The 72,089-nt window shown below is 44.2% G+C and overlaps 1 protein-coding gene and 1 long non-coding RNA gene across 2 annotated transcripts; one reads left to right on the top strand and one right to left on the bottom strand.

The window, feature by feature from the left end:
• Positions 1-13,015: 13,015 nt before the first annotated feature.
• On the bottom strand, positions 13,016-30,231 carry LOC146049063 (uncharacterized). Its single transcript, XR_014466103.1, has 4 exons — positions 29,571-30,231; positions 26,516-26,732; positions 14,543-14,664; positions 13,016-13,611 (listed from the first exon to the last, which is right to left on the bottom strand). It is a non-coding gene; the product is annotated as an uncharacterized LOC146049063 (long non-coding RNA).
• TMEM33 (transmembrane protein 33) lies at positions 29,818-49,386 on the top strand. Its single transcript, XM_083165780.1, has 8 exons — positions 29,818-29,944; positions 38,294-38,340; positions 41,763-41,857; positions 43,178-43,365; positions 44,583-44,650; positions 45,635-45,768; positions 47,556-47,639; positions 48,527-49,386. Exons 2-8 carry the CDS (start codon positions 38,296-38,298, stop codon positions 48,654-48,656), a joined length of 744 nt encoding a protein of 247 aa, XP_083021906.1. The 5' UTR covers positions 29,818-29,944; positions 38,294-38,295; the 3' UTR covers positions 48,657-49,386.
• Positions 49,387-72,089: the final 22,703 nt, after the last annotated feature.

Raw genomic sequence — 72,089 nt, forward strand, 5'->3', positions numbered from 1 at the left:
AAAATGTATAATCATTATTTCTGAATGAAAGTAGATTTGATCAGAAATAAGATATGAACTGGCCATCATTTACCATTGGCAATAATTGATCTTTTTTCAAAAAGACTAAACAATATGTGCCAGGTTATAATGCCTCAAACTTAAATGTAAGTGTTTAAGTCAATTAGATGTCTTTAGTTCCTTGTTCTTATACAAATTGAGAAATACAGTACTTGCTTTACATCTCAGGATAAGCCGGACATTAACTGTGCACATAGGTGTGCGCATATTGAGTGTTAGGGGTGCACAGGCACCCAGTGGCGTAACAATAGCCCCGCAGCCCCCGCGGGGGCTATTGTTACCCGCTGCCGGCTGCCTCCACTTAATGCCGCCTCCGGTACCTGCCATTGTGCCGCATCAGTGTGCGGTCCCGGGTCTCCCTGCTCCTGCTAATGAAAACTGACACTTAGAAAATGGCTGCCCCCATACTGCAGACCATTTTTGAGGATGCTAGAGGAGGCGCAGGAATCCCGGCGGTCAAAATCCCGACGCCGGAATCCCGACAAGGGGGGGACGTGGATCGCTTGTTCGGCACACTAATTTATTCTCCCTCTATGGGTGTCATGGACACCCACGGAGGAAGAAAGTGTCAGGATTTCGGCGATCGGGATTCCGGCGTCGGGATTTTGACCGCCGGGATTCCGACCCCTGGGAAATTGACCGCATCCTGAAGAATCAACTGTCAACTAATAATTAAATGCAACCGTCTCTGAATAGGTTGCAAAAATGTGTTTTCGGGTGCGTTTTGCTTCTCCTTTTGAACCCAATCCTGAATAAGGCCCAAATCTTCCATAGATTTGAAAATAAATACAGTTACTTGTCAGGTTCTATAATATAGAATGATAATTTCAACCATAAATTATATTTATTCAAATATACAGGATACTTGTTTATTTTATACTGCTTAATCTTAAGACGCATATACACTGGGTGATTTTGAGCTGAAAGCTGCTCACTTTTGCCATTTGAGCTGCTTTCAGCTCAAAATTGCCTAGTGTGTATGGCCGGGTGATGAGCGGTGAGCACTCATGCACGTTCCCGCACTGAGGGGAAAATTTACTAAGATAAGAGTTCTATTTCACATGGGATGTTGCTATGGGCAACCTATCAGATGTTATCCATTATTTTCTAGAAGATGTTAAATAAATAAGAAGATTCTGATTGGTTGCCCATAGCAACATCCCATGTGAAATAGAATTTCTATCTTAGTAAATTTTCTCCTCAGTGTGTTTGGACCTTAAGCCATGCAAACACAATGGGGGAAATTTACTAAGAATAAGATATTTGTATACTTAATACGAATGGATACGATTGCACACGGCTGTTTTAGCCGTATGCAAATTTGTATTCCGGAGGGTAATTTACAAAGCAGTCAAATACGACTGCTTTGTATTTACCGATGTCGTATCCATTTGTATTAGCGGCCATATATACGCCCGCTAATACAAATTCGTATAGGCAGCCGGCACGGATCAGTCAGATCCGTGCCGGCTGCAGTGTGTAAAAAAACGCCCATACTTACCAGGGTCCTCCGGTGTAGATCTGGTCCTCTTCGTTCCAAGTAGCATCCACAGGGAGAAGAAAAATAACAAAATGCTGAAACCCGAACCATCACGGACTTTGGAGGAGCCTCCTCCTCCCGAATGCCGCTATTGGCCGGCTTGCGGCCTAGCGGCCAATCAGAGGCCAAGTTCCACAGGCCTTTTAATGCCCGCATGCTGGGACTTGTGGTTCTCCAAGTCCCTGCATGTGGGGGAAGCTTGCTGGGACTCATAGTTCCACAGCAATATACAATAGGTTCTTTCTATTTTTACACCATTTAGTCAGCCCGATGCCCACCACACCAGGGGCATCAGGGACAGCCCAGGGTAATTCTGGAGGGGGGGGGGGACCCCTTCATTGGGTTTTTTATTTTTATTATTTATTTATCTATTGTTTACACACCAAAGCCTGCACGGATCTGACTGATCCGTGCAGGCTTCTGCCAAATACGCCAGGAATATAAAGTGTATTTTCCTGGCTTATTCGGCAGTTTACCACTAATTAGTGGCGGTATTTTAATACGGCCACTTAGTAAATTAGGAATCACCATTCTTTTGAATGGTGATTCCTATTCATATTTTTTCGATGGCGTAAATACAAATACGAATGTATACGCATATTCTATACTTACTATCCTAAAAATACGTATATGCCAAAAAAAATCGTATTTTACTTATACAAATACGATTTTTTTTGGACGTATTAGCCTTAGTAAATTTCCCCCAGAATGTGATTCTTAAGTTGCTTCCTTAATGATTTCTGGTGTCCCTGCAGCATCTAGTGGCAGACAAGGTGAACTGTATCTATTACAATGCTCATTATAATTTCATGCTGAATTTTAAAGATTCCATAACCTATACTTATCTTATACAGAATACATAGCTAGTTTTAACCCCTTCCTGACAGAGCCAGTTTTTGCGTTCCTGACAGAGCCCTTTTTTTCAAATCTGACATGTATCACTTAAGTGGGGATAACTTTTTTTTGCTTTTACTTATCCCAGTGATTTTGAGATTGTTTTTTCGTGACACATTGTACTTCAAATTAGTGGTAAATTTGGGTCGATACAGTCTGTGTTTTTTTGTGAAAAATACCAAAATGTCGTAAAAAAATGGAAAATTTAGCAATTTGCAAAATGTTAAATTTTCTGCTTGTGAGACAAATAATCATACCACTCAAAATAGTTAATAACTAACATAGACCATATGTCTACTTTATGTTTCCATCATTATTTCAACTTCCTTTTCATTTTTTTGGACACTAGGAGGCTTACAATATGAATAGCAAATTCTCAAATTTTCAAGAAAATTTCAAACACTGATTTTTTTAGGGACCAGTTCAGTTCTGATGTGACTTTGAGGGACTTGTATGTGAGACACCCCCATAAATGATACCATTTCAAAAACTGCACCCCTCACAGTATTCAAAACAGCATTTTTGAAGTTTGTTAACCCTTTAGGTGTTTCACAGGAATTAAAACAAAGTGTAGGTGAAATTTCAAAATTTCATTTTTTTTGCAGATTTGCAATTTTAATACATTTTTCTAAGGAACACAGTACATTTTACTAGAGAAATGTGACTAAAAATTGATTCCCCCAATTCTTTTGTTTTCATAAATATCCTATATGTGGCCCTAGTGTGCACGTTGACCAAACCACAGGCTTCATAATAGAAGGAGCACCTACTTGATTTTGGAGCCTCCTTTTTATGAGATTATTTTTTAGGCACCATGTAGGTTTCTAGGCACCATAAGATGCTAAAATTTAGGAACCCCCCCACAAGTGACCCCATTTTGCAAACTACACCCCTCAGGGAATTCATCTAGGGGTATAGTGTACATTTCAAACCCCCAGGGGTTTCACCAATTTTGATACAACTGGGCAGTGAAAATTAAAAATTACATTTTTTTACACAAAAATGCAGTTCTGGCTCAAAATTTTTCATTTTCAGAAGGTATGAAGGAGAAAAGCACCCCAAAATCTGTGCCCCTATTTCTCCCGAGTACGGCAATGCCTCACATGTGACCAAAAAATACCATTTGGGTGCATGGCAGGACTCAGAAAGGAAGGAGTGATTTTTGGATTTTGCAGCTCAGATTCTGGTGGAATGTTGGTGGGTGCTATGTCGCATTAGCAAGACCCCCCAAGCACCAATACAGTGGAATCCCCCCACAAGTGACCCCATTTTGCAAACTACACCCCTCAGGGAATTCATCTAGGGGTATAGTGTACATTTCAAACCCCCAGGGGTTTCACCAATTTTGATACAACTGGGCAGTGAAAATGAAAAATTACATTTTTTTACACAAAAATGCAGTTCTGGCTCAAAATTTTTCATTTTCAGAAGGTATGAAGGAGAAAAAGCACCCCAAAATCTGTGCCCCAATTTCTCCCGAGTACGGCAATGCCTCACATGTGACCAAAAAATACCATTTGGGTGCATGGCAGGACTCAGAAGGGAAGGAGTGATTTTTGGATTTTGCAGCTCAGATTCTGGTGGAATTTTGGTGGGTGCTATGTCGCATTAGCAAGACCCCCCAAGCACCAATACAGTGGAACCCCCCCACAAGTGACCCCATTTTGCAAACTACACCCCTCAGGGAATTCATCTAGGGGTATAGTGTACATTTCAAACCCCCAGGGGTTTCACCAATTTTGATACAACTGGGCTGTGCAAATGCAAAATTACATTTTTTACACAAAAATGCAGTTCTGGCTCAAAATTTTTCATTTTCACAAGGAATGAAGGAGACAAAGCACCCCAAAATCTGTGCCCCAATTTCTCCCGAGTACGGCAATGCCTCACATGTGACCAAAAAATACCATTTGGGTGCATGGCAGGACTCAGAAGGGAAGGAGTGATTTTTGGATTTTGCAGCTCAGATTCTGGTGGAATTTTGGTGGGTGCTATGTCGCATTAGCAAGACCCCCCAAGCACCAATACAGTGGAACCCCCCCACAAGTGACCCCATTTTGCAAACTACACCCCTCAGGGAATTCATCTAGGGGTATAGTGTACATTTCAAACCCCCAGGGGTTTCACCAATTTTGATACAACTGGGCAGTGAAAATGCAAAATTACATTTTTTACACAAAAATGCAGTTCTGGCTCAAAATTTTTCATTTTCAGAAGGAATGAAGGAGACAAAGCACCCCAAAATCTGTGCCCCAATTTCTCCCGAGTACGGCAATGCCTCACATGTGACCAAAAAATACCATTTGGGTGCATGGCAGGACTCAGAAGGGAAGGAGTGATTTTTGGATTTTGCCGCTCAGATTCTGGTGGAATTTTGGTGGGTGCTATGTCGCATTACCAAGACCCCCCAAGCACCAATACAGTGGAACCCCCCCACAAGTGACCCCATTTTGCAAACTACACCCCTCAGGGAATTCATCTAGGGGTATAGTGTACATTTCAAACCCCCAGGGGTTTCACCAATTTTGATACAACTGGGCAGTGAAAATGAAAAATTACATTTTTTTACACAAAAATGCAGTTCTGGCTCAAATTTTTTCATTTTCAGAAGGTATGAAGGAGACAAAGCACCCCAAAATCTGTGCCCCAATTTCTCCCGAGTACGGCAATGCCTCACATGTGACCAAAAAATACCATTTGGGTGCATGGCAGGACTCAGAAGGGAAGGAGTGATTTTTGGATTTTGCAGCTCAGATTCTGGTGGAATTTTGGTGGGTGCTATGTCGCATTAGCAAGACACCCCAAGCACCAATACAGTGGAACCCCCCCACAAGTGACCCCATTTTGCAAACTACACCCCTCAGGGAATTCATCTAGGGGTATAGTGTACATTTCAAACCCCCAGGGGTTTCACCAATTTTGATACAACTGGGCTGTGCAAATGAAAAATTACATTTTTTACACAAAAATGCAGTTCTGGCTCAAAATTTTTCATTTTCACAAGGAATGAAGGAGACAAAGCACCCCAAAATCTGTGCCCCAATTTCTCCCGAGTACGGCAATGCCTCACATGTGACCAAAAAATACCATTTGGGTGCATGGCAGGACTCAGAAGGGAAGGAGTGATTTTTGGATTTTGCCGCTCAGATTCTGGTGGAATTTTGGTGGGTGCTATGTCGCATTACCAAGACCCCCCAAGCACCAATACAGTGGAACCCCCCCACAAGTGACCCCATTTTGCAAACTACACCCCTCAGGGAATTCATCTAGGGGTATAGTGTACATTTCAAACCCCCAGGGGTTTCACCAATTTTGATACAACTGGGCAGTGAAAATGAAAAATTACATTTTTTTACACAAAAATGCAGTTCTGGCTCAAATTTTTTCATTTTCAGAAGGTATGAAGGAGACAAAGCACCCCAAAATCTGTGCCCCAATTTCTCCCGAGTACGGCAATGCCTCACATGTGACCAAAAAATACCATTTGGGTGCATGGCAGGACTCAGAAGGGAAGGAGTGATTTTTGGATTTTGCAGCTCAGATTCTGGTGGAATTTTGGTGGGTGCTATGTCGCATTAGCAAGACACCCCAAGCACCAATACAGTGGAACCCCCCCACAAGTGACCCCATTTTGCAAACTACACCCCTCAGGGAATTCATCTAGGGGTATAGTGTACATTTCAAACCCCCAGGGGTTTCACCAATTTTGATACAACTGGGCTGTGCAAATGAAAAATTACATTTTTTACACAAAAATGCAGTTCTGGCTCAAAATTTTTCATTTTCACAAGGAATGAAGGAGACAAAGCACCCCAAAATCTGTGCCCCAATTTCTCCCGAGTACGGCAATGCCTCACATGTGACCAAAAAATACCATTTGGGTGCATGGCAGGACTCAGAAGGGAAGGAGTGATTTTTGGATTTTGCAGCTCAGATTCTGGTGGAATTTTGGTGGGTGCTATGTCGCATTAGCAAGACCCCCCAAGCACCAATACAGTGGAACCCCCCCACAAGTGACCCCATTTTGCAAACTACACCCCTCAGGGAATTCATCTAGGGGTATAGTGTACATTTCAAACCCCCAGGGGTTTCACCAATTTTGATACAACTGGGCAGTGAAAATGAAAAATTTAATTTTTTTTACACAAAAATGCAGTTCTGGCTCAAAATTTTTCATTTTCAGAAGGTATGAAGGAGAAAAAGCACCCCAAAATCTGTGCCCCAATTTCTCCCGAGTACGGCAATGCCTCATGTGTGACCAAAAAGTGGCAGGACTCAGAAGGGAAGGAGTGATATTTGGATTTTGCAGCACAAATTCTGGTGTAATGTTGGTGGGTGCTATGTCGCATTAGCAAGACCCCCAAAGCACCAATACAGTGGAACCACCCCACAAGTGACCCCATTTTGCAAACTACACCCCTCAGGGAATTCATCTAGGGGTATAGTGTACATTTCAAACCCCCAGGGGTTTCACCAATTTTGATACAACTGGGCAGTGAAAATGAAAAATTACATTTTTTTACACAAAAATGCAGTTCTGGCTCAACATTTTTCATTTTCAGAAGGTATGAAGGAGAAAAAGCACCCCAAAATCTGTGCCCCAATTTCTCCCGAGTACGGCAATGCCTCATGTGTGACCAAAAAGTGGCAGGACTCAGAAGGGAAGGAGTGATATTTGGATTTTGCAGCACAAATTCTGGTGGAATGTTGGTGGGTGCTATGTCGCATTAGCAAGACCCCCCAAGCACCAATACAGTGGAACCACCCCACAAGTGACCCCATTTTGCAAACTACACCCCTCAGGGAATTCATCTAGGGGTATAGTGTACATTTCAAACCCCCAGGGGTTTCACCAATTTTGATACAACTGGGCAGTGAAAATGAAAAATTACATTTTTTTACACAAAAATGCAGTTCTGGCTCAAAATTTTTTATTTTCAGAAGGTATGAAGGAGAAAAAGCACCCCAAAATCTGTGCCCCAATTTCTCCCGAGTACGGCAATGCCTCACATGTGACCAAAAAATACCAGTTGGGTGCATGGCAGGACTCAGAAGGGAAGGAGTGATTTTTGGATTTTGCGGCTCAGATTCTGGTGGAATGAATGGTGGGTGCTATGTGGCATTAGCAAGACCCCCGAAGCATGGTGAAATTATGAACCTAATAATCCATAGATGTGTGGTATAATTTAAAACACTCCTTTATACATAGGCCGGGTTTGTTGGGGCAAGTGTCACACTGGAAAATAGTTTGCTTTCTTATTCCCTTTTTATAGCAAACTTTGCACCTTTTTTGTGTCCTGCCCTTTTTTCCAGTGCAGGGGATTTCATCAGGAAAATGCTGCCCTGGTACAATACGGGGGCCAGTACTAGAAGTACTGGGGCCCTCTGCCTGCTGGTTCCCAAATATTAGGCCCTTTATGACTTCCTCTTGAAAGTGCATAAATGTCCCCCTCTGGCCGGTAGAACGGAATAGCACGTAAGCGTTATACAGTGCCATCTGGATGATATACACGGCCAGCTTCTTGTACCAGATTTTTGTTTTCCGCAGGGCACTGTACGGCTTCAGTACCTGATCTAAAAGATCCACTCCGCCCATGTACCTATTGTAATCCAGGATACAATTAGGTTTTGAGGTGTGGGTACTGGTACCTCGTACAGGGACGGAGGTGGTACTGTCTCCGTGAATTGTTGTCAGTATAAGGACATCCCTCTTGTCCTTATTTTTGACCAACAACATATTTTCGGTGCATATTCCCCTGCTTTCACCCCTTCTCATTACTTGGGCAATGTGCGTTTTTGGGAGGCCTCTTTGGTTCTTGCGCACAGTACCGCAAGCTGCTGTACCTCTTGAACCAAGGGCCTTAAACAGGGGGATGCTAGTGTAAAAGTTATCCACATAGAGGTGATAACCTTTATCCAGGAAGGGGTGCACTAAATCCCAGACAATTTTTCCACTAACACCTACGAGGGAGGGGGGGCATTCTGGCGGTTCAATTCTTGAATCCTTCCCTTCATATACCCTAAACCTGTGAGTGTACCCTGAGGTGCTTTCACACAGCTTATACATTTTTATGCCATACCTTGCCCTCTTACTGGGAAGGTACTGGCGGAATTTAACCCTTCCTTTAAAATGTATAAGGGACTCGTCTATGCAAATGAATTTATCTGGGATGTACATCTCTTCAAATTTTGCACTGAAATGATCAATGACCGGCCTGACTTTGAATAGCCGGTCAAAGGTGGGATCATCTCTGGGTGGGCACTGTGCATTATCGTTGTAATGCAAAAATTTAAGGATCGTCTCAAATCGAGCCCGGGGCATGGCCATACGGTAAAATGGGGTGCTGTACAGAACATCTGTACTCCAATATTGCCTAATTTCTGGCTTTTTTACTATGCCCATATGAAACACCAGACCCCAAAACGTCATCATCTCTACTGCATCTACAGGGGTCCACCTAGCAAATGATGACGTGGGGTTTTGAGCAATAAACTGCTGGGCATATAAATTAGTTTGGTCCACCATTAAATTTATAAAATCATCAGAGAAAAATAATTTGAAAAAGTCAATTTCTCTGAGACCTGTGGAATCAAATTGGATTCCTGGCATGGCCAAAAACTCAGGAACCTGGGGCTCAAAATTGTCTGGTGGTGGGGTCCATACGAGATCAATTATTGGGGGGGGGGGGGGGGTCTCAGCTGCTCTACGGGGGCGTCTTTGAGGGGGTCCCTCATCACCAGAGGAGGAAGAGGAGCTTAAGACGAATCCTTCAAATTCCCCGCTTGCATCACTGGCTGTGTCAGAGTCAGAGGCAAGCATGGCATATGCCTCCTCCGCTGAATACATTCTTCTGGATGACTGGGATGACATTTGGGATGCCATTTTTATTTTTGTGTTACTGGTAGTGAAATGTTTCAACACGTGTATAGTGTAGGGGGGGGTACAAACTTTATTTCAACCCGGGGGGTATGTAGTGTGTAGTGTGTATGTAGTGCAGAAAAAAAAAATACTTTATACAAAAAAAAAAAAAATTGAAGGGGTTAAAAAAAAATAAAAATTGAAGGGGTTAAAAAAAAAAAAAATTGAAGGGGTTAAAAAAAAAAAAAAAGGTCCTGCGCCAAAAATTGAGCACAGATGTTGGTCAGTAACGTCCGTCACTGAACAGCGCTCAAAGGCAACAGGAATTTGATTAAAAGAAAAAAAAAATAGATCAACCCTGTGCCGAAAAAAGCTGATCAGTGATGTACGTCACTGATCAGCGCACAGTGGCCACAGGACACCCACAAAATCACAGTGTGTGTAAAAAAAAAATTAAAAAAAGACCCCACAGCACCCACAAAAAAAAAAAGGTGATCAGTGATGCGACACTGATTACCAGTGAGGGGCAGCAGGTGCACAACCTTTGGTGCAACTGACAGTGCAACTGGCAGCAACTGACAGGTATATATATAAAAAAAAAACCTCTGCACCCCCAAAAAGTTGCTGATCACCTCAGATATAGTGATCAGCACAAAAGGCGGGGGCAGCAGACACAAAATTTAGCACTCTCTATCACTCTCTGTCACTATCTCTCTCTATCTCTCTATCTCTCACTATCTATCACTCTATGACACTGCAGCAGCAGCACTGACAGTTATATATATGAAAAATAACCCCTGCACCCCCAAAAAGTTGCTGGGGGTGCACAAAAGGGGGGCAGCAGACACAAAATATAGCAGTCTCTATCACTCTCTGTCACTATCTCTCTCTATCTCTCTATCTCTCACTATCTATCACTCTATGACACTGCAGCAGCAGCACTGACAGGTATATATATATATATAAAAAAAAACCTGCGCCCCCAAAAAGTTGCTGATCAGTTAATTTATACTGATCAGCACAAAAGGGGGGGCAGCAGTCAGTTATATAAAAAATATATAGCACAATCTGTCACTATCTCTCTATCTCTCTCTCTCTATCTCTCTATCTATAACTATATCACACTGCAGCAGCACAAAATATAGCACTCTCTGACACTATCTCTCTCTATCTCTCTCTATCTATCTATCTCTATCTAACGCTATTACACTGCAGCAGCACAAGTTCACAACACAGGAAGTCACAAGTAGTAACAGGATCCAGGAAGCATCCAGCACACTACAAGCAGTGATGAAGCAGTGATCAGGTAAGTATTTTGCTCGGTTCAGGTCAGTATACTGCGGCAGCTAGGCACGGTGACCGCACTGCACGCAATTCCAGACCGGAATGGCGTCTGCAGTGCAGTCACCGTTAGTTTAAATCCCCCTCCTTGGCTGTGATTGGTCCGTCGGTCCGACGAACCAATCACGGCCTTTGGGGGCGGGCGGGGTGAGGTGGGGTGACACCAGTGTCACCCTTACACCCCGCGGTGATTGGTGCTGTACTTTACAGCACCAATCACCTCCGATCGCGTGTCACCGGCGAACGTTATTCGCCGGTGACACAGAAAACGCTGTGAATGGCTGTTCACACTGAACAGCCAATCACAGCGATCGCCGACGGGGGGGGGCGGCATCGCAGCCCCCCCTGGGCATGCAGGGACATGTCTGCTGTCAGGGACAGCAGACATGTTGAAACTGTCACCGCGTCTATAGACGCGGTGACAGTTACAAGCCATGACGTACATTTACGCCATGTGTCGGGAAGTACTTCCCGACCATGACGTAAATGTACGTCAAATGTCGGGAAGGGGTTAAAATTTGTTTCATGAAGTGTTTATTTTGACTAATTTATAGGAGCAGAATAATATCAATTCAGCTATAGAAATGCATTATTTAAAATGTGAAATTTAAAAAAAGCAAAAAACAAAACAATAAGTCAGTGGCTTCTAAACTTATTTTGGAATCACAGGGCCCTGGAGCATAAAATGTTTTTCATGGCACCCAAAGGCCAAACATTTCTTTTCAGAAAATCTGATATAATATAGTAAAGTAGATTGAGTTGATCATCTTTAGGGCCAGTTATGTGGTGAGGGACAGGATTTACTTCACTTTGTCCACATATGTTATAACTGGCAGCAACCAGCACTGGTTTTTGCCTGTTACGTTGGTCATAAATAATTTGAATTGGTCTTTGACTACCAACCTGTATGTGTCCTGACTCTGAGGCACACCAGGCAGGGCCGGATTTGTCACTAGGCTTTCCAGAGGCATAGGGCATGTTGAAGTGACATGCTGAGCATTTGGTCTAGGACATATTAACCCCTTCAGTGGCAATCCTGAGAATTTTGTGCCTCAGTGCCCAGTCTGGCAAGCCCGGAAAATTCTCGGGATTGCCACTGTTTACATCCGGGCAGCGCTGCTGAGTTCACTCACTGATCTCAGGGAGCTTCAGCGCTGCCCGGCTCCCAACCCTCTGTGGTGCCGCCTCCTCCCTCCTCCTCCCCTCTGGGTTTTGTATTGAAGTCCCCGGTGCTGGCTTATGACAAGCCGGCTGCCGGGGACAGGTACGCAGTGCTGGGGCGCAGGTCCGGGCAGCCGCTGATTGACAGTGCAGCTGCGCTGCCCGGACCCAGTGGTGTTTTTTTTTTTAAGGGAGCGCTCCCCATAAAAAACTCGCCCAGTGGGAAGCGCTCCCAAAAAAAGAACCCACCACTGAAGGGGTTAAATAGAGACCATATATAAATAATAAATATTACAAATATTAAAAAGAGAAAATTCAGGTGCACCCTGCTAATCAGAATATGTTCCCACCAACCTCGACCAGATGACCTCATTTGGTGGGTCCCTACACTAAAGGCCGCCCATACATTAGGCTGACTTGTATAAGCCTGAGGAAGATATAAAGTGGAGATAACGTGGAAGGTGATAACGCACCAGCCAAACAACTACTAACTGTCATTTTCCAAACACAGTTGATTGGCTGGTGCGTTATCACCTTCGACTTTATCTCCACTTTATCTCTTTACCAGGCTTAATACATCTGCCCCAAGGTCTCCTAAATACATCCTTACATTGCATTTTAGCATTTGGCCAAGTTGATCACTGCTCACAGTTATAAACCATCCGCTGCCCGGATCCCCGCCACACGCTGCCCGCTGCCTTTCCCTAGGACAGTGCCGTCTTCCCCATTGTGGTGGGCTCCTACTATACTATCCAACTGCCCATTAAGCCCAATGGGAAAGACGACCCTGCTGCTGCCCTGTTACTGCACACAGAGATGGGAGCCAGGACAGCAGCAAGCGCAGCAGTGGGCACTGAAAATCCAGACTAAACGGTATGTGACAACCACACAGGACATGGCTGTCACCGGGGAAGGGGGACATGGCTGACATTGGGGGATGGGGGACATAGTAATGATTTGGCCTGACACCTAAATCCACCTCTGGGTGTATTGATTGCAAAGTTTGCATCTAGCAGCTACATTTGCCCCCAATTCTACATCAGCCTCATAGCCAGTGTTACAGCTATTGTCATTCATATATGGCAGCAATTTCGTGTTCTTAGTTAGCATTTACATTTGAAATTGGTTAATAATATACAAAACATGAAAAATACCAAGTTACCAGATTGCATTACACATTTGAGGCTGTATTTAATAAATCCAGGAGAAACAAGGAGAACGATGATGCAGGAGTCTTTCAGCGGAATCACAAGGAACATGCTGCTTTATGAAGTGCAGTGACTTGCTGTCAAAAGGTGCAGCCTTAGGGATGACCCTCCATGTCAAAGTGTTGAATAGCATTTTGTATTGGATACCAACAGAACGTACACTGTGTTGTAGGGAAAGTATCACAGAGGTCAAAGGGAAGATGTTCCCAAAACACAGCTTTTTAGTCCAGGTTAGCAATTATTTCCTTTGTCCGAGCCAGGCATCAGTCACACAAGTACACCACGGTCATGATTGAGAGTTTTTTAATGTGGTCCCCAAGGAGGACTAAGGCAACTTGTGTGGTAGAGGCTGTGTCGCTTTTGTCATGTGCAGATCCTGATGTGACACATTCTTTTGGTTCTTATAACACATACAAGACTCTAATTCTATGAGATTGGCCTTGTTTCAGTATAATATATAACCACCCTTTATTTCTGATCTTATTCAGCTTCATTCAGCAAGTGAGGCAGATTCCTCAGCAGAACTTACCAGGAAGCCTGACATGGGTCTAGTAAACAGAGAAGAAGTTTTGTTTAGTATTAAAAGGAGCGAAAGTTTAAATCTAACAACAAACACTTAAGTGTAATTTATTTAACCAGTTTTTTGGGGAGGCCAGGCTGCAGGTACTGTGACATTAGACCACATACTGACTCAGATCCAAGAGAGTTTACTGCATTAGATAAACATAAGCCGTGTGCTCGAGACAAAGCAAGAGAAATGTTGGCCAGAAAATCATTCAAAATTAGAAGTGGATTCTGGGGATTGAGAGTAGAAGAAAGTTCAGATCAGGGAAGGATGTGATGCTTAGGTGCGGTGCGGTAGAGATCAAACACAAGGTGAGTCAGAATGACATTCAGTTTTTGCCATATGACATAGCTTGCCAGTAAAAACAATGGGAAAATTAAAACAAAAAAGGATTACTTGTAACCTGGCGCTATAAGGTTTTAATTAAATAAAAGCAGCCGGTCTTTCTCCAGGAGACCACCAATCTCCCAAATCTGACAATCTGGCACAACAAGGGTTAAGGGGAAAAACCAGCGCTGAATTCTCCTTGCTCAGATGTGAAATGCTGTTAATACAGGTGGGCTTGCACTCTCCTGGCACCACACTTACTTATAATTTCCGTCTCGCATGCGCATAACAGTTTCTTTACAGGGATACCACAGGTCAAAGAACTTCTGTCACTTCCTTGAGGGTTCTGCCTCGCGTGCCTGTAATGGTTTCTTTGACAGCTGATGTTTTCATTCAGACAGAACGCAAATTGTAGGTGTAACATTTACTTTCTAATTCTTTTAAACACTCGACTTCAAATGCTTAAAGGTTAAAAGCATTTAATATCCAAAGGCACATGGTATAAAAAAAATTCACAAACAATGACTTTCCGGGACAGGATGGGAAGCAGGTGCGGGTAGACGTCACTTTGCGAAGTAGTCACTCACCGGTTCCAGATGGATCTTCCCATCCTCTTTACATGTACATCGACCGGGTGATGGTCTTTGCGGCATCAGCTGATGCGCAGGGATATGGAATGGAATATGGGATATGGAAACAGCTGAATAACCTGTATAACATGATGGATATGATTTTGTTCTTTACATATTTATTTTTAGTTCCTGAAATTCTAGATTACAACACTTTTTTGCCATTTGGTTAAATTGTATTTGGGCTAGCAACAAACACTAATAATACAAAAGGCCTGATTCTGAATCTGACGCAGATGTGGCTGTCCTTGCTTCTTTTGCTGCAGTTGCTTCTGCATGACATGACCTGGTGTAGTGGAGATGAAAGGGCCCTTATTCTGGTTCACTCGCAAAGGCAAATTCCTTCTCAAGTGGACAAAACTATGTGCACTGCAGGTGGGGCAGATGTTACTTGTACCGAGAGAATTCGATTTGAGTGAGGTTTTACTTCAAAGTGAGATCTATATTGCAGTGTAAAAATATAGCAGTCAGTATTTTCCCTGCACAGAAACAAAATAACTCACCCAAATCTAATTCTCTCTGCACATGTTACATCTGCCCCACCTGCAGTGCACATGTGTTTGTCCATTTAAGAAGGAATTTGCCCTTGCAAGTGAACCAGAATAAGGGCCAAGGACTGAGACGCCCACTTGCAATGTCTATAGACTTTCAAATACCACATGGTGAGCCTTTAGATGCCACTACCAGTTCCATCATTGCAACTTGCACAGCTCTGAAGTAGGTGCAGATTGTAAGGGGTACATTTACTTAGATCAAAGTTCTATAAAAGATGGGATGTTTCTATGGACAACCAATCAGATTCTACTTCTTATTTCGCACCGTTTAGTAGATAATACATAGCATCTGTTGGCCTAGCAACATTCCATCTTCAATAGTAGCCACATATTCTTAAAGTTACCCCTAAGTCTGAGTTCAAGATTGCCACAGAGTCAGATGCAGAATTAGGGCCATGTGGGATACACAACTTAGACCCCTTTCACACCTGTAAATTGACTCGGATTATTCAGGGGTTGACCACGTGTCAGCACTTGGAAATGAAATCATCTCCAATCACCAGTGAGTTGGCTCTATCTATGCTGTAATCACGTTAACCACTCACATAATAAAGGGTATTTGGTAATGACATAATCAGGAACATAACCTTTTGGATTTTCTGACCGTCCTGATTTTCAGGTACTTCTCACAGTGGAAATGCTTACTTACTGTATACCCTGGATGATAATGATTATACGGCCCAGAGTACATGGAGCACCTCTCATTAGAGCGGGTCCTGGAGATTCTATCGCCAATCGCCAGGACCCGCCATTAGATGGAAGGGGGGGCATGCACACGAGATGCTCGTGTGCCCCATTCTGTCAGAGCCCACCGCCGCTCTCTGGCACTCCCCCGTCAGTGCCAGCAGCGCCCTCCCCTAACCCTGCCCGTCTCCCTGAAGCAGAAATGGGCAGGGATTCCGCTCCCCGCCGCAGAGAGATGGGGACGCATGGGCGTGTGAGACGGAGACAGATGGAGCGTCTCTCCGCCACCTCTTGCCAGCGGAGGGGATTTGGCAAGAGGTGGCGCTGAACAAGAGGCGCTCCATCTGTAAGTGAGCTGACAATAAATGACTCCTGCAATTACAGATGTCTTGTGTTGTGTAATAAGATCTATCTGCAACACACACTGTAACACACTATTGACAAGGCGTACAGTAGGCAAGAGAACCGGGAAATCACAATTACTGTGTGTTATTGTAACATACAGTGAAGGGGATGCGGTCATTCGTCAGACTGCATTTAGGTCTACAGTCATTAGGTCGACCCCACTAGGTCGACTGGCAGGAAGGTCGACCTGACTTAAGGTCGACATGGGCCAAGGTCGACATGACTTAAGGTCGAATTTGCATAAAGGTCGACATGAGGAAGGTCGACTGGTCATAAGGTCGACATGGGTTTTTCACTGTTTTTTGAGCCGACATGTGCCGACAGGCGGTATTTCATGCCCTACCATCCACTAGGGCGTGGTGGGAGAATAAAATAGTGTGCCGAGCGCAGCGAGGCACCGTGCCCGAAGCATTGCGAGCGAAGCGAGCGATGCGAGGGTCCGATTCTCATTGCCAACTGTGTCCATGTCGACTGTGTCGACATTCGGATAATAAAACAGTGAAAAACCCATGTCGACCTTATGACCAGTCGACCTTCCTCATGTCGACCTTTATGCAAATTCGACTTTAAGTCATGTCGACCTTGGCCCATGTCGACCTTAAGTCAGGTTGACCTTCCTGCCAGTCGACCTAGTGGGGTCGACCTAATGACTGTAGACCTAAATGCAGTCTGACGAATGATCCCATTCCCAGTAAACACATCTCCTGTATCTCAATGGTATTAGGATTGCAGAGTAATGTAATCATTTTCTGCAGACATATTACCTCAGATCTACACCCCGGTTTGTTTCTGTAGACATGCATGGCTTCCCATCTCCCACACCAGAAATGGCAATACATTTGAGGAGTGAGTTATGCAAAATTTAGGAAATGCTTACCTGGTGTAAAAGAGGGGACTAAAATGGGGATGATAGTGTCAGATGGCTATGCCTTCTTTACCGCTTAGTTACTGGTATTGCCGGCCTCTTACAAAGTTGGGACTGGCCCACGAGAAAATTATCAGCGGGCCCCACTGCCGATGACTCTTCCCCCCTATATGAGGCAAGTTCTAGTCTGTTTTAAAGGATCAGAGTGGTGAAGGTTATCAGTTCTCTTCTGTAGAAACTATTCCGTTTGCCCTCCTGCCAATTAATATGGACAGTCATGCCACCACTGCCCTGCCTACTTCCCATGTTGGAGATGAACACAGTTCTCGCCAATGCTCAGAAGGGCACTGTAGTTTTCATTCACTAACCTACAATTAACTCATTGGTAAGAGCTTAGTAAATGTTGTTGTTACATGCCACTCTTTTTGTTTATAATCGCATGTATATCCTCTTTACTAGACTTAATGGAAAACATACAGATGACTGTCAGATGGGATTCCAGTGGTCAGAATACCAGCGCTGGCAGCTTGATGTGGTGAATCCCAACAGGGGTCCAATAGCATACTTACCCTCTCCCTGCCTCTGCTAACCCTCCCCGTTAGTACGTAACCCTCACCTTCCTACTTCTGAGCCTAAACCCAACCCCCCCCCTCCCCACGCAACCTAACCACAATTCCCCTACTAGTGCCTAATCCTCCCCTTCCACCCCGGCCTGTTGATAACCCACCCTGCCAACTCACGTTTGAGAAGCCAGCAGCAGGGATTACGATGTCAGCATCTTCATTGATGACGGGATTCCGGGACCAGTCTTCTGGCTGTGAGTCTGGATTCTGATTGCCGTCATCCTGACAACTGTTATATTAACCGCATGCACTTCTCATTGTAACTGTTTAGTCAGTATCAGGGTCCTCGATCACATGTACAGTGCAGTGCATTAATGTAGTGTATATCGACAGGAACAACATGAGTTTAATTAGTATATGTTACATTATACTGCATGGTGCATTCACTAAATGATCATGTGTGCACTTTCAGTATTTACTATATATGTATATATAAAATGGGGCCCATACCATTTGGGGGGACTGGCTGCACCCATTAAGCATGGCCTCCTACCACTGTATTCTCCTGGTGAGCCCTCTTAAGCTGGGTACACATATATACAATCACTGTTTTGTTACGACCGTTCGACCGACCATAGACGGGTCGGACCGTCCACAAACAACAGCCGATACGCACATACACATCTGTACAATTTTACTTGCGACGTCCGATGTACTCCCGTCCAAACAGTCGCAAGAAAAAGATTGTACTACCGTACACACTCGATCTGGGCTATTGACACGTCATATATAAACAAAATTATCATTATGGGCTGGGTTAAGGGCATACTTATAGCAAACCACTATATAGACAGGTTACGTGAAATTAGTCAGCCTGTAGGGTGACTACGGCAAACTGATATATAGACGGGTTATGCGTCTAAATTTTAGTCAGCCGGCAGGGTGACTAAAATTTAGACGCATAACCCGTCTATATATAGAAGTTTAGTCACCCTACCGGCTGACTAAAATTTAGACGCAGCAGAGAGATTGATCCGCACAGTCTAGTTTTCCAAGGGAGTTGTACGTATATTATTTCTCCCTTCCCAGCTCTTGTATAGAGCACTTGTATGTCTGCAATATTTGTCTACTTTTGAGACAATGTTGCTATTTAGCAATACTTTGTTGCAAAACTCTATTCATTAGACTGGCAATAATATGCAGACCGCTTACAGCAATAGCTGTATCTTTCTATTTCTTTGATGGGAATTATTTGTTGGAGGTAACAGTAATAAATATTCTCACAAAAAAAATTGTTCCTGGGCTGATTTATTGAAAGATTATGTGGCAGCAGATGTACACCCTCAGTCACATTGGGTATTGAATTACGGGGTTGTGGATTTCTCCAATGTTAGCCCCATTGTGGCTGTTAGTACAGTATATTAAATTCCCAATGTGTATATCCATAGGAATTGGCTGATTGCTTGGAATTTATCATGTGGACTAGTATTCAAACTTTAATATGATTGTTTGGTCCACAAATAATTCTATTATATAGCTGTGTGTTATCAGCACAATTAACCCCTAAATTCAGCCTATTGTATTAAACGGTGTTATAAACGGATGTTGTTTAATCCCTCATATATATGATCTGTTCTTTACACGTGATAGAGTTACTGTTACTCATATACTGATTTTGCAGTCATTATATTAATAGAGACATATATCTGCGGCTATTGCAATTGCACCTGCCGCTTCCTCCGTCTCTAACAGGCTGTTAGCGAATTGGCTGATTTATTAGAATTGTTTATGTGGACTGATATTCAGATTTTTGTATATTTATCTGAGTCCACAATTGATTCTATTTGTATAGGCGTATATTGTCAGCGCAATTGACCTGTTCGGCGGTATTATGAGCGGCTGCTGTTTAATCTCTCATATGAGGGCTGTTTTTAAGATATAATATAATAGCTGCTGCCCACATATATTTCACAATGATGTTATAGAGATCTAGAGAGAATGTGTCTGCGGCTAATGATCAGTTAACGGCCGCTCTGTATATCTTTAAGCGGCTTCTTAAAATTTCGACGCATAACCCATCTATATGTGCTGTAGGAGAGATCATGCAGCTATAGAACGCCCACATGGGCGTTCCAGCTTTGGCAGTATAATCGCAAGAATGGCCAGCATATCGATCAAACGTGCGTACACACTGAACTTTTGTTCCAATATGGGCCCGTCCTGTCGGATGAATATTAAACCACACTGAACCTTTGACCGACCGAGTATGGACGGACAAGACCGCTTTTGGCCGTTTATCGATCGTACAGAGGGAATCGGGACAGAGTACACACCTATACAATTGAACGGTCGTTCGACCCAGAACGGAAGAACGGCCCAACGATTGTATATATGTGTACCCAGCTTTAGTCCCAGTTCTGGTGAACCCAGGAGCAAGAGCTGGGGGAATCAATATATTTTTTAAGAACCCAGGATCAATAGAGAAAGAATCAGTAGCTACCAAAAGGGTCTAATGCTGCCAAGTCCAACTGGGTGAAAGATCTGGAGATTAGATTGCCTGGATCAGCTTCACAGGTGACAGTGCTGGGCCTCCATGTAAATGTAAAGTAACCACCATACTGTCCATACCAGGCGGGTTCTGTACAGATTATTTGAAGGTGCTGGTTTACTTACTGTACACCTTTTGTGTAAAAGGAAAAGGGCTATTACAGTGTAAACTGTCTAACATACAGTAACTGCAATGTGCTATCATGCAACTTAAGGAACAGCTTTCATTACAAGCAATATGAGCCATTGCTAAGGATCGCTTTCCTGAGAATTACCGGTGAAAGCACACTATAATCGATTCCTGGGTTCTGCAGTCTACGCAGCAGCCCACATCCAAAGTATGCATGTAGGATGGCTGCAGCCAGTAGAGGAGCCTGGTAGTGGCAGTGATACCCTCCCACAAATGATAACGGCAAATAATAACTCAAGGAGGTATATGTATTCAGGGCCGTAACTATGGTGGTGCAGATTGTGCCACGGTACATAGTGTTGCAGGGTAGGGGGCGCTTTTGGCACCACTTGCTAATTATCTATTTTCATTTTTTTTTTTCACATTTAGCTTCCCTCCACATTGAAGCACACTTCTCCTGACTGTCTGTCTCCTAACAGGTAATGGGTTTGAATCCTAGGTATGGCAATGATGCAGCTTTAGATCAGCAATAAAATCTCACAGTGCAATGGAGCAGGAACTGGCCCTTAGGGTGGATCGCAGTATTAAAATCTTAATGACAGTTTGAGGATGGTTAAAGAGTATGAGTGTTTTGAGCATTATATATAGTTACTTTATGTCAAATCATTTCTTTTTAGACTAGAAATAAGAATGTTCATAACATGCATAGTTTTATATTAGCTATGTAACGAGCTATAAGGAAATGAGGGGATAGTATGAAAGCCAGCATTCAGAATGTTGGCAATCCGAATGTCGACATGGACATCAGGTCAAAAAATTGGCAACACTCACAAATGTCCACAAGTGTTGACAGATACATAATGTTGACAATTAACAAGTCAATACCAGATTTTTCAAATTGTAACACAATAAATAAATAAATAATAATAAACCTAACCCCTGAAAATAACACAAAACCATGCCGTGGAATGTTTTCTATCGATACTTTGTCCATGGCAATATTTCAGCTGTTTTGACAGTTGGGTTGTCAACCTTATGTCCTCGACATTCTTACCGTATATTGGGGTGGATGTATTATAGCAGCGCTTATCATGCCACTATAACACTTCCTGCTTTGCCTCATTAACCAGGAGAAGTAGGAAGGGACATTGATAAGATATAGTAACATCCTGTCCGCCGAAGCAGAGGAGCGTAAACTCCCTCCTCCGGCAATGTCCCCTGAAGCAGACAGTGCATCAGCTCATGCAATGTCTTCTTGCCCCGGCCGGCTGTACTGGGCATGTGCGAGATCTCGCTACTCACGCGAGATCTCCTGCACAGCCCGGAGCCAGCAGCAGGGACAGCGCTGTCTCTGCTGTAGGGATAGGGCATCGCCACCTGTGGTTGTCGATTGCTTCCTGTTAGTCAAGTTGCAAGGGGATTGGGACAAAAAGTTATATCTGTCTCTGGTTTGCTACAATCCATATGCATGCGCAGTCATTCGATAATCAATGGGCTTGCAAATTCGCCCAAAAGAGGTCAGGTCTGAATTAGGCCCATAGAGAGAAGGAAAACATCTACTTCCCTGTGGGATGACATGTCAAGGAAATAAAACAGTCACTGCTACAGAGAAATCACTTTGTGTAACTCTCCAACATCAATCATTTGTTAATGATTCATAGAAAACATGGTTCTTGCTTAAGGGTGAACAAATTGATGTGTTCATCAGTGGTACAATAGCACAGAGGCAGTTATTAGGATGTGTATAGCTGTGTCACCCCTGTCTGTCTGCCCCCCCCAGTACAAAAGCAAATGTGAAGAAACCTGCGCCCCTGGACCAATGGTTACCACACCAATAGACAAATTTGCAAAAAATGGTAAGAACTATTGCGCTGTCCACAATTAGCAAATGGTAGGAGTAAAGTTCTTCGGTCCTCTCTTCATACAACCAGTGACCTTCCAAGTGATTGGATTTCAACATACGGCAACGGGAGGTTGGTCAGACGGACTCAGTGGTGGAAATTTCCATATACAGTACCCAATCTGTGTTACTGACCGGTCTCCCACGCCCTATTTGTTTGTAAAGGTATCTTTAGAATCCACAGCTGGTCCCACGTCCCCAAATGAATAGGGCTTACCTTGTGCCTGTGCCCTATATGCACATAAGGGTATCTTTGGTCACCAGTCCTGGATACTTTCTAACCACACACGGAAGCTCCAAGGTCCACAGGTAAAAAATGTAATTTATTTCGGCACAATAAACATCCAGATAAAAAAAATTGAATATCGAATGTACAAATAAAAAAGTTTAAATAAAAATATACAAATATACAATACATAGATTGGGTACTGTGTATGGAAATTTTCACCACTGAGTCCGTCTGACCAATCTCCCGTTGCCGTATGTTTAAATCCAATCACTTGGAAGATCACTGGTCATGGTCTGCCCCTCTCCTTTAGAATGTAAGCTCTCACAAGCAGGACCCTCTTCCCTCATGTGCTGTTCCTTCTCTTGCTTAAACCATCTGTGATGGCACCAAATTCCGCTTCGCTATAGTATATATTTTTTTCTATCAGTCATTATTATAGCAATTATGTGTGGCATTACGCTGGCCTTCCCACCCCTCTTTCCTCAGTACCCCAAAAAATGACTCATTCCATTAACCTTCCCCATGGCCATCGGGAACGGATCAGTACCCCTGCTGCAGCTGATAACCACTCACAGAAACAAGCTTAGCCAAGGCTGAACTTTAACCCCCATTCTAGCACATTTGTTCACAGCGCCTGCTACCCAGGGTGCTGTTCTCTTGGCTTTTTGGAGCGTATTTTTGGAAGATGTCATCAGTCAGAGATCACTACATTATTGCCAGGGGGCCAGAGCAGGGAATGTACAGAAAAGATTTCCCCAGTTACAGTGGGTGCTCAGACGCTGCCCGGCATTAGACTGCAATCGAAACTCGAATCCTGTTATTGAATTCCCAGGCATTTTTGGGACCCAATCCCAAAAGGAGCGAGGGTACGAGGACGTGATTCAAGTAATTACAAATGTTTATGTTTTTATATATTAGAAAATCCTTAACAGTGCCAGTGATTTGCCTGGCAGTTTCTGCCTCCCCTCTTATCTAAGCATCTCCCTCCCCTCCTCATCAGTCCATGTTGCCATAACTGTATTATCTGAAGTGTAGAAATATGCCAGAAATGCTTCTCTACTACTAAAGCTATTTCTCTTGTTTCCTGATTCAAGATAGTGCCATCAGGCAGGGAGACAGCCTGTCACCTTCTGTGTCACAGTCATGTGTTCAGAATACCAGATGTGAGTCTTTCATACTGCAAAATGAATCGCACTTGAACTGTGTATTTTTTGACCCGGTATTTTGACTATGGAGCTTTCACACTGCACCTAGAACCGGGTTGACACGCTTAAAAATCAGCAATATATCGTGTTATAGCTGCAGTGTGAAAGGGGTATGAGTAATCCATCCTAGATGTCTCCTTGTGAAGATTTGCTTCCACAGTACTGATATTAATAAACCAAATGGGCTCTAACATCATACCCTCCAACATTTGAAAGGCAGAAATCGGTACATACACATAAAGGGGGCATGGCCATGGCTAAAGTGGGTATGGCCACTGGTAAATGGGGCGTGGTCATCCACTTTCTGAATATGTACTCGGCACTGTTGGAGGGTATGCCAATGTAGCCGCAAATATACAATGGTAAATGTGTTCCTAAACCGAGTGCTTATGAACGCATGTGAGCAAAATGGGGGCAACAATTAAATAGCCCTGGTAGACACCCACAAAACAATTAAATCTGCCCCAAGGTGTTTTTAAAAATGACAATCTGTAATTTTTCTCCACTTCTCCCAAAACTTAAATAAATCGTCCTATATATACCGTATCAGAGGATAGTCTATCGTCCCATATACCGTATCAGAGGATAGTCTACATACAGTATAAGAACCCCAAGAACACTCAGGGCAAAATGACAGGCGGAACATGGGGGATTCTATAATCCAGTCCAGCTGTCAAGAGTTCTAGTTCTATACACAGTGTAAGTGCTGCCAGGTTCCTGTATCATACCGTAACCAAATGCGGTCAGCAGCAGGGCGCGGTGGTCGGGAATCCGGCCCCCGAGCGCTGAGGAGATGACGCAACCAAAGTGTGTTGTACCAGGAGCTGGAGAATGCTGCGTTGTAGTACACGGTGTGCGGATGGTGCAGAGAGTTCCGTGCTTCCGAAGCAGCAGCCCTGGGGCGAGCAGCAGCGCCTGTACAGGGAGCCCGCAATGTCAGGAGCAGGAAGCAGGCCGCACTCGCCACTACCATGTCTGCACCCACGCGCCGACCGCGGAGTCCCATGCTGTGCTAGCTCTACTCTCTGTGCGCTTGGTGTCCGAAAATCACCACTGCGCATGCCAGAGAGGGCTAGCACACACGCTGTGATCTCCCCTGATTGCTGTGCGACGGGTCCGCGGTGCCGGCGCGTCACGTCATGACGCGTCGCACGCTGGCCTGGGACCCGCAATGCACAATTGGGAACGGGTGCATTGCGGGCAGAAAAACCGGTACATTCGGTACACTTGAATTTTGCCGGTACAGACTGTTTAAAAACGGTACTGTACCGGCAAAATCGGTACTGTTGGAGGTTATGAAACATCCCACACAGCTACTGTACATTATTCTGACGTTTCAAATGTAACTAACCACCAGCTTTGACCTATAACGTCTACTGTAGTCACTGCTTTGTGTGTTGGTAAGATAGCACAGTAATATTCTCTGGAGTGTATAGAATCTGTTGTTTGAGTGCTGAATAATTTTAATTTGTACCAAGGTGAGATAATTGAAACCCAAAGGACCCTGTTTGTTTACAATGATTGGTAGAAATATCACTACTCTTACATATACTGTAGTTCCCAAAATAAACCATTTATATTCTGATTATCCAAAGGAGAACTGCTTACAATAGTATATCAATTCAAATAAAAAATATATGTTTGCAATTGTGAAAAGATTGATTTACATATTTAATAGTTTCATGATAAATGTTATTTTCAATCAGTGGTTTCCAAACTGTGTGATAAGGAATCCTGGTGCGCCATAAGGCTCTTGCAGGGATGCCTTTGGTTGATGGTCCAGAATCAAATCAAAATGGGTGCCGGACGGGTTCCCGACAGTCGGGATCCCGACAGTCATTTACCTGACGTCGGGATCCCAACTGTCAAAATGCCGACAGCCGGGTGCCCGACGGACACCCGCTATTTTCCCTCGTGGGGGTCCACGACCCCCATAGAGGGAGAATCGAATAGGTGGCTCGCGCAGCGAGCCCGCAAGGGGCTTTTTTGCGCTCGCCATGCTGTCTGACTACGGGCAGTCGGGATCCCGACGTCGGGATAATGAATGTCGGAGTCCCATACCACACCCAATCAAAATACTTATGGTCAAAGTGATAGGCAAAAACCAATGATAAAACACATGGACGATCAAAAGCACAACTGTACACCAAGACATAACTGACCCTAAACATGACAGCTAGGTACAATTTATTAAAGTTAGTATTGAAAAAAAAAAATGCAGCAATAAAAAGCTTTTATCCTAGAGCTGTGACACCATGAGTCAAGAACGTTTAGAAACCACTGGGTTAAAGTAATAAGCCTAGAATGCAACGCGGTTACACCTAGGATTATTAGCACTATTATTATACTTTTATTATTATTTTTTTTTATAAAGTAATATTTATCAGCAACTCAGCACTTTACCCCTTCAGTGGTGTTTTTTTTTTTTTTTTCTCAGGAGAGCTCCCCACTGGGCGAGTTTTTTATGGGGAGAGCGCCCTAAAAAAAAACCCACCACTCTCTCCCCGGGTCCGGGAACTGTCAATCAGCCGCTGCCTGGCCCCCCCGCCCCTGCAGCTGGCTTGTCATAAGCCGGAACCAGAGACGTCAATAGAAAACCCGGAGGGGAGGGGGGAGGAGGAGGCACGGCAGAGGGGAGGGAGCCGGCTCTAAACAGTGGCAATCCCGAGAATTTTACGGGCTTGCCAGACTGGGCACTGAGACACAGCCCAGAAAATTCTCGGGATTGCCACTGAAGGGGTTAATCTAAAGCAGTGGTTCACAACCTTTTTTCTCTCCCTTACCCTTTGATTAAACATTTCATTTATGAGTACCCCCTCCTCTCAATTTTAAATATCCACAGTACTTACAGGAAGTTAGCGGTATGCAAGTCTTTATATTAAGGAGTAGTGGAGTAGCGTGTGGTTGGGAATTGGGTCCCTCTGTGTCTGGCCGCAGGCTGTGTACTGTCTCCAGGGTTACCGCTAATGCCTTTAGGATTAATGCCGCTGCTTCCTCCACCCATATCAGCATGGGGCAGATGATCGCTGATGTCTGAGGGCAATGCAGGTAGTTCCCAGTGGATTTCTAGTTGGGCAAAAGCACAAGGAGACGCTGATGACACTGCAGACGGAACTGGAAGTGATGAAACGTGGTTCATCTCCACGGCAATGGGAGACTTCTTCCTCCATCAGGAGACTACTTCTTCTGCCAATACCAAAATTATTTTAAAAGTACCCCCAACTGGTCTGCAGTGTACCCACAGGTTGGGAACCACTGATCTAAAGGAAGGTTACCCACAGGGTCAGCATACTTAATTCTCTCACAGAACAACCACAATACAGGCCTGCCTGCACCTTATTGGCTTGGATGCCAATTAGAATATTGTGGGGTCAACAGTCAAGATTAATCCCAAAACACCCATTGTTCTTTTTTTTGACTATGCTGCGACTACTAGAATGGTGCCGTGACTTCTTATAAAAGCCTATTTAAAAAAAAAATAGTGCTTTTATTCAAAATGATTAATGCCAGTTGCATGCACAGTTGTAATGCTTAACTCCTCCATTTGTGTGTGTGTGTGTGTGTTATATATATATATATACATACACACATACACACATACACACACACACACACACACACATACATACCTTTCCTGCTGCTGCTAGCTCGAACCTAGGGAGGAAGGGGAGCTCAAAGATGGCTGCTGGTACTATAGCTGGTCTATGTAACTCTTGCTACATTGGGGAGTGTGTTTAACACAATATTAGAATTTTATGGATAATAAATAACCCTTTGTTCACTGTTAATGCGGTGAAGGCAGGGGGTGTTACCCAAAGCTGGGGAAGCCATTGCCTATCAGTTGCTGATTAAAATAAAAAATCACCAGGAAACTTTTGACTATTTTAATCATCAGTTATGCCCACATCATCCAGCCACCCTAGTGGCATTACAGGGTGCAGACTACCATAGCTAGCTGCTCTGGGTTCCGAACCAGAAAGCAGACCACCTTAGACAGCCATTCTGAGTGCTGGAATGGTGTGCAGCATACCTAAGTCCGCTACTATGGGTACCGGAACAGGAAGGCAACCAAACAGGGAACAGTCCACCTTAGCAAGTCATTCCAGATGTCAGAAGGGGACTTAGACCACCCAGTTGTTCAGGTTACCAGAATGGGCAGCCACCTCAGATAGCCATTCTGTGTACTAGAACATGGGCGCAATCCACATTAATCAGCTGTCCTGGGTACTGGAATGGGCCGGTGACCACAATAAACAACCATTCCAGGTGCTGGAATGGGGTGTAGCCTACCATTTCCAGTCAATCCAAGTGCCACTGAAGAGTGCATACGGAGCAGACCACCTTAGGCATTGCTTGCAGCTGCTGGAACAGGGTGCAAACCATTTTAAATAGCATTTCCTGCTTGTGTCATACGCCAGTGTACATGTCCACGAACCACACCTGAAACTGGTCCAAGAGGCCATACAACAGGGGTGGCCAAACCTGTCCTCAAGATCTACCAACAGTTCATGTTTTTCAAACAACCTGTGGATCTATAGTAATAATGGATGCAGCATGTTTGAAAATGTGGCAGTTAGTAATGACTGCAGCTGTGCCCAGCTAGGTGAATTGGAAAATGTGGACCGTTGGTAGATCTTGAGGACCGGTTTGGCCACCCCTGGGTGAAGAGAAATAAATAAGTGAAGAGACCCAAGCCAAATTGTTGAAAAATTGTCTTGCCCCAGTCAAAAACGTGCAATGCTTAAAAGGAAAGTGAGCAGTGCTAGTGCCAAAACGTTATAGTGTGCGGACACATGAACTTTTAAGGCACCTCTGAGTTTCCCCGGAGGCACGCTACACCACGAGCTCTAAGCAGCCGGCCAGTCAACGTCCAACCAAGTGTTTCTCTGCTCCTACCTGGGGTGCTTTCCAACCCCTGGCATGGGAATGGATACTCCACCAGGCTTTTCCATTGACACCCTTGAGGTTTGAGGCCCCCTAGGAAGAGCAATCTCCTCAGTCCCAGTGCTTCTCGCATCGCAAGGTTAAGGTACTATGCTGGGCTTTTCGCTGTCTCCCCATCCGAAGCTAGAAACCTCTGGAATGGGAGCAACCTACTCAGTCCCAGTGTTTCACCACTCCTTGGGAATGGATACTAGCTCAGGCTTTTCGCTGCCTCATCCTTCAGGGGCTAAATACCCCATCAAGAGAGCCACCTACTAGGCCCGGTGTCTCTCCCCTCCCTACCAGTGGGGGAAGTAGAGGAAGAGTATCTTAAGGTACGTACACACGTACAGATTTTCTGTCTGATCTATCTGGTGGGAACAAAAACCTGGAAATGTATGGGAGCATATGACAATCAAAAATGTCCACCCAAATGCAGGAAAACAGAAAAAAAATATATGCTTTGCTAAATTTGTTATATCAGAACGATTAAACAATTTGTCTGACTGATCACTGTCTGTTTTCAAGTGTTTGGGAACAATTTTTTGAAGTTGCTCCCATACATTTCCAGGTTTTTGCTCCCACCAGATAGATCAGACAGAAAATCTGTACGTGTGTACGCACCTTTAGTTTACTCTTCCTGCTTCCTTCGGCAGCTAGCTGTGGCATACTGCTACTCAGCGTGTACTGTAACACATAAGATACATGCACACGTTTACCTTATTTAGAAAAGAAAGCCCCATACACATGCACCAAGATCACACATGACCCCCTCTGTCAGGTACAAAATGGCCGTCTCATGGCAACAATGTACGACTGCGGTCACCTGTGCTGAATCAGTCAATTGACGCAAAAGAAGATTGAACACAGGTAAAAGCCATCCAGCAGCAGTTTATACCTCATGTCTGCAACTAGCAAGTCAACATAGGGCTATACATATGTCAGTGCTGCACCCTCACACAGCTGCCTAGCCCAGTATACCTGCAACATTACTGCCCACCTGGGCGCACATAGTCAATATGCACAATGTTTATTGCAGCAGAATAAATGGCGTTGCTGCACCAGGACCAGACTGCAACCATGATCCCGACCTCATGCTATGATGACAGCAGCACCCGGGCCCAGACACTCAGGCAGAGCAGCAGGCCAGATTTCAGAAGCTTCCAGAAAACCCGCCCGATTGGTCGCTGCCATTGCACCCCCACACTGCCAGTCATTGCCAGCTCGGCCACGCCCCTCTTCGCGCTCTCCATGATGGCATTGGCTGGGCTGCCGGTGACGTCAGTGTCGCTGCCGGTCGCAGTCACAGTGTCGGAGACTGACGGCCTGGATCGGAGTCAGGTGCCGGGATATAGGTGAGCAATGACCGGTGCTCCCGGACAGCACAGCGGCAGAGCGCCGTGTCTGTGGGGTGTGTGAGAAACGCGACATGCTCCACAGCCGGGGTTACTCGACTGCTGTTGTCGGCCCGGACCCCGGTAGAATGAATGGGGATGGCAGCCATAGTACTGGAGGCCGGGAAGTGATTGAGTTGTCATGGCGGCCTGGCTCTCCCTGGTGCTGGGGCTCTCACATTGATTTTATGCTGTACAGTATCAGTGTGTGTATTGCCATTGCCTTGTGTGTCTGTGCTGCTGCTGCCTACTTCTCTCCTCATTTCCCAGCTACACACATACTCCCAGGGGGGTACTCCCTCACTGAGAATAATTATACACAACCCGGATGTTTGTAATGTTTAATAATAGGTTGAATTATGTAGATCACTTCAGTAATTGTTACAGGTGTGGATTATAAGGATGACAGTGAAAAGGTTGACATGGGCAAAATATCAACATTGAAATGGTCGACAAATTAGTTTTTCACATTTTTTGTGGTGTCTGTCGACTTGTGTCAACATGGACCCCCAATTAATGTAACTCGTGCCCTCACATATAGAGATACCAATCCCGGGGTATTCTTTCAATTCTGGGAATTAGGATTGAAAAATGCTCATTCCCGGGATTGGCATCCCTAAAAGAAAAACCCTGTCCCCTGTCCCCCACATTAACTTACTTGGGTGGGGGCAGGAATCAGCGGTGCTGTGAAGGCAGCCGGCAGCTGTGTGGATGCCGGGAGCTGTCAATCTGACCGCAGTGGTGCGTTGGTGCTGGCGGAAGTGCCGTACATCGGGGTTGGGAAAAGCCTGACTGTGCAGCTGGTGCTCAGATGCTGCCCGGCATTAGACTGCGCATGCATGTTGACAATTGCCATGTTGACTTATGCCTGTCGACATAACAACCGGATACCTAATTATACACCTGATAGTATTTTATTAGCCTATATGCAACAGAGGGAGACAATGGAGTATATTCAATTGATGCCGGATCCATTCCAACATTCTTTTGCCGGAATGGATCCGGCATCCATTATTCAATTCAGCTGCCAAATCCAGATGTCTGTTTTGGCTGTGTTTCCGTCAAAAGCAATGTTTCCGCATGTTGAAACATTTCGACCTGCCTAAAAAAAAAGCTAAGATTGAATAGATCGGTACCCCTTCCATTGTATTCATGTCGAAATCTGCCGTCTTTTCGGCAAGACGGCAGTTTCAACCTCTATTGAATATACCCCATTGACTGTTTATGTAACATTATTTGTTATGCACATACAGTTGCATACAAGTATGTTTGGCTTGTCTATAATTTGTGTCTTAATTGCGACTGTATGTGCATAAAAAATGTTACCTTTTAGCATCCGAATTTGAGCGTTTTTTTGTGGTTTGCTAAAATTGGGTATTAGTACATCCCGGCCGAGGAGTTGTCAAAAGGAGACAAAGGAACAGGCAATCAGCATCTTTTGCTGACGGCCAGGTTGAAAATCTTGGACAGACACTGCACATCGACCCCTGTTTAACCCTGCTTTAATCAGTGGTTGCTCCACATGGGTATTTCACTTTGGGCTTTTCACACTGTACCTTGACCTGGGTAAAACCAGCAATAGAATAGAATCAACGTTATTGGCCATGTGTGCTTGCGCACACTAGGAATATTTTGTGTATATACAGTGCAGCATCAAGCAGGGATGAAGAGGGGGGAGGCATAACATTGAGACATTACATGCAGGGACCACATGCCCGCCGAGCAGCACAGTGCCTAGGCAGCCATCAGCGGCGCTACTGATCGTTGCAGCAGCCAGGTAGGTGAGATATAAGCAGGGACAGTACAGTATCACACAGGGAACACATACCCGCTGAGCTGCACAGCACATAGGGCTGCTCTGTCCGTCTGTATTATTTTGGCAATGTGAAAAGGGTATAAGTTTGCTGACACTGAGATCAAGAAATGTTTTTTTTATGTTCTTTTCAGTATTTTACCTATACAGATATTGTTATACATTTTTAGCATACCACTTACTGGCATATTTACAATAATAACTGTTTAGTGCACCCCAAATATATTACGTTGTTGTAGAGGTAAGAAGGTGTATAATGCCAGGATATCTGCCTTTCCTGAGGTACTGGTTAGTGGGTGCTCGAATAATGCCGCCATATTTTTGTGCCAGCTTACCGGAGTTCTGAAACATTAATTTACCTTATTTGCTAGTACATGTAATTATAAGGCCAAAGCATCATGTACTTTTCATGTACTCTGCAGTTTATGTGGTTATTGAGCATTTGCTCTCAGGTTAGAGAATGATCAATTAGCAACACATGTGGAAATTTGGCAGGGCAAATGTCTTGGGCACCTATCATAGCAATTGTTTCCACTGGTCTGCATATCAGTGCTAAAATACAGACCGCACTGTGCTAGATGCAACACAGGAAAGAGTGACAACCCAGGCAGAGAAGAGGTGCTACATTGGTTTTGAAAGATGCAGGGTGCTATATCCCATACTTACTCATCACACACCACTAGGGTGGCCAATCCTGGGATCGGCGGGATCCCGGGATTTGGCCCCAAAAAGTCCGGGATTTCAATCCTGGGATTGGAGTTTCCAATCCCAGGATTTCAGGTTTAGACTGCGCATGCAGTCTAATGCCGGGCAGCGTCTGAGCACCTGCTCAGACGCCCAGCTGTTCCCGACCCCGGCGTGCGGCCTGCGTAGCGTGACAGTAGAGGTCACGCTGCGCATTCCACACCGCCCACTCTGATGCTTCCTCTTCTCCTCCTCCCCGCCCCCTTTCACTCTCCTCCGCCCGCCTCCTCTCCGGCTGCTGTCTGCTAAGGAGGTGGTGCACTTGCCCGGAGGCACCGTGCACCTCCGAACCCACTCCCGGCCGGCCGCCCGCTAATGTAAGTAAATGTGCGGGTCGGCCGGTGTGGGGATGTGTTTGGGACATGCCTAACACAACTAGGGATGCCAATCCCGGAATCCCGGGATTGAGCATTTTTCAATCCCGGGATTGAAAAAATGCCCCGGGATTGGCATCCCTACACACCACGTTATGATGAAAACAGGATTCTTACCCAGTAACATCATTGCAACATTATTCACAACCAAAGCTGTATAAGAATATAATGAAAGGTAAGATGCGCTCAGGAATGCATGGGTCAAAAAGACAATGTAGGAGGAGAGAGAGCTTACCAAAAAGCACAGTAGTAAAGATAAACAGAAACAGATAATGGGAAGGATAATCCATAGCCGTGCACACGGGGTCCTCTAATGTCCGGCACCCGCTCTCACTATTGCCACTGTGGAGGCGCCTGCTCAGTTCTGCATTACTGGCTGGCCGTCTGAGTTAATTTTAGCTGGCACTACCTCCCCAGCTCCACCTCCCGTAACTACGAGATATGATGCCATGCCAGCCCTTGCTCTCTCTTCCTGTCACTGTGCTACGCCAATGCCACTGGAGCTGAAGTAGCATCAGCATTCCTCTTAGGAGGACATATTTAGCACTTGCAGGCTGCAGCATTGTCTTGTCACTCTGTTATACAGCAGCACTGTGCGTATATGTGTAAGCGGCCAGCTGCAGCAGCATGTGTGCCAACGTTTCAATGCTTTGCTTACATATTCATCAGGCAAACAACGTATTGAAACATTGGCAAACATGCTGCTTGGTCATTTGCCACCATGACTGAACTAACACACACACACACACACACACACACACATCTCCAGTATAAGACTAGTATAGCCAAAGAAGGGCACTCTATAAAATGAGACAAAGTTGTACGTTTAATCCATCATAGATAGTTGACTTTTCAACCTGAATAGGCTAATTCTCAGGACACTCAACAGTATCAACTGCACAGCATGCATCCAGGAGACAGATGCAGATGCTGTGCAGTTGATACTGTTGAGTGTCTTGAGAATTAACCTTTTCGGGTTGAAACATCGACTATCTAGGACGGATTAAACATATAGCTTTGGGCAATTTCTTCTCAAATGGACAGAACCATGTGCACTGCAGGGGGGGGGGGGGGGGGCAGATGTAACGTGCAGAGAGAATTAGATTTCACTCATTTTGTTTCTGTGCAGGGAAAATACTGACTGCTTTATTTTTACACTGCAATATAGATCTCACTTTGAAGTAAACCCCCCCCCCCCCAAAATCTAATTCTCTCTGCTCAAATTACATTTGCCCCACCTGCAGTACACATGGTTTTATCCAAATCTATCATTTTTTTTTTTTTTTTTACTATTATATATTTCCATGAATACAAGTGACTTCACAGCACTACTGGGAAGTCCCACTGAGTGCCGCCTTTCGTGCTGTTTTATCACAAATACCCTTTTGGATGGTACCTGGGTAGTTGTATTGGTTAACGTGAATGCCTGTTGGAGGAGTATATCATTTTCTATTGTATAAATTACAGCAAGATGTGTACAGGTTGAGTATCCCTTATCCAAATATCCGTTGTCCAAATTATTCCAAAAACCATACATTCCAGAAAGTGGAAAAAAAAAATGTGCTTTTTTTTTTTTTTTATTGCTAAAAACCTACTTGGGACATCTGTACCAGCACTACTGAGGACATAATTCAGTATCTGACACAAACTTGTTTGATGCACAAATAAAACATATTTTGTGTGTATTTCATTTGTTTGAATGCAAGATACATCATTGAAATATAAAAATATTCTGAAATACAGAATAATCAGTTATCCAAAATTCTTCTGGTCTCGAGCATTTTGGATAAGGGATACTCAACCTGTATATATATGAATGTTTGGGTTTAATTATTATAAGAAGTGGATTAATGACAAACAATGCTAGCCTCACACCCTGACTGGTTTTAGACACCCCCATGCAGAGGTAGAATGGTTTTCTGGCATTGCGCATCCTAATGTAATATGCTGCACAAGCCTATGGGATACTATATGTAATAAAATCAAGTGCTGCTAAAAGATAGTTAGATGAGGCTGAATAGAGAGCTAGGCCTTTGTCCCCAGAAAAAAAGTACAGGTCGAGTATACCGTATCCGAATATCCGTTATCCGAATTATTCCGAAATACGGACATTCCAGAAAGTGAAAAAAATTTTTTTTTTTGCTAAAAACTCACTGGGGACATTTGTAACAGCACTACTGAGGACATGGTATGTAACTGGCACTATATATGTACAAGAAAATGATTGCTTGGCATTCAAATTCAGTGCTGAGATAGTACACACATTTTTGTTTCACGTTTTGAAACCTTGTTTTTTTGAACAAATAAAATATATTTGTGTGTATTTTATGTGGTAATAAAATATATTTGTGTGGATATTATGTGTTTATACAGCATAAATGCAAGATACTTCAAAATACATCATTGAAATATTAAAATATTCCGAAATACGGAATAATCCGTTATCCAAAATTCTCCTGGTCCCGAGCATTTTGGATACGGGATACTCAACCTGTATAGTCTAGTGTAGAAATCTGAATGAGACTGATTTTGAAGAATGCCAGGGTATTGTAAGGTTTCAGATTATCCTGTGGACAGTAGCCATATCCTTAAAGGTGCATACACACGGGCATTTATCGCTGGCAGTATGGTCGCTCCTGTTTTTAGCCCACCTTATGATCGCTGGCTCCTGCGACCAGCTGATTCCCTCTGCGGCTCCCCCGGCAGAGGCTCCCTTTCATCAGCGACCATCTCTGGTTGCTGATAAAAAGGAGACACTGAGCAATATATCGCCCCCGTGTGTACACAGCTTAAGAGGACAAGTGGCTAAGTTCTCCACAGCAACCAGAAGGCTTTTGCTATCCATTTATGAACTACCTTCTATAAAATAGTGTTCATTCTAGCACTCCCCATATTTGAAAACCCATGCAGTTCCTCTTCCCTGCCTGTGGTGTCGCTGTCTGCTATAGTACTTCTAGCACTGTGTGCTAGAATGAACACTATAAAATGATAGTAGCTTTCACTCTAACACTGCGTATCAGTGCTGAAATACAGATCACATTGTGCTAGTAGCATCACCGCAGAGAGCGACACCCCAGGAACTGCATGTGTTTTGAAAGATGCAAGGTAAAAGAATTACCAGTAGATAGGTAAAAGATAACTGGTTACAATGGGCAACTTCTCTACTTGTCCTCTTTAGAAGGTTCCATGCATCTCCCTTTATGTGCCTGATAATGGATTGGCGATGGGCAACGACTTTAGAAATCGTTTTGTAACATTTTTCATCCAGATAAATAGCGACTGCTCTTTCTATGAGGTCCTAAACCCTCCATTGATGGGAAGGCACAGACCTGTGTGATGAAGAATCTGAATGATGGTTTTTACATCGGCCAGGGCAACCCAAACACAAACCAGACTGTCATCCCATTCGCTGAAATTCCTGACTAATTCTGCCCTTAACTGAACTGATCCGTTTAGAGGTTTACTAACTTTTCAGACAAAGGAATGTAATATTGAATAATTGTAATAAATTGATGAATGAGAGCGTATATTATTTTTGTGTGTTATATTTGGGTTTTGTTCAGACCGTGCACATATATCTGTATATTCGCCCTCGTGCATAGCTGTACTCATAGCTTGTAGTTCTTCAGCCTCTGTTTGTATACTGGGTTTATTACACAGCATCATCAGGTGACTTACACCAGCCATATTTGATGCAAATAATACAATTGGAAATAGGTCTGCCTAGCCCACAGTTCCCCACCCACTGAACCTTGCCTATGTGAGAACACCTGTCATATCCCAGTTGTGCCTTCTAACTTGCTGCCTTCCATTGGCCAGCGGGCCTAGTGCAAAGTGGGGGCAGGTCTTTTCAGACCCACCCCACCCCGCTCAGGAATTTTGCAAAGTTTTGCTGCCTGGAACCCCTCCCCCTTATCTGGCTGCTGTGGCCATTTTAGCCACCTGCCTGTTTGCTTCTCTTGCTGCTGTATTGTAGCCACTTTGCTTATGTTGTTTCCAAAAATATTCCCAGAATGTGCAAATAGGAGCTATTTAAACCTTTTAAGTATAACAATATTAACAAATATGCATATTTGTTAATAACATTATACTTCACTATAGATATATAGCTCTTTATTACATTATTTGGTTATTTCAAAGATAAACAATGCTATTGCTACCATAAGGTTTTTTTTTTTCCTGCATAACAAAGGAAGCATTTATTACCAAGTAAACATTTTCAGGTCATTAAACTTCCTTCCTAGTGTGACATGATAAGATAATACAGGGAACTCACAGGTTCAATAGGTTATTAAATAGTTTTCTGTAGCTGTAAAACCTATTTGTCTATAGCTGTACAGTATTTCCAGATGCATAGAATTGAATACCCCACTTCGGGTACCCCCTCCACGTACACGCACACACCTACGCATACCCCTCCGCGCAGGCACACTCAAATTAGTTAAATCTTAAATTTAAAAAATTAATAAAAACAATTGTCTTGTCCATTTTTCTAGTATTTGGGAGCATATGTATGATTGTCACTTGCTCCCATACATTTCCAGGTATTTGTTCCCACCAGATAGATTGGACAGATAAATCTTTAGGTGTGTACCCAGCTTTACCCTACCAGCTCCAACCTAACGCTAACCTTATTGCAGTGGCAATAGTTCTCTATAATAGTTTGTCAGTATTTGGATTCAATGGTGTTCTGATTTAGGAGAACGTGTGTGTGTGTGTGTGTGTGTCATTTTAAGTCTAAAGCCGCATACACAGTAGCCGATCTGCTCTGTGAGTTCGCAATCCCAGGCAAACAATATTCAGTGTACACTCTGAATGCTATCAGGAAATTATATTGTTCAGTGAAATCAACGGGACCCGTAAAACGTGTGGGTATTTGATTATATTGCCAAAGTCAACCTGCATGGGTGGTCAGCAGATGGGGGAGGGGGGTGGAGATTTGTTAATGTGTGCGGGAGCATGCATCATTAATGATATTGAGTGTATAGATGATTTTTTTTTTTTTCCCTTTAAAGATCTTGCTGAGAAGGGCCCCTCTGAGCGATATCTTTTACATTCTCGTTTAGTGTGTATGGCAGTGGTTCCTAAACTGGGTGCCTCAGGACACTTGCAGGGGTGCCTTGGGTTGGTGGTTCAGGACCAATTCATATTATTTATGGTCAATGTAACAGGCCAAACCAGTTCTGGTGGCTGCCGGTCACATCATTTGTATAAACAGAAGCAAATATTGTCCATCACCATATAACTGACCCTAAAGATGACATTTAAACACAATTTACGTATTTGTTTCAGAATTTCTCAAAAAGAAATGTATTTTTCAGTAATATGTAGATAGTTGGCTTAAATCACAATGTAACGTTTTCCCTTTTGTGTTTGCAGACATGGCGGACTCAGTTCCTAACAGTCCTCCTCCGGGAGGGGCAGTGGTGAGTTGACGTACAGCCTATTATGTTCTGTCCAGACACTGATGTGATGTATATGCTGTACAGCACCTAAATATATTTAGAAAGCATTTAATTAATTTGAAGGATTCTGATGAACTGACGATATGCCCTAATACAGGGGTGGTCAACCAATTAGTGGCAATGAGCCAAAAAATATGTTATGGTGCAGAAAATGGGCATGGCCTAGCTTCCCACAAGGGCATGCCCCATTTTTAAATGGGTTGTGACCTAGCTGGCCCAAGGCCATGGCCCATTTTTGCATCTTTGGAATAACATTTGTAGGAACATGACCTTGTGTGAAACCTCAGTTGTTTGTTAGGCTGGGGGAAGGACAAACACATAAAAAATACACAATTTAAATAATCTTCCCAATGCAAAATGCTTCTGCCTGCCGGCCGGCCGGCCACCGCTCCTGCTCTGCTAACCAGCCTCTCACCCTTCGCGTTCTCTGTTCCCGCTCCCTAATGCTGTGACATCACTTCGAGCACACAGCAAAATAGTAAACAGTCAGAGGAGACAGTGCCGCAGGTGCGGGAGTCAGCACACAGCTGAGTAGCGCACAGTCAGAGGAGGCATGCGGCAGTGCCACATGCGGCTCAGGCCACTGGTTTGCCACCCCTGCCCCAATATATTGAAGAGCACAAAATACACAGAATGGCTGCAACATTCAGCACTGCTCACCTCACAGTCCATCATATTGAGGTCAGTATGTTCTGCAAAATGCTTGAGGGAATAAATCACATAATTGACTCTTAAATCTGACTAATATATATATATATATATATATATATATATATATATATATATATATATATATATATATATATATATATATATATATATATATATATGTATTCTGCAATTTAAAGGAAATATAAGTCCGACATTCTCATTTTGTGACCTTTGATACGTCCATCATGTAGACTTGAAAACCAAACATCTCATTGGTAGTTCATTAAATATTAACACTTTTTGCATTCCAGAGGTGTTTTACGATTAAACCGTGTCCTTCCTCTCTAGTAGAAGGCGTGCTGTGTATTTATATGGCTTGTTTTTTTACTTTATTACCTGAAATTAAGATGACAGACTTAATTTCCTGTACTTTTATGTTGCCTATCTTAGAGAAAGTGACAACTTTATTAAAGTTTAACTTTAAGTACATTTATTGGTGTGCGTCCACAGAGCACCCCAGGGTGTTTGGAAACCATAGACAGTAATTTATCTATTTTTCCTATAAAGTTTCTATATACCCAACTATACCCTACTGTTCCAGTGTCCACCAGTGGAGCTCCTTAAAAGAACAGAAGTACAAAAAATCCCCATTTTTCTCATTACACTGATGTTATACATCCTGGATCACTTGCATGCATAATGTCAGTTTGTCATTGTCTGTACAGCTTAGAGCTCATAAAAGCCGATCTAGACACTTGCCAAGTTAGGAAAAGGCCTTTACACAGATGTTTAATAAATCATAAGTAATTCTGCACATTGCCCTTCCTTCGCATGATTTGTTGGTGGTGAGCGTTGTTTAATCACTCGCTCTTCCAGGATAGATATCTGTTTATACACCACCTTCGAACAATGTCCCAATATCTGTGTAAAGGGGTGTACACATGCTTCGATTTTTGACAGGTTTTCCATTTGATTTTGCTTGTAGAAGCAAAATCGAATCAAATTGAATAGTTTTTAAGAAACTTTCGATCCGCATTCAATTCGATGCGCGCTCCTGTTTTCTCTATATCGAAAAGAAAAATAAACTGTGCAGGCAATAATTCTCAAATTTGTTCCATTAAATTGAATGTGTACACTGTGCCTTCAATGCAAATCTAATTCGAAATCAAGATCGAATGTGAAATTTAATAAAAAGCAAAGGCCAAAACGAAAGGGGGTGGAATAGGGGAAATCACAAGCAAAGCGAATCGAAATTTAATCGAAAGTAAATCGGTACGTGTGCACACACCTTAAGACAGCTTGCTTGGAAAAGCCCAAATCCACTTGTACATTAAATCATCTGTCAGACATGGGACTGTGCCGAATCTACTCATCTGGATGAGCCAGAGAAGATTGATTATGCTTTTAAAATCTCATTCGTCCTATTTAAGTTTTTATTTTCCATTTTTAAGTAGAACTTTAGTTTCTTCTCCCAAACATTTACATAGTAATTTTCCTACACTGAGGATCTGTCTTGAATTGTGATTTATCGGGGGTTGGACCTACATTTTAAGAAGCTCCATTTTCCATCATATTACTGGCCTCTCTGGTTGGTTTGATTTATTTACTTCCAACTCATATTAAGTTGGCAGTGCGTTTTGTCTAGAGATTATGCGCAGCAAGGTGTATTTTTCCACTTGAACCAATGTTTTTTTTGGCCCAGTAACACATCATTATTTTCTCAATGTTCTGAGTCTGTGTTGTGCTGAAATGTATTGCCTTTAGATAGACATTATTATAACAACGTTTATTAAATTTTTATGACTTTGAAGCTGGGTGCATTCTGGAGCGACGGGCATTTGTTCCATCATCGCAATGAATGCTTATCAGCCCAGATTTTATGTACACACTGAAACAATGTTAATAAAAGACGGAATGATCATGTTACATCTTTTATCAGCATAATACAGGACACTAGCGTTATCGTCAGGTTTGATGTGCTGCAGGCACCTGCATATCAGGCATACACACGGCCCAATATGCGCCTAGGGGAGCGATTTATATTGTTCTGATCCAGGGGATTGAAAGACATCGCTCAGTGTTTACCCAGCATTACTTTCCTGTTAACATTTCAGGCTCAGTAATGTGGGGTACACACCATGACGATTTGGCCCAAAATGACCCAATTTAGATACAATTGGTCAAGATAGTATGTAAATTGGGCATGTTTTGGCCCATTTCTGATCAGATTCCCATTCCAATGCATGGCCCCACGGGTCGTTAGGTCATTTTTAAGATCCTACCTGCAGCAGGTAGGATCTGTAAATGACCATTCTAGTGAGTACGGGTCACGATTGGATCGGATGCGGGTCGTGTGCTCCACAGAACATGAGCGGGTCGCACGATCATCTTAAGACCCACTCACAATCTGCATCGTTGTGGTGTGTACCCAGCATAACACTGGAGAGTGTCAGCCATTGAGAAAACAACATATTGTGACACAGCACTAAAATAATAACGGACTATACTCTTATACAACATAAATATTACATTTAAATTGTAGTGTTTTATAACAAATCTTCAGCAGTGACTCAATCAGTATATGGCTCAGACAGAAATAGTAAAATAATCCATAATATGTGGTAGAAGATGACAGTGTGGCAGAAAGGATATTCCAATTGTCACTTAATTGGCCCGGGTGTCCTGATTATTGTTTTAGTGTATTAATTGGATTTTTTTCATTTTTCTTTTAGCAATTCATGCTGGCAAACAAACTTGATACTGCGATGTGGCTTTCGCGGTGGTTCACGGTCTACTGCTCAGCGTTATTTATTCTTCCTATTTTAGGGTAAGTAACTCTGTTAGTCCTTTTTACGCTGACATTTGCATAAACCAGGAGTAATGGGACCAACAAATAACAAAACAAAATGCATATGTGTCATTGTTTTAAAGCTAAAATACAGAGAAAATGAAGGAATTGTTGCGCTATATGATGGTTCGCATATGGCAGAAATGAACACAAGTATTTGAATAATTAAATATTTTATGGTAAAACAAGAAGGTGGACACCTTCGTACATATTAAAAAGCAATGTTAGAATTATATATAATGTGATATTATCATTATTACTGGTCAGTGGCAGTATTCAATGTGAATACTCGGCATGTGCAGCGAATCCTGTTTCTTGCTGTTTTTTTTTTTTTTATGTATTCCGTATTAAATTGGCTGTTGTATAAGTGTTAGAATATATATTAAGATTACATTGCTTTTTTATATATGTTAAGTTGGCCACCTTCTTGTTGTTATTAACCATAAACATATTTTAAAATAATGAACATAAAAATATTTCATTATTCATATACTTGTGTTCATTTCTGACATATGTGCACCATAATATATAATAATTTTAGATCTGACATCTTGTGTAACAACGGGGTCACAGTGTCTTTTGGATGTGTAGACATAAGGTGCGTACACACGGATAGATTTGGCTAACGATTCACTCTCGTTAACGATTTCCTCTGAACCTCCTGCACAAACGATTTGGTGACAAATGATGAAAGATTGAGCAAACGATTACACATGAAAGATTGATCTTTAACGATGGTGGAGGGAGAGGGAGCCAGTCAATTAGCCTTACCAAATCGTTCATCGTGCATACACATGAAACAATTGGAAAACATCGCTAAGGACTTCTACCAACGACCATCGGGTACGCGCATCGTCCGATATATCGTTCATACACACGGAACGATTTGAGCGATTGGTCGTTTCAATCAGCCGGGAAAGCCCAGATCTTTTGCTAAATCTATCCATGTGTACGCACCTATAGACAAACCATGGTGTAAGAAAAACTATCAATTACACCATTAGAAGTATTAATTAGTGCCTGATTAGTAAGTTTTTCACTAACCTACAGATGCCTAACTATTGAGTGTGGGATATAGGCTCTAGCTGTTGAATCGTTAGAACCTTGTGTGTGCCGCCGGAAGCACTGGCTGACCCCTGACTTCCTGCATTGACCACCATACTACTGATTACTTGTGCGTCTCTCTCACTAGCTAGTGTAGTTTAAAAAAAAAAAAAAATCATCAAAGATTCACTCACATTATCATGTTTGGATAAAATCAGTCATTTGCATTTGTTCTTTGTTTTTCTCCATCTACAGCCTACACGAAGCTGCCAGCTTCTATCAGCGTGCCTTGCTGGCCAATGCTCTTACCAGTGCGCTTCGGTTGCATCAGAGGTTACCACACTTCCAGCTGAGCCGGGCATTTTTGAGCCAAGCTTTGTTAGAGGACAGCTGCCATTATCTACTGTATTCCCTCATCTTTGTCAACTCCTACCCTGTCACAAGTATCCTTTGCAAGCGGTTACCACCACACATTCTGATATTTGGAACTAACCTAACTGAACTTATGATGGCTACTATCTATCTTGAAGTTGGCCATTCACTGCCTCCCGATGACGCGTTGCCCTACCCCAACCGACGTCCGCAACCCGGCTTATTGCCGGGTCGCAGTGGGCAGCAAATCATCACAAATGCCAGTTCGCTCCTGTGTCCAAATCCCATGAGCGACCTGGCATTTGTAATTTGAAAGGTGTATGAGGTAACTGTCAGTGTAGGTGCAGTGGGGTACATATATGAAGCAGTGAAAATAATAGTGGAGAAAAAACATTTGTCAAGTGCATTTTATAAAACTATAAGTAGTATCTGGTTGGTTGCCATGGGCAACTTCACAACTGGGTCACTTCTCCATTCTTTTCACTGCTTCCTACATATATCCCATAGTGACTGTTGCTCCTCCTCCTCACTCCACTGAAACTCTGAACTCTGCCTGCTCCACCCCCTCACCTGCCACTGCTACAAAATCAACCTGTGTACACAGATCAGTGTAGTTTACAGCACTGGGAGACCACCTGAGTGAAGTTGCTTAAAGAAATAACTTCAATTCAGAGACGCCATGGACTAGATGATGGCCACCATGTAGCCCCCCCATGGCCCCAAAGCAGTTCAAGCATAGCCAAAACCCTAATTTTGGTCGAACTTCACTGCCTGGCAAAATTTGGTGGAGCTCGGTAATTCAACTGGTTTAAAGAGATGGTATTGTAAGCCTAGTGTATTATGTATGAGAGTGTGACCCTGGAGAAGTCCACACCTAGGCAAAAACCTAATCCTAATCAAACTACACCACTATGCCATATTTGGTGGCGCAAGGTACAATGTAGATCTATTAGGAACTTATTTTTACATGTCCGTATTTAATTTAGATAATATAAGACCTTTTGGAGAATGTGGGATTCGTTTAATAGATGCACGTTCTCTTCCCTGTAATTTAATGTGTGCTTTTCCCGATGTGCATCATAAAGGTGCGAGCAAAAACTTGCAGTCAGGCATCGAGCGTAATGTCCAGCAGCACATGGCGGTCAATAGAATTTTGCATATATGTGGGAAACCTATAGGTGAATTTAATGAATTGTGATTTATAATAATAACTTTCCACATGAAATATAATGTTAACTTTTAAACCACAAATGTATCCTGCTTTATATTTCCTTAATGTGTTTCTTAGTGAGCATATTCCCTGTCTTGCTGTTTTCATTGCTGCATGCATCAACGTACACGAAGAAGATCTTGGATGTAAGTGTTGTTGCCTTTACAAGCTAGCACAAATGTTCCAAACAAGGACATACAGTATTTTACAGATTTCATTCATTTAATTGATTAAACAAATAAAGCTGAACTCTCTGGTAACCCCCATCATCCAAAAAGGCTCTCCATACTGATATGAAAAATGTATGTATAACGTACATAATTTAGGTCTGCCAGTAGTCCCGATGATCAGGATGGCAGCATTCAGTATACAGACGCCAGAATCCCGACTGCCGCCAAAACACTGGCACTGGAACATTGAATGGGATCAGTATGCTGACACCAGAATACAGACAGTGGGCATTGCGGGGAGCGGTAGCTTGTGGCCAGGGAGGGGGGGTTAGGTTTAGGTACTAGTGTTCAGGAATAGGAATTAACGGGGGAGGGGGGGTGTTGTTACGATTAGGGTGTTAGGTTAGTTTTATGCACTAGCAGGGAGGGTTAGGGTCAGGCTGCTAGAAGGGAATGTTAATTGGGTGCAAGGGAGAGTAAGTATACTTACCTGACCCCTGTTGGGATTCCCTCTTTCAGTCTGCTGGCATCTGTATTCTGACCACCTGCATCCTGACTGCTGGCCATCCGTATGTATCCTGGTGGAACATCTCCCAAATATTTCCCCAGCATTGTTTTTCCACATTCGAGTGTAAAAGTGGAACTATAAAAAAACATTCAACATTCTAGACACCAACATTCTGATAGTCAACAAGAAGAACGTACTTCTACCTTTTACACGGGGCCGATAAAACATTGGGTTGGACAGTTCTAAAATTGCAGTATCAGAGATGTTAGGTCCGTGTTGTAGAATAGGGCAGATACAATAGCTTACCTTAATACTAATGTTCTTATTGATAATGTAAATGCTGACAATGCATTGTGAGACATGAGTAGTAACATTCTTGTGATCGAGATGATGGCCGTGCTACATGGTTGGTTAGTAAAGTTTTCAAGCGAAATCTTTTTTTCTTGCTTCAGGCCAAGGGAGCAAACAGCATGCCATTTGTCCGGTCTCTTCTGGACAAACTGAACGCAAATCAGCAGAATATTCTGAAGTTTGTCGCCTGCAATGAAATCTTTCTAATGCCGGCAACGGTCTTCATGCTGCTGAGGTAAGAATTTTTCTCTCACCTTGACTAAATTACCCACAGCTTTTACTTTTACTCATAATGAAGCATGGTATTTGTTATCACTTTATCGTTCCTTCATACTTTAAACCTGGCATAGCCAAACTCGGTACTCAAGGCACAGGTGACTTAATTAGCACCTGAGGAACGAGTTTGGGAACCACTGCTCTAAACTAAACATTATGAATTCCTCTGTGTTACACTTAAAAGGTTTTAGACCTAGATTTATATAGCAAATCACAATAGGGGCATCACGGATGGTGTAATGTTTAGCATTACTGCCTCACAGCGCTGAGGTCATGGCCCTTACTGTGCGGAGTTTGTATATTCTTCCCGTACTTGCGTGGGTTTCCTCCGGGTACTCCGGTTTCCTCACACAATCCAAAAATATATTTGTAGGCTAATTGGCTCCCAACAAATTAACCCTAGAATGTCTGTGTGTGTGTTTACATGTGTAGGGAATATAGATTGTAAGCTCCACTGGGGCAGGGACTGATGCGAATGCTCAAATATTCTCTGTACAGCGCTGCGGAATATGTGTGCGCTATATAAGAAACTTAATAAATAAACAAATAGGGATGTGAAAAGTATGGTACTCACATAGCACTCTAATGCTGCCCATACATATGTGAGATATCGCATACAATCCTTCGATTTCGACCACATCTGGTGGAGAAATCGAATTATTGTATGCATTTTTAAGGGGACATTCAAGGAGATGCGCGGGCACGCCGGTCGAATGTCGGGTCTCAATATCTTATGTGCTGCACATAATATCTATCGAATTGCAGGAGCGATCGCATGTGGTTTTTACCCACATGCGATGCTCGAATGCGATCCGCAGGTGGGGGGCGGAGGGAACGCTTTTTCATCAGCGTGGGGATGGGGAGAGGGGGCCAGAGGGACCGCTGGCGGTGTGGGAGGCGGCGGGCAGAGGGTGGCGTTATGTAGCGCAAGAAGCGCTAGCGGGCGACGGGGGTCAGTCAGCGGTGGCGGCAGAAGTGTTTAAAACACTGGGCAGCGCTCTGATTGGCTGAGCTATCTCAGCCAATCAGAGGGCTGCCCAGTGTTTAAACAATTCTGCTGCCACCACTGACTGACCCCCGCCGCAGCGCCAGCGCTTCTTGCGCTACATAACGCCGCCCTCTTCCAGCACCCGATGTGCCATCTCAAGATGGCATGCGACATCGGGTGCTGCAAAGGGGACACTTTAGCACCACAAGATGCAGATCGGGTTCGATGGACATCGCACTGCGATGTCGCATCAAATCCGATCGCACATATGTATGGGCAGCATTAATCCACAGCCCTTTTCCACTCTGTATCCTGCTCAGTGGCGCCCAGTGTAACAGTTTTAGCATGGCCAAATAGCAGAATGTGGTGTTAAACAACAGCTGGAGGGTCAAAGGTTCCCCATCCTTGTTCTAAGACCACAAAAGAAATGGCTGCCCCAACTATAGCTGAGAATACGATCAACTAATTCTGCCTAACCTGCATCCCCAATATTCTGTTTTGCACTGTAAATTCCAGGTTACTCTTTTTTACAAATTGTGGTTATTGAGTTATCATTATTAGTACGTCATCGCAGTAGTACTGACTATCAGAAAAAGGCTAATTCATCTGTAACATTTTTCAGTTACCTTGTGACAATTACCAGTACGCCCTAATTTACAGGCACAGCCCCAAGTGTTGAAGGTCCGTCCCTGGAAGTTTTTGCACACTGAAAATATCGTCTGTTCATGTAACCGCACGTGTTTGTGTTCTGTTTTCAGTGGCCAGGGGAGTTTATTACAGCCATTCATATACTACAGATTCCTGACACTGCGTTATTCTTCCAGAAGGAATCCATACTGCCGGTAAGTACTGTAATGTAAAACTCTGGACTTTTCCGGCCGTCATCGGGTTGAAGAAAAAAATATATACCATTCGCCTGAATATTTCTACCAACATTGTATTTTTAATGAGTAGATTAACAGCTTTCCTTTTACTGTACATAATTAAGGATAATTTATTACTTTCAGTAATGGCATAACATTAAAAACATCAGATATTTTATGACCACATATCATGTCTTTCATCTATAAGTGTACTTTTAATAATAAGATGGATATACTGCTGTCAAACGATCTCAAAAAAGCATTTGTCTGCTTTCATTGAGTATTGAATCCTGCAATATTTTAAGGCCACGTCTGATCCATACATTTTGCAGGTTTTACCTCCCACTCCATAGGGGTGCGCAGGAGATCTCGCAGCACTTTACAGAGACTATTTGGCTCAGCATACAGCACTGCACAGCGATGTTTTGCTGAGCGATCTGTCGGGGCCAGTGTTCTCTGAGAACAGTGGCCTGGTGATCAACTTGATTTATCCAGCATGCTGGATATTAATCGCCGGGTCGATAGTGGCGCGACTGCTATCACTATGGCCCCTACAAACAATGTAGGGGCATTTTCTAAGCCATCTAATGAGATGGCTTAGAAAATGCCCCGGGATCACTACGTTTGTAGGCCCCATAACTCTTAAGCAAACCCAGCACGTGATCTCTGCCTGGGAAAGCATTTGGGTTATTTACTGACCCAGGAATATAGATGACCTCACCTGTGCATTATTAAAGAAATCTGAAAACATGACCTGTTGGAGGTACTTGAGGTCTCGAGTTTCTGCTTGAAGACGGAATGAACAATTAGTTCAAAAATTCTTTACGCTCCGCTAATGCAAAGTATATTTAATCTTCTTTTTACAGGACTTTGTTCACTGAGCTGAGGATTATCTTGGAGCACCTTGTAATGAAACCAGCATGTCCAGACTTTGTCAGAAGATTGTGTCTAAACAGCATTGCTTTTATAAGCAGACTAGCGCCAACTGTTGCATGAGTTCCTGTTAATTAAATTATACAATATGTATGTAAATGAGCATTAGCAGCTGGTATTTCTGCACTCTGTATGATATCCAAATGTTTTACAATTATTGCAACCTGATGATATCCAAACAGGTCCATCCAAGCAATGCTGAATCCTCATCTGCCTTTTTTATACACCACTTGTTACAATTTCTTAGGATAATTATTGTGACCTGTTCCTAATAAGTGAATGTAGACTTAATTGCTATTCCCACCGAAATAGAAAATGGAGACTTGTTCAAATCATGGCAGGGATCAAATCTGCAGCGATCGCATCCAGGGCATTTTAATGCGTATTCTGCAACGTTCGACAGAGACCGTCTCATTGGGAACAGCCTGTTTCGTGACCGAAAAATATATAGATTGAGATATAAATGTTCTAGTTTTTAATTTTTGAGGAACAAAGTAGGTTAAATATTGTATAAATTAAAAAAAAATGTTACTTTACAGTTCTAAAATAAATATTTCTAGGTATATTTAGATTGCTTGTATCGAAATATAAATACATTTGTCAAGGTACACTCCTTTATATGAAGATTGTTACTGAAATGTACATGTAATAAAGGAATTCACATAATAATTATAGAACAATTTTTTTTATGAATTTAGCTCTCGAAAAGGTCCGAACAAGTGTATTTTTTTCAGCTTTTGTTTTTCAAGTATAAAATTTTCAAACGATGCAATAAAATCTATATATGCACAGATACAGTTGTTTGCCTGTGGTATTTATATTAAACCGTTACAGTCAATAATGGGATAACCTGTGTTTTTCATAGTAGGCACTTTCTGTATTTGTTTCCTAGCAGGGCGCCCGCTAAGCTATTTGCTTAGTGGGCTATTCTGCGTAGTGAAATCGCATCGCACATCGCATTGCATGGCTTTTTGTGCCTTGCGATGCGATCTCAGTAGTTAATTTAGTTAATTTATTCACTGCACACTTAGTGAAATATCGCATCGCATGGCCCTTTTTTGTGGTGTGAGATGTGAGTTCATATGGTAAAACACCACCACTCTCCACGTCACCCCAAAGCGTGGTGAGCGCAGCTAGCCCCGCGAGGGGTGGCGGAATGCGTCCTCCGACCTTTTCATACCCCCACTATCCACGTCGGCATGGAGTTGAGTTTATATAGTGTGGCGAGCCACCGAGCCTGAATCGTGGCGAGCGTACGCGATTACTTTACATTTATTCCGCGTCCCTTCGCGGGGCTCGATGCGCACACCCTTACATTCTATTAACACTTTATTTTTATTTTCCTCACTAACACTATTTTTTAAATATTTTCTCTCTATTATCATGTAGTGTTCAAGATTGGTTACTAATACCATTCAGTGAGCTGGGGGAACCAATGTCTTCTTTTACTAACTCAGTATTAACCCCTCCTTTGCATGCACCTAAGTGGTATTGCTGAACTAATTGAGCATCTACCACTATCCATATACATGATTACACCTTGCCACCTGCTGGGTGACCTAGAAAATATGTCTGTGGACTTGAGGACCGAGTTTGAAAACCACTGCTCTAGTGTTTCTGATCTCCCTTACTCTCTTACTTATGTAGAAATCATTGGAAAAACAGAAGACTATTTCATACTTTTCTGTAAATAAACACAAATGTATAGGTGTTTCCCCTGAAAGTAGCATTGTCTGTGACATTGTTGGTGAACGGAGTATTCAGACCAGGGTAAGGGCAGCTTTTACACTCATTCTTGTAGCCTGACACTTTGTTTTACATTTCACAGGGGTTTTTTGTAAACATAATTTGGTATATGGGGCATAGGTGTTAGAATTTGCAGGGGCTCCGATAACAGCCCATCCTTATGATCAGTAAAGTGTAATGTAATCACTTCTTTACCGGTAATTCCGGTAGCCCATACATTGTGTGTATAAGGGGCACTACTACTGTCGGCATTATGTGTATAAGGGGCACTACTATGGGCATTGTGTAGTGTAACATGAATAAGGGGCACTATGTTGTAATGTGAATAAGGGATACAATGTGCGGTGCAATATGAATAAGATTGTGTGTGCTACTGTGTGCTGCAATTTGGTACTAACTGTGGTCACACCACTTTTTTTGCAATGTGCACCGAAGGGAGGGTGGCACACATTTATAGATTGAAGGGGGCACCTAACACCTTAACCGGCCCTGGTTCCTACCCTAAACTTATATAATGGGATACATTGTTGACCAATGTAATATAAATCTACAAAAACAAGATCAAGTAATGAAGATGTTATCCCCTCACTTGTATGATCAACTTTAAGGTGCCCATACACTACGCGATTTGGGCCCAATCTCACCTGATTTTGGTGGATCAGGGAGAGAAATCTGGTGAAATTGGACTAAATAGCATGTGTCCGATCTGACGTGCATTCCTGTGCGTATCGGATCGAACCTGGAGATCATACGTGCTGCACATATGAACTCTGTGGCGGACCCCCGTCAGGGAGCGAAGATCACATGCGATACATTGCAAGCAGAAGGGCCTGTATGCGATTGCATGCGACTTCTCCGAGGGGAGAAGTCGCATAGCGTATGAGCACCTAAGACTAGCGATGGGCTTTTTTGGATCTGTTGTTAAGCCTGCCATACAAAGTCAGTAATAGTTGACCACTTTGTATGGATTATACCGAATTGACCCAAGAATGCACCACCATGTGTTCCGCAAATGATCTTTCGGAGGAAAAAAAAAAATCCAATTTTATTGTAAACTGAAACATTTATTGTTGTTTTCGATTCAAGAACTGAGGCATAGAAATGCTAATGCCAGACTCCAGGGGAAATATAACTCTCCTGCATATTTGAGAAAATGTGAAGCCCATTCAGTGAAATCTAATAAACATAATAATCACGGGCTGCTGACACTAAAGAAAAAGGACCTCATTCGACTTTTCTTTTATGCAGCGATTTACTGGTCCCCACTGATTGTAAAATTGGATCAGCGCAGTAAATTATCCATACCACTACCAGGCAAGGCAAGTTCAGGGATCTATATTTCTGGAGCATTGTGCTTAAATAAGCAAAAATGATACATTTGCCGTTGTGAAATTGGAAATATCAGGGGGCTTGCCGGTGTGATTGAGGTAAACAACGGCTTTACTTGCAATTTGGTGTTGCCCTTTTTTACAGCATTTTGCTTTGTATGTCGAATAATATTTCAAGACAAATTAAATTGCTCTGCTTCTCTGCTGGGCAGTGGTACGAAGGCTTTATTGATGCCGAGAAAATGAAAGCGCTTAATGTAATTTCTGCTTATATTTTGGGCACGTTTACAAAGATTTGTTTGCGGAGGTTTTTATCAATATCAAAAGTTAATGCTGACAAGTTTAAAGAGTTTTCCCACAATCTTCTGATATTGTTTACTACGGCATTTGATCGCTATATCTCTAATAAAGTTTTGTACTAATGTTTTTGGCTTTTCTAAAATACTTATAAAACAAGTATAAACATTTATCACACTAGGCGTATACAGTGCCCTGAAAATGTATTTGTCTTCAGAATCCTGCTCCATAGTTGCCTGCTCAGTTTTATACCCCATACTATTACCCTAGTTGTTTTTTTCCTACAGTAGTGCCCTAATTTATGTTATACCCCATAGTAGTGGGATAGTTAATGATATACCCAATAGTAAGTGCCCTAGTAAATGTTTTGCCCTACACTGGTGCTTTAGTTAATGTTATCCTTTATAGTGGTGCCCTAGATAATATAATGACCCACAGTAGTACCCTAGTTAACATTATACCCCAAATTGGTGCACTAGTTAATGTAATTTCTCTTTCAATGGTCCTGGTGACACAGCTTCACATTGGGATGTAGGAGGGTCCGCAGGAGCCAGGCACCTATCCTAAAGCTTTTGGAGGGTAGGCTCCTCCCCTACTGCATCCCAGACTCCTCAGTTCGTGTTAGGTGCCCACTGGAGTGGGTGCTATTCTAAAGGGCTGCATGAGCAGCCGAAGGAGTAGAGTTAGTTAGGGTTTTTATTATTTTATTAACTTTTACACTAGCTAGGTAGGCACAGTGTGAGGATTCTCATTAGTGAATCCTCACACTGCTAGCGCAGCAGGAGCTGACAGAAGCGCGTCCTGTCAGCTCGCTGTGCACAGGGGAGACACTGTCGGGCCTCCCTGTGCAGCGCTTACAGCTTCTTTTAAGAAGCTGCCTGGGCTCCGGAGCGTTCTGAAACCGGCTTCACGCTAGGTGGGGATCATGGGGGACAGGCGCTCCGTGATGGCGGCGGCCATTTTCTGCGGAGCTTACACACTGAGCTCCTATATGAGAGGACAGCAGTGTGTTACAGGCATGTTCCGAGTGGTCCCCAGCTGAGGGGGAGATACTGGAACTAGGAGATCCTACAATGGGAGCGGCTGTCTGGGGGTGGTTGGCGCCAAAAGCCACGGACCCTGCAGCAGCAGGGACTTGGTCCCTTCCCTCACTCTGTTTTGGCACCATTCAGAACGCTTGCAGCGGAGCTGAGCTGGCTTACAGATCCTGACAGAGTGATTGGATTTCCTGGGCATCACTTTCCCCATTCTGAAGACTACAGAAAGCTAAGGCCCTTATTCTGATTGATGCGGACTTTACCGCGTTCTTACGGATCGCGTCTTTACGGCGTCTGCGCATGCGTGGAGAACGCTACGCGCATGTGCCACGCCTTGACTCGGTACCAGTTCGGACAAAGCCCGTCCAAAACTGGTCACCGCAATCAGTCGGGAAATAGGGGCGTATTATGGGCGTCATGCGGAATGACACATGGGCGTAGTTTCAAAGTGGGCAAAACGGGGCGGAAATATGGGCGGACACGGGGGAGTACACTTATGTTGGGGGGCGTACATTCGGAAACCACTCCGAATGCACGCGAGCAAAAAGGGCTGAAATGTGCGGTGTCCACAAGTGTACTATTGCTTTGCGGACACCACTCGTTCATGCGGTAGGCGAACGTACGCCTAATGACTACAACCATTAACACCTGAACCCAATACAATCTACTCCTTTACTCATTACTCACTAATAGGACGCTTGTCAGTGCTTTAATTGAAACCATTGCACTTCAATTGCTGTAAGGGTTAATGTGTGCTATGCATGTGTTAGGCATGCTTGTAAGGATATATTGGCATCTAATTGATTCCAATTCCAAATAAGCAGTTTTTTATGAGGATAGGTAATTGAATAAGTGGGTCATGTGATGTCTTGCAGAAGATACTTCATAGTGGGTTGTTTGGCGTAAATCCTCCGCTTACGTGCGGTAGCACCGCTTGGCTCCCGTTCGGATGCGGTATTCCCGAGCATACTCTGTAATACTCTGTAATACCGTGCCGAATCGGAGTGTTTCTCCCGCACACGCATGGTTTGTATGTCGTCCGTAAACACGCCCTGTTCTTAAAGAGTGAGTCCGTCCGAATGCGGAGGACACGTGGGCGTTTCTACGGACGATGGCCGCACGCGGCAAAACACCGTGGCGTGCGGACCGCTCCGTAAGAATGCGGGAATATCCGCACAGATCAGAATAAGGGCCTAAGTGACTGAGTATATTGGTTCTGTATATAATGCCTGTACATTTAATGCTGTGACTGTGTTTTTGAGAACATCATGTCTGAGCAACAGTCTGTGGTTTTGGGGGAGGGAGCCTTTAATGCATTGAGAGCTTGCAGTGGTTGTACACTGAAATTTGTCCCTGAGCAGATAACAGGGGGGGGGCTTATGTATTTCTTGCGCTGCTGTGAAACCCATGGGGAGTGAACCCCAGAGGGTAGTGCTATCGGAGCTTGCGTGGGCTAAGTCCCTGGGCAGGTCTGAAAATGCTTTGGTGCATTACTGGACAGGCAGAGTGATGGCTGGTAACTTCCCCTAGACCATGGGTCTTCAACCTGTGGCCCTCCAGATGTTGTGAAACTACATGTTCCAGCATGCATTGCCACATTTTTTCCTATAAGAGCATACAAAAAAACCTCAGGGCATGCTAGGACATGTAGTTCCACAACATCTGGAGGGCCACAGGTTGCAGACCTGTGCCCTAGACCATTGCCATTCTCTCAGCAGTCCTCTAGCTCCTTGCCTCGGACCCAGACAGATCCTGACTTATTACAGGTCATGCAGGATACTGCTAAGGGAATCAGCAGGTTTAATTACTTGTTGGACAAGTTTTATGGTTATTCTGTGGGGACCCCTAAAAGGTCTTATTCAGTGCCATTGTTAGCTGCTGATGAGGAAGGAGAGTACACAGACATACCCTGGGATCAGGGTGATGATTCTGAAGAGTCCTCAGCCTCAGGGGTGGAGGATTTGATTACTGCTGTTAAACAGGCATTGAATTTGTCTGTGAAGGATAAACTCCTGCAAAGGTTGTTTTTAAGAGACAGCGTAAAGAAACTGATATCTCCCTGCAGACGAGGGTTTACAAGATTTATTGGAAAACCCCTGATAAAAAGGCTTTAGATGCCTAAAAGATGTTTAAGCCTGTATCCCATGCCTGAGGATCATGCAGACCTCTGGGAGAAAGTTCCAGTGGTAGATGCTTCTGTGGCATGCTTGTCAAAAGCCACTGTGCTACCAGTGCAGGGGGGAACAGCCTTCAAGCAAGGCAATGGTTAAAAGGGGTGGGCTACACACTCCGCCCTCTGATTGCTTCAGCCTGGGTCTCTAAGGCCATGATTGGTGGGTCAATGACCTGTGCACTATTTGACATACTGTTCCTTGTGTGTTGTTACTTGCGGAGAAGCTTAAAGCTGCTGCAGAGTATGTGCTTGAGGCTGAGCAGGAAGCTCTCAAAATGGCTGCCAGAGTTTCCTCAGTGTCCATCAATGCCAGGAGAGTGCTCTGGCTTATAGCTTGGGAGGCAGATAACGAGTCTAAGAAGGTCTTAGAGGCATTAGCTTTTAAAGGAAGCTTTTATTTGGTTCAGAACTGGAAGAGATTATTAAGCAGGCCACAGGTGGAAAAAAGCACTTTCCTGCCTGCCCCTGCAGCCAAGCAGACATCAAGGTTTTCTGCTTTCAGGCCGTCCTTTCGGCCCTCCCCTAGAGGAGGTGCATCCTTTCGAGGACAGTCTTTTAGGGGATAGTCTCAGTCCTCCAGGGGCAAGGCCCCAAAGTCAAAATTTGGTTCCTTTCATAAGAAACCAAAGGAGAGGACAAACCCTCTGCATGACTGCCAGGGGTTTTGCCCAGCGGTGATCAAGGTGGGGGGACGTCTGTCACTGTTCAAAGACGCATGGGCACTGTTAGACCGGGACTCTTGGGTGTTAGAAATTATAACCCAGGGTTACAAGATTCCCTTCAAAGGTCTTCCGCCGAGAAGGTTCATTCCTACACCACTACCAAAGGAGGCTCGGCTCCGTACGGCTCTCTTGGGAGCGGCTCATTCTCTTTTAGAGAAGGGCGTGGTAGTCCCGGTCCCCAGAGCGGAGTGGAAAAAAGGCTTTTATTCCACTCTGTTTTTGGTGCCCAAACCAGACGGGTCTTTCAGCTGATCCTAAACTGCGAGCCACCGAGCCCGAAGCGTGGCGAGCGGACGCGGATACCTTCACAGGTATAACTGTGAAGGTATCCGCGTCCGCTCGCCACGCTTCGGGCCTCGGTGGCTCGCTGCGCTCGCCACACTATTCTATTCTCAACTCCACGCCGACGTGGATAGTAGGGCATGAAAAGGTCGGAGGACGCATACCGCTGCGCTCGCCACGCTTCGGGTTCACGTTGATCGTGGGGTGGCGTTAACAATTGTGGGGGCCATTTCAGAGTTCACGGTGACTATTAGGGCTCTGTGGCCCATTTAACATTGTTTCCTATGTAAAAATCGCGGGCATTGAGGCATTGAACACTAAAATCGGGTCCAATCTCATTTTTAACATTGGTCCCTATTGGTCCACAATGATTAAAGCCAGAGAGTCAGTGGCTTCTGCAAATTATTATAGGGTCTGGAAGACCTATATTCGATGGTGTGAATGACAGAAGTCACACACATCGCGATTTAAAATGGCTACATTTTTGGAGTTTTTACAGGATGGCCTTTCCTCTGGGTTAAGCCTTCAGTCACTCAAAGTACAGATCTCGGCCTTGTCAATTTCTTTCCGAAGAAGGATTGCATTAATACCGGAAGTACAGACCTTCCTGCAGGGGGTTTCTCGATTGAAACCTCCCTACAAGCAACCAGTAGCGCCATGGGAATTATCTCTGGTTCTAGAGTGCCTTCAAAAGGCGCCTTTTGAGTCGTTAAGGTCGGCTGACCTTAAATTCCTTACATGGAAACTGGTATTTTTGTTGGCGGTGGCGTCAGCACAAAGAGTATCGGAGTTGGGAGCTTTGTCCTGCAAGTCTCCCTCCCTTATATGTTATGATGATAGGGCTGTCTTTCGGACAGTACCCCAAATTTTTACCAAAAGTAGTCTCTGCTTTTCATCTAAATCAGGAGATAGTTCTGCCTGTGTTTAAACCCCAGAGGGTTCAAGGAAAAGGGGCAATTTGAGGAATTTGGATGTTGTGCGCGCCTTGCGCATTTATGTGGACAGAGGAAAGAGTGTCAGGAAGACTGATACTTTGCTAGTTTTGTATGATGTACATAATAATGGTTGGCCTGCTTCTAAGCAGACCATTGCTAGGTGGTTGCGCTCTGTTATAGCGTTTGCATATACTAAAGTTGGTAGGCCTGTGCCAGCCAGGATTAATGCGCATACCACCAGATCAGTCGCCACCTCTTGGGCGGTTCGACATGGGGCAACAGCTGAGCAGGTTTGCAGGGCTGCCACTTGGTCATCTGTTCATTCTTTTGCCAAATTAGATAGGTTCCATGAGTTTGCGTCGGAGGACTCATCATTTGGGCGAGCAGTGATGAGAACTGCAGACCTGAGCGTACCCACCCAAAGGACCGGCTCTGGAACGTCCCAATGTGAAGCTGTGTCACCAGGACCATTGAAAGAGAAAAAGGGATTTTTGTAAGAACTTACCGTTCGAATCCCTTTCTCTGATATGGTCCTGGTGACACAGCGATCCCTCCCTTACGCTCAGTAAGTATGCCAGTGTTCATGATGTTTCATGTTATAATTGGTTGAAAAGTTAAATTTAAAATTGTGCATATAATATGTGCAGGCGTTGTACTGAGTTAATGTATTCCAGTGGCTTTGAAAGATTAAACTGAGGAGTCTGGGATGCAGTAGGGGAGGAGCCTACCCTCCAAACGTTTTAGTATAGGTGCCTGGCTCCTGCGGACCCTCCTACATCCCAATGTGAAGCTGTGTCACCAGGACCATATCAGAGAAAGGGATTCGAACGGTAAGTTCTTACAAAAATCCCTTTATCTCATACTAGTGCCACAGTTAATGTTATACCCCATAGTAGTGCCCTAGGTAATGTTTTTTTCCTACAGACATGCCCTAATTAATGTTATGCCATTTAGTAGTGCACTCGTTAATGATATACCCAATAGTAAGTGTCCTAGTAAATGTTTTGCTATTTACTCTAGTTAATGCTATCCTTTGTAGTGGTGCTCTAGATAATGTTATGACACATAGTAGTACCCTAGTTAATGTTATACCTCAAAGCAGTACCCTAGTTAATGATATAGTATTGCCTTTGCTAATATTTCCCCCCCATAGTAGTGCTCAAGTTAATATTATGCTCAGGGGTGAGAGAGGAGAGCAGGCAGTGGGAGTGGTAGATGCAGGGGTGACAGAGGGAACAGGCAGGGAGTGAGATACTGGGAGTGAGAAAGGGAGTCATTAGTTATATATGCAGGGGGTGAGATAGGGTCACAGTCATAGGCGAATCTAGAAATATGGTAATGGGTGGTCCCAGAACCAAACAATGTAGCAGGGTGGACCTTTTGCTCGACGAAGCCGCGCAGCGAAAAGGTGGCGTGGCCTCGTGGAAAGGAGGCGTGTCATCACAAAAAGGGGCGTGGTGTTACATATTAGACCACACACCGTAATGCCCATTACACATTTTAGCAAACTCCATAATACCCATTACAAAAAAAGCCACACGCCGTAATGACAATTACACATGCCACACACCGTAGTGACAATTAAACATAATGCCACACACTATAATGCCCATTACACATAATGCCAAGTAAACATAATTCCACACACCGTAATTCCAATTAAACATAATGCGACACACCGTAATTCCAATTACACATGTCACACACCATAATGCCCATTACACATAATGCCACAGACTGTAATGCCAATTAAACATAATGCCACAAACCATAATGTCCATTAAACATAATACAACACACCGTAATGCCCATTACATATTAGACCACACACTATAATGCCTATGACATATTATATCTCATAACTTCCACTTACCTACACGCTCATTGTCAGAGGTATATTGCTCATTGCCAGGGGTTGCATGCTTCTTGCCAGGGGTTTCATTCTTGTTGCCATGGGGGATTACATTCTCGTTCCCGGGGAGGGGGGGGGGGCTGGGATTACATGCTCATTGCTGGGGAAAGGGGAAATAGAGTTTTCTAAAGAATGGTTCATCCTGCCGACAACTTATTCTGGCATTTATAATCAAAATAGTCACTGTCCTCATGTCCATCAATGTCAAGGAAAGTAATAGTTGATAGCAGACCATGTTTACCAGTAAAGAACCAATGCAGTTTATAGTCTTTGCCCATACACACTAGAAGATTTTAATTTTAAAAGACTCTGAAATCTCTGAAAGATATATCTTTTACCAAAGTAGTGCGTACACACTGAGCTATTTTCCCCAAAGAGCAAGAGATTTTCAGGAGACGAAAGACTTTGCTTAAAATCTTTCATTATAAGGCTATTTACATAATGGGCGGGGTTTGAATTCCAATGTATTTTTGTATTATGCTGGTATTAACCAGCAAACCACTGCCCACCAATGTATTTATGTATTTTGCTGGTATTAACCAGCAAACCACTGCCCACCAATGTAAAATAAAAATAAGCTGGTAATATATACATCGCTGGCCTGCACCATCGATGTATATGTTACAACTCATTTATTTACACTGGTGAGCAGTGGCACTAGTAACGTATACATCGCTGGCCTGTGCCAGCGATGCATACATTACTAGCTCTTTTTTTTTTACATTGGTGGGCAGGGGTTTGCTGGTTAATACCAGCATAATACATAAATACATTGGTGGCCAGTGGTTTGCTGGTTAATACCAGTAAATACATTGGTGGCAGTGTACTCACTTTGTTGGAGCGCAGCAGCGCTTCTCAAGGAGCAACACTGTCAGTGGACAGACGGAGCGACCAGGAGCAGGGTGGGTGAGTTATGACTGGGGGAGGCAGCGGGGGAGTGCAGCGGCGCCTACTTGGACGGGAGAGCAGGTCAGAGGGAGGGAGCGGGGGGAGGGTGCAATTGCCACGGCACCTTAGAAACAGCAGGGAAGGGGACGGGGCCCTCTTCCGGCACTATCACGCACGCACACAGCCAGCACTGTCACAGGCAGTGGGGGCCCTGTCGCTATCTTTATTCAATACTCCCGCGAGCCAGGAGCTCGCGGCGGGCAGCCAATCAGGAGCAGCATTAGTGGTATTGGTGGCCGCTCCTGATTGGCCGGTATTGACAGGGAAGGAGGTGCTTGTTTTATACAGTGATTATACAGCCGGGCAGTGTTCAGCCCTTTTCTGCCCGGCTGTCATTTCTTTAAATTGCGGCGGCCGGCGGTCTAATGGGTGGTCCGGTGCACCCCCTAGATTCGCCTACGGTCACAGTTAGTGAGAGATACAGAGGTGAAAGAGAAGCAGGCAGTGAGTGTAAGGTGCAAGATGCAAGGGATAAGAGATGAAGCAAGCAGTGAGAGATGCAGGAAGTGAGAGATTGAAGCAGTAAGGGCCAGATGCACTAAGCTTCAAAAGTGATCAAATGGAGAGTGATAAACAGCCAGCCAATCAGCTCCTAACTTCAATGTCACAGACTGTGTTTGAAAAATGTCAGGCAGGAGCTGATTGGTTGGTTGTTTATTACTCTCTATTTTATTGCTTTTCAAGCTTAGTACATCTGGCCCTTAGTGAGAGATACAGGGATGAAAGAGGGAAGCAGGCAGTGGGAAAGAGAGATACAGGGGTGAGAGAGGGAAGCAGGTAGTAGGAGAGAGATACAGGGGTGAGAGAGGGAAGCAGGTAGTGGGAGTTGCAGGGGGTGAGAGAAAGGGAAGCAGGCATTGAGAATGAGAGATGCAGGGGTGCGAGAGGGAAGCAGGCAGTGGGAGTCAGATATATGGGAGAGAGAGGGAAGCAGGCAGAGGGAACGAGAGGGAAGCAGGCAGTGGGAGTGAAAGATCCATGGGTGAGAGATGCTGGGGGTGATATAGGGAAGCAGTTAGTGAGAGATGCTGGGGGTGATATAGGGAAGAAGTTAGTAAGAGATGCTGGGGGTGATATAGGGAAGCAGTTAGTAAGAGATGCTGGGGGTGATATAGGGAAGCAGTTAGTGAGAGATGCTGGGGGTGATATAGGGAAGCACTTAGGGCCTTATTCTAGTTCACTCTGACAAAATCATTCTTAGATGGACAAAACCATGTGCACTGCAGGTGGGGCAGATGTAACGTGCAGATAGAATTTGATTTGGGTGGGGTTTTACTTCAAAGTGAGATCTCTATTGCAGTGTAAAAATAAAGCAGCCAGTATTTTCCCTGCACAGAAACAAAATAACTCACCCAAATCTAATTTGTCAGCCTCTTCTTCACTGCACGCAATGCCCACTCATTATAAGAGTACTGACCTGGGGAGTGTTTCCCTATATGCAGGTAGAGGTTTCTTTTAACGATGATCAATTAATCTAGAAACAGACTCAATCTGTATCTCCAACCAACAGTAGATGATTGATAAAAATCAAACAATAAAAAAGTAATATTAAAAACTGGAAGGTTCAACAGGGGGCTCATAAGCATGCAAGTGTATCCTTCTCACCCGGAATGAGCAGGAAATAGAGGGATGCCATTGCCGACCGATGACATGGGTGTATATGATTACCTTCCAGGTGAACCACTCCTTCTCACTGGTGAGAAGCCAGTACTGGTTTAAAAAACCATCAGAGAACAAACCAAGTTGGGGTTCCCTGTATTTTTTAAAACCAGCACCAGGCCCAAACCCCGTCCTGGTTCCCAAAATATGGGGGACAAAACAAGTAGGAGTCCACCGTATTTTTTGAACCAGCACCAAGCCCAACCAGCGAGCAGGGTAATGCCACAGCCGGTGGGAGACTTTTTATACAAGCCAAAGCATTTACCCCCTGCCCGGTCAGCCTGGGCAGGGATCCTGGGGAAGTGGGGACCCCCCAATGAAGGGTCCCCCTCCAGATTTTACCTGCCCAGGCTGAAGCCTGGGGCTGTCCCTGGTGCTGATGGGCGGTGGGCACCGGGCTGATGGTAGTGTAAAAAATAGATTAAACTATTGTGTATTGCTGTGAAACTGAGGGCCTTATTCTAGTTCACTCTTTCTGACAAAATCCTTCTTGGATGGACAAAACCATGAGCACTGCAGGGGGGCAGATGTAAAATATGCAGAGAGAATTAGATTTGGGTGAGTTATTTTGTTTCTGTGCAGGGTAAATACTGGCTGCTTTATTTTTACACTGCAATATAGATCTCAATTTGAAGTAAAACCCCACCCAAATCTAATTCTATATGCACAAGTAACATCTGCCCCACCTGCAGTGCCCATGGTTTTGTCTATCTAAGAAGGATTTTGTCAGAAATAGTGAACTAGAATAAGGCCCTGAATAACAGCAAGACTGCACTGCATGTAGGGACTTGGAGAACCACAAGTCCCAGCATGCAGTCCCACAACCGTACAAATAGGGAAATAAACACACACATAGTAAATGCCGAAAATACGAGTATGCCTAAACTAGGCATATTTTGCTTATACGAATATGCCTTTTTAGGCATATCTGCTTTAGTAAATTTCCCCCATTATCTGCTTCCATTGGCAAATGATACAATTCACCGCATATAGGACACACAAATTGCCTGTTGTCAAAAATCATAAATCTCAGCTACGTCACTTATAAGAAAACTAGGTGATTCATCGCGCCCTACGGGCGCTCTTCACACGGTCGTAAGGGGCTGCGCCCCCTTAATTTGTGAACATTTGCATATGAGAAAGATGGTTAGAATTGTATGAAAGATGGCCTCTATTGCAACTTGAGTTATAGGTGAAATGTGTTAAATAGAGAGCATATGATGTGGAAGGGGGTGTGTATTGTTTTGTTTAATTAAAAAGCGGTTACAGAGTAAGATGTACATTGATAGTGTGGATGGTACAGTGACATTTGTGGGTGTGGGGGGGCTGTGTGTGCATGTTGTTTAGGTGTGTGTGTGCAATAGTATAGTAGGGTGTTTCTGAGTCAGCGGCTCCCCACTGGCGGAGGTCACGACACAGGAAAACAGGAGGCTGGGTAGTGATAGGGGTGTGTGGGCATAAGGGGGACTAAAGAGGAGGGTGGGAGATACTGTGCAGCTTCTGCCAGTGGGTGAGGGTCCAGCGTGGCAGTACAGGATGGTGGCCCTTAGTCAGTGTCTCCTCCTACTGGGTGGGAGTTCGGGTGCATGAGAGCAGGAGGCTGGGCTATGAGGCATGATAGGGGCATGTGGGCAAAACAGCGTCAGCGACTCCCCAGTGGTGGAAGTTACGGTTCAGGAGAGCAGGAAGCTGGGTAGTGATAGGGGTGTGTGAGTATATGGGGGACTAAAGAGGGGCTTAGGGGTGCCGTGAATTGCGGGAGGGGCGCGGGGGTGCCGTGAATCAAGGGAGGGGGGCGCAGGTGTCGGCGAATCGCGGGAGAGGGTCCGCAAAGCGTGGGAGGGGGCGTGAATCGCGGGAGGGTGGGTCGCGGGGGCGGGGGGTTGCCGCAATGACAGGAGGGGGGTCAGGGGTGGGGAATCGCGGTAGGGGGGGGTCGTGGGGGGCACCGTGAACCGCGGGAGGGGGGCCCGGGGGTTGGCGCGAATTGTGGGAGGGGGGGTCGCGAGGTGCCGCGAATCGCAGGGGGGGGGGTGTGTCACGGGGTGGGGCCGCGAATCGCGGGAGTCACCGGGGGTGCCGCGAATTGCGGGGGGTGTGCTGCAAATCGCGGGAGGGGGGTCGCGGGGGGTGCCGCGAATCGCCACAAGAAAATATCAACACAGAAAGGTCAACACATGTAAATGTTGACATAAGTGTGGCACTTCATTGGTGTCCATTTCGACACATGAGAATGAATATGAAAACATTGAAAAAGTGAAAAATAAATCTTGTCAACCTTTTTCATTGTCGACCATAGCCATGTCAGTGTTTTGCATGTGCCATTTAATCGTGGGGATGCCGTGAATGGGAGGGGGGGAGGGAGGGAGGTGCATACCTCCCAACATGACCCTCTCCAGGAGGGACACATTGCTCTGTTTCTGGACTTTCTTCTTAATTTATGGATTACCATCACCTGTGCTTAAACACCTTTCTTATCAATTACCCTGTTTAAAACAGGTGATGACAATCATAAATTAAGATGGAAGTCCACAACCCAGCGTTACAGCTCCAGACACACTTTGAGTGACAGATGTAGCCAAATATATAAGAGATAACAAAAGTGAACATTGTAATATAGAGGGAAGCCACAAGGTGGCGCAATGTTACAGATTTACAACAATAAATATAAAGAATTTATATTAAGTTTCAAATTATAACATAGTCCTTTTTATTAAGGAAACCGTTCAATAAAGAAGGTACAAATTGTATTAAGGAGATGCGAATATAGTTTAAGAAGTAATCAGGAGCTAACCCTAAGTAAAGATTCCTTACAATCTAAAAATAATGCTTTACTTAAAAAAATATACATATTGAAACTATTGTTTGAAATATGATACTTTAATACATAAAAAAGGAATCAGATAAGTTCAAGTGCAAAAATGCTGATTAACTGTTGCTCTAAAGCTACAATGGTATAATAACTTTGTAGATCAAGGATCTGGAGAATGCACAGTAACAGTGCATACACACTGAGCGCCTTTCCCCCTGCCCGGCGCCGACGGAGGGGGGAGGACGGCATTGTATAGCGGAGCGCTATGCAAAGCCATCCTGAAAGCCGCTCATCTTCTGGTATAACCAGCAGATGAACGGCTTTCCCGGCGATGTTGCTCACCGCTCATCGTGGGGCCATACACACTGGGCGGCTTTGAGCTGAAAGCCACTCAAACCTGCTGTTTTGAGCGACTTTCAGCTTTTCAACATCGCCCAGTGTGTATGGGCCTTAACACTTCTTAGCAGTGTAATCTGTCCTCTACTGATTAGCAAGAAAGTGTTTTTGTTGGTGGATGCATTTTGGAGCATCTTTCGTGAAACCGCTAGATTTGTGTCTGCAGCTGCAAACCATGGCGAGTTTGATCATACTTGCATAATCTCCTGGATGTTTGGGAATTTTCCGAATCTCGGGTGGCTCTCCTGGATGCCTGGAAGAGTGGGCATGTCTCCCAGACCCCAAGTGAGGTGGGCGGTCTTGGCTACCAAGGATGCATTTCACTCTGAATTGCATCATCATTTCTCCACCTCCCTATTGATTGCTGCATAGAATAGCAGGGGCACAATGATGTGATTGTGCCATCTGTCCACTTGGCTGCACCACACCCCTTGCATGGTTCACAGCTATGAGTAAGATACATTATTTGCATGAGGCCATCACATGTTAATAATGAATAGGTCCCATAGTGTTGTTCCTGGTATGATAGTAGTTAAGTAGGATATAAGTAGGATAAAGTTCCGGCACATTAGTAGCATCAATGTCAATGTTCTTTCAAATGATCATATCATTAGGGAAATGACCACCCCACTTATTTACTCGTCCAATACAAGTGATTCTCCCTATTTCTCACTATAGTAGTTGTACTGTTCTTATGAAATGGTGTGAGTCTCATTACAGATCCCACTCTGGCTATATATATGCGCTTTGCTGCCACTCAGTCCTGTCTTGGTAGACATTATAAGCCTAATGGCTTGAAAAAAGCTTTGGTTTCCTATAATTACATATCGTATTAATTTCAAGTGCCGCCGAATATCCAGTGTGTTTGTATGTGTGCTGCGGCTGTCTGCGGGGGATGCCGTCATTTGGTCTACAGCATGATGGTCGACACTCATTAGGTCGACACCATTAGGTCGACATGGGAAAAGGTCGACAGGTCATTAGTTCGAAAGTATCTAGGTCGACAGTCAAAAGGTCGACATGGGGTTTTCCACTGTTTTTTGAGCCGACATGTGCCGACAGGCGGTATTTCATGCCCTTCCATCCACTAGGGCATGGTGGGAGAATAACATAGTGTGCTGAGCATAGCGAGGTACCGTGCCCGAAGCATTGCGAGCGCAGCAAGCGGATGCGGTGCACTTTAAACTGTCCATGTCGACTGTGTTCACATTCGGGTAAAAAAACAGTGAAAAACTCCATGTCGACCTTTTGACTGTCGACTACGACACTGTCGAACTAATGACCTGTGGAACTAATGACCTTTCAACCTAGAGCCATGTCGACCTAGACCCCTGTCGACCTTTTCCCATGTCAACATAATGGTTTCGACCTAATGAATGTCGACCATCATGCTGTAGACCAAATGATCCCAACTAGTCTGCAGCATAGACCCTCCATAGACCCTATGCTGCAGACAGCCGCAGCACACATACAAACACACTGGATACTCGGCATGTATTGTATTTCTTACATTTGAGTGCCGACCATTTGGACTGTATTCAAATGTTTTTCACGCCAGCAGCCACTAGCGGGCGCCCAAAGAAGCACTTTGTGCGCATGTGGCTGGTGGCACCGTCATTTCAGATCGCACAAGACTAATACCCCTTTCAAACATACTACCCGGGATTTTAGACCCGGTTCAAACCCAGGTTTTAAAAAATCCCGGGTCCATTGCAGGTGCGCAGGACCCCGGATTTCAGAGGACTAAAATCCCGGGTAGAGCCTTTCAGACGTACCCTAGTCCCAGGATTGTGCACGTGAAAAATCCCGTGATTTTGCCGTATGTCTGAAAGGGGTATAATAGAGACCTGGAAATTAGTAACCTGGTCAGATTCCAATGGCTACATTCAATCTCACCATATTTCTGTAGGATATATATCTCATGCGCAGGGGTCGGTGTCAGATGGTTTCCATTTCTGATTCACTTGATTTGTGTTCTATACGGTACATTAAACAGAATTTTTACAAGGATGTTCTTCCATCAAGTTCTGTGATGTCTGACTTGAGGCATCTCAGCGAGAATATGATATCCCACAGAAGGGTCAATTCAATTAAGGAGTATGTAAATAGAAGGTGACCAGCGCTCAGGCTTTAAATTGATATCAGCACCTTGCTGATGAGGTGACGTGGGATGGTGTGACCAGTGGAGACTGGGTGTATCTTGTACCAATGACAATGTGACAAAATGTTATAAATAAAAGGTGTTTATTCAACTTAATAACATGGGTGTATTATTATCATACAAGCATGTAAGGTATATACGGTGGGGAAGGGGGCCCTCTTGGAGGGATGTGGGAGGCCGGTGGTGGCTGCAAGATCCTGAGTCCAAAGTCACAGAGGGGTGCTGGAGTCAGAGCACACACTGCTTCACCTCCTTCGGTGAACGCGGTCCGTGTGCTCTGGAAAGGGTTGTGTTGTGGAAATAGACCAGTATACAGTTCTCAGCTCTGGTGCTGCTGGATGAATAAGTGTTTCCAATGGGTCAAAGCAAGTGTCCAGGTGTCGCCCAGAATTAGGGCGTCCTCTGTATGTTTCCAGCGGTGCACCTCACACTTACCTGATACCCGCTGAAGTCCTCAATCCTTCCGTCCCACGTCGCACTGCTGGTTCTGTACTGTGTCCTGCTGGTGTCTGCACAGCCGTGCAGATTCACCAGTGTAGAAACCGCGTTGCTTCAACAGAGACTGAAGCACTTCCGGGTCCCGCTGGTGTACGTTCGCTGGGTTCTTGAGGTCACTGGAGTAACACGGGCTGCACTCCCGGTGGGGAGGAGACTGCTGTGAGTGGTCAAGTGCTGGCCAACGCGTTTCAACCCCGCTGGGGTCTTTTTCAAGGATGCCTGTTCTGTGCTGCTATGTTGCTTTATAAAGGGTGTCCAAGGAGCACTCCTCTTGAAGGAGGGCGTCTATTGGTCTGTGTGACTGTCCATCAAATGATAGAGTCCCGTTCAAAAGTCTTTGTAGACAAAATAATGCATGTCCATTGTGTGCAAGGATACTAGCTTGTCTGTAATGAACTAGGTTACACTTGATGAATTTTCTTAACTCCGGGAATATGCCACACACCTGCCATCTCAGATGCACATCCTGCCAATTAAGGAGTATGTTAGACCATACTTATTGCTCATTACTGTAACACCTCTGGCTGCATAGCACCCCCTTGTTTTCTTAAATGGAACCTGGTACCACCTCTATTCTGCCCACAAATGGTCTCCACCATCAAAGATGTACGCAAGCCATTGGGTTTGTATATTCTCTGAATAAGGCCAGATGTATGCAAAACCAGGCTGCGAAGGCCGGAGTCTACACTGGTTCCAGTTGACAGAGCTACAGTGTCTAGATAGACAGTTAACCCCTTCCCTGGTACTCCTGAGAATTTCCCGGGGTTTGCTCCAGTGCGCAGATTGGCAAACCCGGAAAATTCTCGGGAGTGCCACTGCCTGCGCTCCCCCTTGCTGGGCAGCGCCGCTGAGCTGAGTGCTGAGATCAATGCCTCTTTCAGCTTTGGCGGCTTCCTGGCTCCTGCTCCCAGCCCTGCCTCCCTTCCCCCTGCTGTGTGCTGCGTGATCTTGTAACATCACGCCGCACATAGCTGGGCTGCCGGGGGAGGGCCGGGCAGCGGCTATTTACAAAGATCAGTACCGACGTCCGGACCCGGGGACACAGTGGTGTTTTTTTTTTTAGGCAACTCGTCCAGTGGGGAGCGCTCCCTAAAAAAAAAACACCACTGAAGGGGTTAATAGGTCGACCCCAACGATCTACATGCAATAGCCTGACAGGGTCAAAAGGTCAGTTTTTCACAATTTAAAAAAATAAATTCAGAGTTTTGCGTACTTTACCATCATGTGGACTGCAATTGAGAACAGTAAAGTGTGCAGAGTGGAGCAAGTCACCAACAACTAATCATGGTATGTGTCATTAATTGGGGGTTCATGTCGAAAGGTGTCGACATTGGGACCCAAAAAGTGTGAAAAATGCACCTTCTCGTGTGTTTACCTTTACATAACAACTTTTTGACCCTGTAAACTTATTGCGTGTCGTCCTTTTGGGTTTGACCTATTGACTGTCTGTCTTAGTATCCACAACAGTCTATGCTTATGACTGTGATTCAGTGGCGGCTCCTGCCTTTAGACTTAAGGAGGGCTGCAATTTCCTGGGTAATGCTTGTTGCAAACAGTCATTAATTTTTGCAGGTTATTAGTTTGATTTGTGCTGTACAATTGTTTGTATGCATTTACTGTAAATAAATGTACACACTTTTAATAACTTTAATGTTAATTAAATTACACAAAATGATTTTATTAAAGATCTACACACAAATATTATTAAAATAAAATAAACTTCCATGCACCTCTCTGGGGCTATGCATACCTTCCTTCAGCTGCATCACACTAAGTGACTCACTGAAGTCTGGGCATGCTCACTGCAGAGGATTTTCTTCTGGGCTGCACAGAGAGCAGCCCATAGAAGCACTGTAGCTCTGGCGATTTGCACAGAATGGCTTCCTGTTGGAAGCTATTGCTGTCATCGCTCCAAGTACTGACAGCCCAAGATTGGGAGGAGTTTCCTGCTCTGTGTATGATGAGCAGTATCAGCTTCCAATAGTAGGAATCTATTACATGCTGAACTCCTCCCCACAGGGTTGGGCTGTTGCTGTGTCTGTCCTGCAGCTTTATGGAGCCTGGTGAGAGGAGGTTACCAGCGTGTCAGAGACATAGACAGTCAGCACCAGAGCTCTGGAGGTTGGGGGGGGGGTGCCTGCGGGGGGAAGCACCGGTGCTCTGGTGCTGTCTGTCTGTGTCTCTGGTGTTGTGATTTTAACTGGAGGGGCTGCAGTCCTGCAGCCCTATAGCAGGAGACGCCACTGCTGTGATTGCCTTTTCATCCTGGGCGGTCTTGCCCCGTGCTGGGCAGCCCCCAACATGAAAGTCTGCCATTGCAGTTTTGCTATTTTAGCAAACCTCAACTGCTGCTGGATCAGCCCCTTTGTTTCCTGAGCTGCTGTAGTTCTGACCCCTTCAGTTCTAATGACGTGTGGGACTCATTGTCCTCATATACGTTAACACTGTTCAAGTGACTGTGTGACGTCATCCAAAGATAGAGGGGGACATGGGGGAAAAATGACATACAATGCTGATGCACACTCCACAGTATTAAGCTCTGCTATCTAAAACGGAGCAATAATCGAGGCTCTTGGTATATTTTTAGGACAAGAAATACTATCTCACCAACCAGCGTCTAGGTCACCTCGTATATCTGGTGGTTCCCTAATATTAAGTTTGAATCCCAAAAAGGCCGGCGAAAGCCAATCACCCCACGACAGCACACTTGTGAGAAACTCAAGTAATAGTGAGCTAATAAGAAGGAAGCAAAAGCTAGGAGTTAAAAGTACCTAAAATAAACAGTGCTAAATAAATGCTATGGTGTGCCACCCCAAGGCAACCCAGCCACACCAACCCAAGGGTAGATGCGCTTTTTTCAATACTCACTAAGACACATGGGGGACAGGGGTGAAAAAGTCCCCAGCAGTAAAGATGATAAACCAAGATTATAGTTTTTGTTTTACCATTCCCATTTTTCTGTGACCAAGTCACCAACATATTACGAGGTGCATTTAATAGCTGTACTCATTGCTGACAGCATATTTCCTTTAGTGATACCAACCAATACGTCACAGGCATTTAACAAGACTCACCTCTCTGGCAAAGTTCAGTAAAGTCCTCCTCAGCAGCATCCTCCCCTCTGCTGCTAGCAACTGCTCGCTGCACCAGGGGCATATCTATAACTCATACAGGGTGAGCAGTGCACATGGGCACCTTGGTCAAGTGTCCCACACTGCACATCCATCTCTGGCTTTCTGGAGTCCCACATCAGCAGTGCTATACTGGCCACCGGAGGGCGGAAGATGGAGCAGGTGTCCCCCCCTGGATGGTATGTCCACCGCCGCATCGCTTATCCCCCCCCACCCTGGAGTGGCAGGCTGGGGTGACACTTGCACACCACACACTGCGTGCCCTGTCCTCCTGCAGTGCACTGCAGGTGGGGCAGATGTTACCTGTGCAGAGAGAATTAGATTTGGGTGGGGTTTTATTCAAAGTGAGATCTATATTGCAGTGTAAAAATAAAGCAGTCAGTATTTTCCCGGCACAGAAACACAATAACTCACCCAAATCTAACTCTCTGTGCACATTTTACATATGCCCCCCTGCAGTGCACATGATTTTCTCCATCTAAGGAGGATGAATGAACTAGAGTGAACTAGAATAAGGCCCTTTGTTACTTGTACTCCTGCTTATAAATTTAATGCAATCTGTAGTGCACCTTACCTTTTGTTCCTAGTTCCTTGATTATTTTCTGTTGCCCTGGATCCCCTGAAGGCCATGGATCCCCTCAAACCCCATGATCCACCTCAAACCCCTTGATCCCCTCGAACCCCTTGAGCATTTCTCCAGTTCAAACTTCGCAACACTAATTTTGTCTTGCCAGCTGCCTTTTCTTTATTTTACTATTCACTCAGCTGTTTTCTCCTTTGGGAAGTCTTTTCTACTCCCTTGATTTATTTTCTCTTGCAGCTGACTTTTCATTTTTAACTCTATTTTCTCCACCTCATCACATTTTACTAGTATGGTTTCTCTCCAGCTCCCATTTTTTTAATGTGGATTTCTTGTTTCCCCCATTTTTGTCTTCTACGGTTCTCTCATTTCTTCTTCAGATCTCTTTTCTATTCCCCTTTTCTTTTTTTGTAAGCTCTTTTATGTCATATCTCTTTTCTTCACCTTTACCTTTGTCTGGCCTTTTTCAGTGTTTTTTTTTAAATAAGGGTACTCTTTACCTAGAACGGCGCCCACGATGTAAATCGCGGCTATCGTGCCGCAAATCACAAGCATCGCAGGCATCGCATGTGTTTGTGCGGTACGAGATGCATGGCCATCGGAAATCGTGTTCATTGAGTCCGAGTGATGCATGCGATGCCTGCGATGACCTCGATTATACTGTTTTTTTCATCGTGTCATTTTATGCACCCAATGCATGCGATTTGTGCGATCTGCGTGTTTTCCCGCTCAGCTTCTCAGATTTTTCTTTTGTGGGTAGTTTTGTTGGAGAGTAGAGCTGTGATTTGAGAGATAGTGGTTTTTTGCTGATTGCTGTTTATTGGAGACTTACTGAGTTGCTGATTCTTCAGTTATTCCTGATTCCTGATATCCTCTTTC

This window comes from Crinia signifera, chromosome 1 (assembly GCF_055691185.1).
Source record: "Crinia signifera chromosome 1, ASM5569118v1, whole genome shotgun sequence".
Classification (NCBI taxonomy): domain Eukaryota; kingdom Metazoa; phylum Chordata; class Amphibia; order Anura; family Myobatrachidae; genus Crinia; species Crinia signifera.

Excerpts from the sequence above, each read along its gene's own strand:
- TMEM33 (XM_083165780.1), top strand. The coding sequence starts at position 38,296 with ATGGCGGACTCAGTTCCTAACAGTCCTCCTCCGGGAGGGGCAGTG. Across the intron at positions 38,341-41,762 it reads CTCCTCCGGGAGGGGCAGTG|CAATTCATGCTGGCAAACAA; the intron begins GTGAGTTGACGT and ends TTTTTCTTTTAG. Across the intron at positions 47,640-48,526 it reads AGAAGGAATCCATACTGCCG|GACTTTGTTCACTGAGCTGA; the intron begins GTAAGTACTGTA and ends TTCTTTTTACAG.